The 72,089-nt window shown below is 48.2% G+C and overlaps 1 protein-coding gene and 1 pseudogene across 2 annotated transcripts; one reads left to right on the top strand and one right to left on the bottom strand.

Moving 5' to 3' along the window:
* Window positions 1-30,836: 30,836 nt before the first annotated feature.
* SLC39A1 (solute carrier family 39 member 1) lies at window positions 30,837-57,784 on the bottom strand. Of its 2 annotated transcripts, none has more exons than XM_063925878.1 (3): window positions 57,764-57,784; window positions 55,133-55,263; window positions 30,837-31,920 (listed from the first exon to the last, which is right to left on the bottom strand). In XM_063925878.1, the coding sequence occupies exons 1-3, from the start codon at window positions 57,765-57,767 to the stop codon at window positions 31,240-31,242; spliced, it is 816 nt and encodes a 271-aa protein (XP_063781948.1). In that variant the 5' UTR covers window positions 57,768-57,784; the 3' UTR covers window positions 30,837-31,239. The 2 variants fall into 2 exon arrangements, with proteins under 2 accessions (XP_063781948.1, XP_063781947.1); XM_063925877.1 differs by lacking the exon at window positions 57,764-57,784 and adding an exon at window positions 57,107-57,706.
* LOC134937575 (5S ribosomal RNA) lies at window positions 34,787-34,906 on the top strand (annotated as a pseudogene).
* Window positions 57,785-72,089: the final 14,305 nt, after the last annotated feature.

The raw sequence follows: 72,089 nt of genomic DNA on the forward strand, positions 1-72,089 counted from the left end.
AAATGGACTGTTTTCATTCTGAACAAAAGAAAGAAAACTCACGGGGTCAGTGGTAGTAATAGCTAATCCAACACTGCGCAAGTGCACAGTGTCCGTGTCGGAGCTGGACGGAGGCTACAGGAAGGGGAATGTAAGATCCTTCTCCTGCGAACATGCTGCTATAGGCATACAGTGGCTTATGCTCAGCCTTCTTTAGATTGCAGTGACATCTTAAGCATTAGGTTGTTAGTACATAGCACCAATTCATAAAATTATACAGAAACTGCTGCTACCACATACTTTATAAAAAAAATTGCTTGATAAATGGGCCCCTAAGTTTGGCAGGATATAATAAGGCAAATGTAATGAATTGCTCATAAAAGGCCTGATTCAGATGCTGCGGATGTGGCATCATTATATGCTCGGAAGTAAATATAGATCTCTACCTGTATTCAGAGATGACCGCATCTATGTGGCAGCACTACCCCCCATCTATCCAGTTGTGAAAGTAGCGGTCATCACTATCAGCACACTTTTGCACCAGCCCTATCTATCCTTGGTGCAATGGATACATCGGAAATCAAAACGATTTCTGCATGCAACCACTAAACAGCCAGCAATTCCTCCTAGAAGTCCATGACATGCCCCTGAATACTTATCCTACATGTGAGCGCCCAGCTGGCACCCGATTACACCCACTTAAATGCAAGCCAAGTCGCAGCTGACAGGAGTAGGAATCACACTTCGATCACAAGATCTGTCCACAAAACCGATTTGATTGCAATGCTGAATCAGCCACAATGTAGTTCAAAATTTGGTATAAATTCCATTAATTTCTGCATTTGAATATTCCTGGAAAATTTTACATTTTGTTTCAACGGTCTCTTACTGGGCCTAGCCTGTGTCCTTTCATTGTACACTATATGTCTGCTGTGGTTGGTACCTGTAATACACATTTGTGATGTCCATGCTAAGTCAGTCAGTCTAACAGCCCAGAACCTTTAGGGTAATATTTATTCCATACAGAAGATTGTGATGTGAAAATATAGGTGGTAATTCAGACTTGATCGTAGATGTGCTAAATTTAGCACATCTACGATCAGCTTCCCTGATATGCGGGGGGACGCCGCTACCCCGTCGTACAAGTATAAAAGAAACGCACGACGATGATGCTTTTGTACTTGAAGAGTAGCTCCCAGCCAACGCAGCTCCTGCGCGCTAACAGGGAGCTACCTGTTGCTGTGAGGGTCGCAGAGGCTGCGTGTGACATCACGCAACCACCACACGGTCCGGCCATCCCTGCATTGCCCGGACCGCACCCCTAAAATGGCGGCCAAACACCGCCGTCCCGCCCCCTCCCAGCGAACGCCTCTGCCTGTCAATCAGGCAGCGGCGATCGCAGGGCTGAGACAGCAGTCGGCTGTCTGGCAGGCACCAGCGCACTGCGCCACCAGCACATGCGCAGCACCGAATTAGGCACATAGTGTATAAGCTGAAAATAGGATTTTAATTACCTACCGGTAAGTCCTTTTCTCGTAGTCCGTAGAGGATGCTGGGGTCCACATTAGTACCATGGGATATAGACAGGTCCACCAGGAGCCATTGGCACTTTAAAGGTTTGAGAGTGTGGGCTGACTCCTCCCTCTATGCCCCTCCTACCAGACTCAGTCTAGAAACTGTGCCCGAGGAGACGGACATCTTCGAGAGAAGGATTTAACACAGATAGTGGCGAGATTCAAACCAGCTCACACATACAAGGCACATCAAGCTAACTAGCTTGAAAAACTCAGCAACCGCTGAAACATTACTTACCCAGTAATAACGCAGTACGTAACTAACAACAAAGTTGTACTGAACTAGATAATAACTGCAGGAAAACGAAGCGATGGGCAGGCGGCGCCCAGCATCCTCTACGGACTACGAGAAAAGGATTTACCAGTAGGTAATTAAAATCCTATTTTCTCTTACGTCCTAGAGGATGCTGGGGTCCACCTTAGTACCATGGGGATGTACCTAAGCTCCCAGAACGGGAGGGAGAGCGCGCAGGCTCCTGCAGAACTGCTTGACCAAACTTGAGGTCCTCAGAGGCCACAGTATTGAACTTGTAGAACTTAGCAAACATGTTTGATCCTGACCAAGTAGCTGCTCGGCAAAGCTGTAAGGCAGAGACACCCCGAGCAGCAGCCCAGGAAGAACCCACCTTACGAGTAGAGTAGGCCTTAACAGATTTTGTACACTGCAATCCAGCCGTAGAATACGCATGCTGGATAGTGAACCTGATCCAGCGAGAGATCGTCTGCTTAGAAGCAGGACACCCAATTTTCTTAGGATCATACAGGACAAACAAAGCATCCGATTTTCTGCGACGAGCAGTCCTCTTTACATAGCCCTAACATCATCCAAGGACTTTGAAGAAATTGAGGAGTCAGTAGCAACTGGCAACACGATAGGTTGGTTGATATGAAATGCCGACACAGCCTTCGGAAGAAACTGCCAATGTGTCCGAAGTTCAGCACTATCTTCATGGAAGATCAAGTATGGGCTTTTACATGACAAAGCCCCCAACTCAGACACAAGTCTAGCAGAAGTTAAGGCCAACAAAGTGACAGCCTTCCACGTAAGAAACTTGACCTCCATCTCTTGTAGAGGCTCAAACCAGTCAGATTGGAGAAACTGCAACAGCACGTTAAGATCCCATGGCGCCATAGTCAGTACAAAGGGAGGTTGGATGTGCAGGACTCCTCTCAAAAAAGTCTGAACTTCAGGGAGGGCAGCCAATTGTTTCTGGAAGAAAATGGATAGGGCCGAAATCTGGACTTTTACGGATCCCAACCTCAGGCCCATATCCACACCTGCTTGCAGGAAGAGGAGAAATCGTCCCAGTTGAAATTCCACCGTAGGAAACTTCTTAGATTCACACCAAGACACATTTTTCCCCCCCAAATACGATGCTAATGTTTAGATGTTACTCCTTTCCTAGCCTGTATCAGGGAAGGAACAACCTTGTTTGGAATGCCCTTCCGAGCTAGAATCAGGCGTTCAACCTCCATGCCGTCAAACGTAGCCATGGTAAGTCTTGATAGACGAACGGCCCCTGCTGCAGCAGGTCCTCTCAAAGAGGAAGAGACCTCGGCTCTTCTCGTAGTAGATCCAGAAGGTCCGTGTACCAAGCCCTTCTCGGCCAGTTTGGAGCAATGAGGATTGCTTGAACCCTTGTTCTCCTTATGAGCTTTAGGAGTCTTGGGATGAGTGGGAGCGGTGGAAACACGTACACTGACTAGAACACTCACGGAGACACCAGGGCGTCCACTTCCACTGTCTTTGGGTCTCTCGACCTGGAACAATAACGCCGAAGCTTCTTGTGGAGACGAGAGGCCATCATGTCTATTTGGGGTAATCCCCAAAGGTCTGTTATTTCCTTGAACACCTCCAGATGGAGACCCCACTCCCCTGGATGGAGAGCATCTGCTGAGGAAGTCTGCTTCCCAGTTGTCCACTCCCAGAATGAAGATTGCTGACAGCACCAATACGTGTTTTTCTGCCCAGAGGAGAATTCTTGCCACCTCTAACATTGCATAGCTCTTTGTTCCGCCCTGTCGGTTTATGTAAGCCACTGTTGTTACATTGTCCGACTGCACTTGATAGGCCGATTTTTTTTTAGAAGATGGGCCGCCTGAAGAAGACCGTTGTAAACGGCTCTTAAATTCCAGAATGTTGATCGGTAGGCCGACCTTCAGAATTGACCACCTTCCTTGGAAGGTCTCCCTTTGAGTGACTGCGCCCCAGCCCCGGAGGCTTGCATCCGTGGTTAGAAGGATCCAGTCCTGAATCCCGAACCTGTGGCCCTCCAGAAGGCGAGTTAATTGGAGCCACCAGAGGAGTGAAATCCTGGCTTTTGGCGACAGACGAATTCTCAGATGCATGCAGATGAGATCCTGACCACTTGTCCAGGAGATCCAGCAGGAAAAACCTAGCATGAAACCTTCCGTACTGGAGGGCCTAGTAAGAGGCCACCATCTTCCCCAGAAGGCAATTGCAATGACGAACCGACACCCAGGCAGTCTTCAGGACATCCCGGACCGATGTTTGCATCACCAACGCCGTTTCTCGTGGAAGAAACACACTCAACACTTCCGTGTCAAGGATCAATCCCAGAAAGGACAACCTCCTGGATGGTTCCAAAGTGATTTTGGAATGTTCAGAATCCAAACGTGGCCTCTTAGTAGATGGGTCTTGAGAGCCATGGACCGCAACAGCTTCTCCTTGGACGATTCCTTTATCAGTAGAACGTCCAGATATGGAATCATGTTCACCCCTTGTGTGCGGAAGAGAACCATCATCCTTGTCATCACCTTGGTGAATACCCTCGGTACTGTGGAGAGGCCGAATGGCAGGTCCTGGAACTGGAAATGACAGATCAGAGCGAATCGGAGAATTGCTTGATGCGGCGGCCAAAACGGAATGTGGGGTAATGCATCCTCGATATCCAGGGATACCAGGAAAAACGCTTCTCCTGATACTACCGCCCTTAGAGACTTCATTTTGAACTTGCACTCCCTCAGAAAAAGGTGTTTTTTTAGGTTTAGAATGGGTCTGATCGAACCAAACCATTCGGTTTCGGTGCATGAAAAGGTTCGAATAGAAACCTTTGTTTTGCATAGGAGGTGGTACTGGCACAAGAACCTGTGCCTCCACCAACGTCTGGACGGCGTCTTGCCGGATAGTCCTGTCTGCCAGCAGAGCTGGCAGGCCTGAAATGAAAATAGGTGAGGAGAGAAATGAAATACCAGCCTGTATCCCTGGGACACAATATATTGCACCCAGGGATCCAGGCCAGACGACACTCAGACATGACTGAAACGTCTGAGCTGCGCTCCCACCGGCCCCACCACCGGGGCGTGCAGTCCACCGTCATGCGGAGGACTTTAGTGCACCTGAAGCAGGCCTCTATTCCCGGGAACCTGCAGCAGCAGGTTTTCTTGGGCCTACCTCCCCGAAAGGAGGTGTTGAATGGCCAGGCTTCTCTGGTTTGGCAACCCCACAGGGCTGTGATGCAGTTAAAGAAAAGGGTTTCTTCGGAGCAGAGGGAAGAAAAGGGGACTTACCCGCTGTAGCCGTGGAAATCCACGCATCTAGCGCTTCCCCAAAGAGAGCCTGACCTGTGTAGGGTAGGGTCTCCACACTTCTCCTGGATTTTGCGTCGGCAGACCACTGACGTAGTTACAGTCCACGTCGAGCTGAGACAGACATGGAAGAAATTCCTGCAAACATGGAACCCAGGTCCTTAATGGATTCAGCCAGAAAACCTGACGAACCCTGAATGTTACGCAAAAACAAGTTTAACATAATTTTTGTCCATTTTATCCAAATCCTCAAGTAACGTACCTGACCACTTTACTAAGGACTTGGCAATGCATGTACTGGCAATAGTGGGACTTGACATCGCCCCTGAAGCTGTGCACACTGATCTGAGTGTATTATCAATCTTACGGTCAATACCGGTCGGGTGTCCCACTCGTTCTATCCCCCACAGGGAAAGGAAAAACCACCTGGATCCTCTTAGGTATCTGGAATTTTTCGCAGGATTAACCCATGCTGTTTCAAACGGGTGTGGTATTGAAAGTAGACAGTAACTAGGTCGACCACTATTGGTCGACAGTAACTAGGTCGACAGGTCAAAAGGTCGACATGAGTTTTTAATGTTATTTTGGTGTCGTTTTCTTCGTAGAGTGACCGGGAACCCCAATTAGTGCACCGCATCCCCTCTCATGGCGAGCGAAGCATGGTGCCTTCGCTTCGCTCGGCACAGATTACCGTTCCAATCGTAGTCCACGTGGATCGTTAAGTTTAAAAAGGTTCAAAAAAAAAAAAAAGAAAAAAAATTGTGAAAAACTCATGTCGACCTTTTGACCTGTCGACCTAGAACATGTCGACCTAGACACCCTGTCGACCTAGTTACTGTCGACCAATAGTGGTCGACCTAGACATTGTCGACCTAGTTACTGTCGACTTTCAATCCGGATCTCGTTTCAAACATAGCATATAAAGCCTTTGATGCAGGGAAGGTTAGAGAGGTTCCCTTATCAGTGAAGGAAGCCTCCTCAACTTGCTCAGGCGTTGTATCAGAAATACTCAACATAACTGTAATGGCCTCTATCATTAACTGCACTTGTGTAAGATACGCAGTCCCCCCAAACATATCACCATCACCGTCCGCAGTATCAGAAACGGTACCCGTGTCAACCTGCCTAATCTGTGCAAAAACACGTGTTTAGGAACATACAGAGGAGGGCCCTGAAGCGCCAGAACTGGGCCATAAAGTCCTGTAAAGCCTGAGGTGCAAATTCAGATTGTGCAGTTCAATTAGAAGTCTGAGAAATCACAGATTCGATAGAGGAAAAACACTCAGGTTCCCTTGCTGGTATCTGTGCTAAACCAGTGCTATCCTGATTACATGGAATGGGATCATCCTAAGAGGACATATCCTCTGCAGCATCTGACACAGAGACCCTGGACATTGCTTAATGGAGACCACAGACACTCCACACACACACACACGGGAGGGCAGACAGAGTTTCCCCTCCAAGAATGGCAAGAGAGACACAGATTGGAACCAACCCACACACAGCGCTTTTATACCAAAGGAAGACCCCTTATCAGCACTGACTGTGCACCTTAATAGGTTACACAGTTGTTTTGCAGCCTCCCCCCCCCCCCTTCTACAACCCCCTGGTACCGTGAGAGATAGCTGGAGTTGCTGTGGAGGGACTTGCTTCTTTCTGGACAGCGCTGTGCAGGCAGGAAGATGGCGCTGAACGCTGCTGGGTCCGCCCCCATAATGGCACTGTTTTCCCACTCTTCATAAGATCACATGGCCTGAGGTTTGATGCTGGCTGAGATCCTGGGACCCAGACAGGCTGTGTGACCAGTGTAGGGTGTAGGCGCACGCTCAGGGCGCCCCTCACAGTGTACCGCTGAGCCTCCTGGAGCACAGTTAATACTGCGCTCCTACCCCGATGCCGCCATCTTCACACCGGCCCCCCGCTTGCTAGAGGGGTCGGTGTCTCACTCGCCACAATCTTAAGATCTGCAAGGGGGTGGCGGCATGCTGCTGGGGTGAGTGATCCCCTGTGGCAGGGAACGATCTATCCCCTCTGGAGCTTAGTGTCCAGTCAGCGGAGACAGTGGCTCAGACCCCGCAAGGCGGACACTGCTCCCCCCCCCCCTCCCCCAAGTCCCTCGCTGCAGGGAGGCTGTTGCCAGCAGCCTCCCTGTAAAACAATAAACTCTAAAAAATAACCTTTACTAAAGGAAACTCTGTAGAGCTCCCCTAGCTGTGACCGGCTCCTCCGGCACATTTTCTAAACGGAGTCTGGTAGGAGGAGCATAGAGGGAGGAGCCAGCCCACACTATCAAACTCTTAAAGTGCCAATGGTTCCTGGTGGACCCATCTATGCCCCAGGGTAATAATGTGGACCCCAGCATCCTCTAGGACGTAAGAGAAATGTACATTTTAGCTAGTAATTATTATCCTTTGGTTAGTTGGTTAGTTGGTTGGACAGAGCTTCAGAGATTGCTTCTAGCCTTTCTCCGAGAGAGAGTTAAGAGTTAGCTACCACTATAATTTTTCTTCTGGGTTCAGACCCAGCAAATGTGCTACACGGGTCAGTAAGGGCTGATAAAGAGCAATCGCGAACTATTTCTCTCAGAGTGATAGGAATTAGCATGAGAGTTGCGGAAAAAATAAGATTTCTCTTACGTCCTAGAGGATGCTGGGGACTCCGTAAAGACCATGGGGAATAGACTGGCTCCGCAGGAGACATGGGCACTAAAAAGAACTTTAGATACGGGTGTGCACTGGCTCCTCCCTCTATGCCCCTCCTCCAGACCTCAGTTTGATACTGTGCCCAGAGGAGACTGGGTGCATTACAGGGAGCTCTCCTGAGTTTCCTGAAAGAAAGAAATTGTTAGTTTTTTTATTTTCAGGGAGCACTGCTGGCAACAGGCTCCCTGCATCGAGGGACTGAGGGGAGAGAAGCAGACCTACTTAAATGCTAGGCTCTGCTTCTTAGGCGACTGGACACCATTAGCTCCAGAGGTAGTCGGAACGCAGGTCTCTCCTAGCTGTTCGTCCCGGAGCCGCGCCGCCGTCCTCCTCACAGAGCCGGAAGATAGAAGCCGGCTGAGTATGAGAAGAAAGAATCAGGAGGCGGCAAAAGACTTCGGTTCTTCACCGAGGTAACGCTGCGCGCCATTGCTCCCGCACAACACACACACGGCAGGCACTGTAAGGGTGCAGGGGGGGGGGGGGGGGGGGAGGGGGGCGGCGCCCTGAGCAGCAATTTATACCTCCGGTCTGGCAAAACTAATACATATATATATATATATATATATATATATATATATATATATATATATATATATATATATATATATATATATATATATATATATATATATATATATATATATATATATATATATATACACATACATACATACATACATACACACACTCTGCACTGTATATTGAGATTCCCCGCCAGTTTTTAAAAGATTCCAAGCGGGACAGAGCTTGATCCTCAGCACGCACCAGCACCATTTTCTCCACAGCACACCGCTGAGAAGCTGGCTCCCCGGACTCTCCACTGCTAAACACGATGACAGAGGGTTTGAAAGAAGGGGGGGGGGGGGGGGCACATAATTGGTGCAGTGTTATATATATTAATAGCGTTATATATATTAATAGCGTTATCTGGGTAAAAAGATTTTTATTTTTTTCCTGGGTCACTGGCGCTGGGTGTGTGCTGGCATACTCTCTCTCGGTCTCTCCAAAGGGCCTTGTGGGGGAACGGTCTCCAGATAAAGAGAATTCCCTAAATGTGTGGTGTGTCGGTACATGTGTGTCGGCATGTCTGAGGTCGAAGGCTCTCCTAGGGACGAGGTGGAGCAAATGAGTGTGGTGTCTCCGACGGCAACACAGACACCTGACTGGTTGGATATGTGGAATGTTTTAAATGCAAATGTGAATTTATTGCACAAAAGGTTGGACAAAGCCGAGTCCAGGCAGTGTACAGGGAGTCAAGCCCTACCTGCCACTATGTCGCAGGGACCTTCTGGATCTCCAAAGCGCCCACTATCCCAAATAGTAGACACTGATACCGACACGGATTCTGGCTCCAGTGTCTACTACGATGATGTAAAGTTACAGCCAAGATTGGCTAAAAGTATTCATTATATGATTATTGCAATAAAGGATGTGTTGCATATCACAGATGAACCCTCTGTCCCTGACACGAGGGTGCGCATGTATAAGGAAAAGAAACCTGAGGTAACCTTTCCCCCATCTCACGAGCTAAACGAGTTATGTGAAAAGGCTTTGGAATCCCCAGACAAGAAACTGCAGATTCCCAAAAGGATTCTTATGGCGTATCCTTTCCCGATTAAGGACAGGATACGGTGGGAATCCTCCCCAAGGGTGGACAAAGCTTTGACACGCTTATCCAAAAAGGTAGCACTGCCATCTCAAGATACGGCAACCCTTCGGGATCCTGCTGATTGCAAGCAGGAGACTACCTTGAAGTCCATTTACACACATTCTGGTACCTTACTCAGACCAGCGATAGCGTCGGCTTAGGTTTGTAGCGCTGTAGCAGCATGGACAGATACCTTATCGGCGGATATTGATACCCTGGATAAAGACACCATTTTATTAACCCTGGGTCATATTAAGGATGCTGTCTTATATATGAGAGATGCTCAAAGAGACATTGGCCTACTGGGTTCTAGAGTCAACGCCATGGCGATTTCTGCTAGACAAGTCCTGTGGACCCGACAATGGATGGGTGATGCCGACTCGAAGAGGCATATGGAGGTTTTACCTTACAAGGGTGAGGAATTGTTTGGTGAAGGTCTCTCTGACCTAGTTTCTACAGCCACGGCAGGTAAATCAACTTTTTTGCCTTACGTTTCCTCACAGCCTAAGAAAGCGCCACATTATCAGATGCAGTCCTTTCGGTCGCATAAAAACAAGAGAGAGTACGGGGATCGTCCTGTCTTGCCAGAGGTAAGGGGCAGGGGGAAAAAGCTGCCAACCACAGCTAGTTCCCAGGAGCAGAAGTCCTCCCCGGCCTCTACAAAATCCACCGCGGGAGTCCGCCCCAGTGGGGGCACGTCTTTGACTTTTCAGCCACATCAGGGTTCAATCACAGGTGGATCCCTGGGCAATATACATTGTCTCCCAGGGTTACAAGCTGGAATTCGAAGAGGTGCCTCCTCGCTGGTTTTTCAAATCGGCCCTACCAGCTTCTCCCCCAGAGAGGGAGATAGTTTTAAATGCAATTCAAAAATTGTGTCTTCAACAAGTGGTGGTCAAAGTTCCCCTGCTTCAACAAGGGATGGGGTATTACTCAACCCTGTTTGTAGTCCCGAAACCGGACGGTTCGGTCAGACCCATTTTAAAATTTAAAATCCTTAAACCTATACTTAAAAAGGTTCGAGTTCAAGATGGAATCGCTCAGAGCGGTCATAGCCAGCCTGGAAGGGGGGGATTATATGGTGTCCCTGGACGTAAAGGATGCATACCTTCATGTTCCCATATAACCACCTCATCAGGCGTACCTGAGATTTGCGGTACAGGATTGTCATTACCAATTTCAGACGTTGCCGTTTGGGCTTTTCACGGCCCCGAGGATTTTCACCAAGGTAATGGCGGAAATGATGGTGCTCCTGCGCAAGCAGGGTGTCACAATTATCCCATACTTGGACGATCTCCTAATAAAAGCGAGATCGCGAGAGCAGTTGCTGAACAACGTATCACTTTCAATGAAGGTGTTGTAACAGCACGGCTGGATTCTCAATATCCCGAAGTCACAGTTGGTGCCAACGACTCGTTAGCCTTTCTTAAGCATGATTCTGGATACGGACCAGAAAAGGGTTTATCTTCCGATGGAAAAGGCCCAAGAACTCATGACTCTGGTCAGGGACCTATTGAAGCCAAAAAGGGAGTCAGTACATCACTGCACTCGAGTTCTGGGGAAGATGGTGGCGTCTTACAAGGCCATTCCCTTCGGCAGGTTCCATGTGAGGACCTTCCAATAGGACCTTCTGGACAAGTGGTCCAGGTCACATCTACAGATTCATCAGATGATCACCCTGTCCTCCAGGGCCAGGGTATCTCTCCTGTGGTGGCTACAGAGTGCTCACCTTCTAGAGCAGGGGTGTCAAACACAAGGCCCGCGGGCCAAATCCGGCCCGCCAGACCTCGTCTGATGGCCCGCGGTGCCGCCGCCAGCCTTGCAGCCTCCCCTTTTTTTTTTTTCAATGAATTTACTCCGTGCCTGCACGGAGTAAATTCATTTTAAAAATGGCTCAAGTTAAAAAAAAAAAAAAAAAAAAAAAATTTACTTACCTTCCGGGACCTGGCCCGACTTCTTCCTGCCCCGCACTGCTCCCTGGGTGTCGGACGTGACGTCATCACGTGACGTCCGCCCGACATCTCCAGGGATCAGAGGAGCGCGCGGACGCCGCGGAGAGGAGCAAGAAGAAAGAAGTAAAAGAAAGAAAGAAGTAAAAGGTAAGTAAAGTAAATGGAGGGGGCACATGGCTGGGCACTATAAAAGGGGGCACATGGCTGGGCACTATAAAAGGGGGCACATGGCTGGGCACTATAAAAGGGGGCACATGGCTGGGCACTATAAAAGGGGGCACATGGCTGGGCACATGGCTGGGCACATATTACAAAAAACAGTAATAATTGAATGCAGTGACATTAATTTATGATAATAAAGAGTGGACACAGACCTACAGATACAACCGGCCCTTTGATGGGGACCAAACTGCTGATGCGGCCCCCGATGAATTTGAGTTTGACACCCCTGTTCTAGAGGGTCGCAGGTTCGGCATTAAGGACTGGATTCTGGTAACCACGGACGCGAGCCTCCGAGGTTGGGGAGTAGTCACACAGGGAAAAAACTTCCAAGGTCTCTGGTCAAACCAGGAGGCTTGTCTTCACATCAACGTCCTGGAATTGAGGGCCATATACAACGCCCTTCGTCAAGCGGAGCATTTGCTTCGCGACCTACCGGTTCTGATTCAGTCAGACAACATCACCGCAGTGGCTCATGTAAACCGCCAAGGCGGAACAAAGAGCAGAGTGGCAATGGCGGAAGCCACCAGGATTCTTCGCTGGGCGGAAAATCATGTAAGCGCTCTGACAGCAGTGTTCATTCCGGGAGTGGACAACTGGGAAGCAGACTTCCTCAGCAGACACTATCTACATCCAGGAGAGTGGGGACTTCATCAGGAAGTCTTCGCAGAGATTGCAAGTCAATGGGGACTGCCTCAAATAGACATGATGGCGTCACGCCTCAACAAGAAACTACAGAAGTATTGCGCCAGGTCAAGAGACCCTCAGGCGGTGGCAGTGGACGCCCTGGTGACACCGTGGGTGTTCCAGTCGGTCTATGCGTTTCCTCCTCTTACTCTCACCCCCAAGGTATTGAGAATCATAAGAAGAGGAGTACAGACAATTCTCATTGTTCCGGATTGGCCGCGAAGGGCCTGGTATCCGGATCTGCAGGAAATGCTCACAGAAGATCCGTGGCCTCTTCCTCTAAGAAAGGACCTGTTACAACAGGGACCCTGTCTGTTCCAAGACTTACCGCGGCTACGTTTGACGGCATGGCGGTTGAACGCCGGATCCTAGCGGAAAAGGGCATTCCGGATGAGGTCATTCCTACTCTGAAAGGCTAGGAAGGACGTGACAGCTAAACATTATCACCGTATATGGCGGAAGTATGTTTCTTGGTGTGAGTACAGGAATGCTCCTCCGGAAGAATTCCATCTGGGCCGTTTTTCACTTCCTACAGACGGGAGTGAATTTGGGCCTAAAATTAGGCTCCATTAAGGTTCAGATTTCGGCCCTATCCATTTTCTTTCAGAAGGAACTGGCTTCTCTCTTTTGTGAAGGGAGTGCTGCATATCCAGCCTCCTTTTATACCTCCAGTGGCACCCTGGGACCTTAACGTGGTCTTGCGGTTCCTTAAGTCTCACTGGTTTGAACCACTTAACGGTGAAATTAAAGTATCTCACTTGGAAAGTGGTCATGTTGTTAGCCTTGGCATCGGCTAGGCGAGTGTCGGAGTTGGCGGCTTTATCTCACAAAAAGCCCCTATCTGGTTTTCCATGTGGATAGAGCGGAATTGCGGACTCGTCCTCAATTCTTGTCCAAGGTGGTTTCATCTTTTCATATGAACCAGCCTATTGTGGTGCCTGTGGCTACGTGAGACTTGGAGGATTTAGAGTCCCTTGATGTGGTCAGGGCATTGAAAATTTATGTGGCCAGAATGGCTCGGGTTAGAAAAACAGAGGCACTGTTTGTCCTGTATGCAGCCGACAAGGTTGGCGCTCCTGCTTCGAAGCAGACTATTGCTCGTTGGATCTGTAACACGATTCAGCAGGCTCATTCTACGGCTGGATTGCAGTTACCAAAATCGGTAAAGGCCCATTCCACTAGGAAGGTGGGCTCTTCTTGGGCGGCTGCCCGAGGGGTCTCGGCTTTACAGTTGTGCCGAGCTGCTACTTGGTCGGGGACAAACACCTTTGCAAAGTTCTACAAGTTTGATACCCTGGCTGAGGAGGACCTCATGTTTGCTCAATCGGTGCTGCAGAGTCATCCGCACTCTCCCGCCCATTTGGGAGCTTTGGTATAATCCCCATGGTCCTTACGGAGTCCCCAGCATCCTCTAGGACGCAAGAGAAAATAAGATTTTAAACCTACCGGTAAATCTTTTTCTCCTAGTCCGTAGAGGATGCTGGGCGCCCGTCCCAGTGCGGAATACATCTGCAAGACTTGTATATAGTTTTTGCTTACATAAGGGTTATGTTACAGTTTTGATCAGTCTCGGGCTAGCTTTAGGCCCATATCCACTCCTGTCTGTAGAAAGTGGAGAAAACGGCCCAAGTGGAAATCTTCCGTAGGAGCACTCTAGGCTTCACACCAAGATACATACTTCCTCCAGATACGGTGATAATGTTTCGCCGTCACTTCCTTCCTAGCCTTTATCAGAGTAGGGATGACTTCTTCCGGAATACCCTTCCCCGCTAGGATTCGGTGTTCAACCGCCATGCCGTCAAACGTAACCGCGGTAAGTCTTGGAACACGCAGGGTCCCTGCTGCAACAGGTCCTCCCTGAGAGGAAGAGGCCACGGATCTTCTGTGAGCATCTCCTGAAGATCTGAATACCAGGCCCTTCGAGGCCAATCTGGAACAATGAGTATTGCCCGTACTCTTTTCCATCTTATGATTCTCAATATTTTTGAGATGAGAGGAAGAGGAGGGAACACATAGACCGACTGAAACACCCATGGTGTCACCAGGGCGTCCACCGCTACTGCCTGAGGGTCCCTTGACCTGGCACAATACCTCCGAAGCTTCTTGTTGAGGCGTGATGCCATCATGTCTATTTGAGGAAGTCCCCAAAGACTTGTTATTTCTGCAAAGACTTCTTGATGAAGACCTCTCTCTCCTGGATGGAGATCGTGTCTGCTGAGGAAGTCTGCTTCCCAGTTGTCCACTCCCGGAATGAATACCGCTGACAGAGCGCTTACGTGATTTTCTGCCCAGCGCTGAATCCTGGTGGCTTCCGCCATTGCCACTCTGCTCCTTGTCCCACCTTGGCGGTTTACATGAGCCACGGCTGTGACGTTGTCCGATTGAATCAGAACCGGTAGGTCGCGAAGAAGATTCTCCGCTTGTCGTAGGCCGTTGTATATGGCCCTTAATTCCAGTATGTTGATGTGTAGACAAGCCTCCTGGCTTGACCACAGTCCCTGAAAATTCCTTCCTTGTGTGACTGCTCCCCATCCTTGGAGGCTTGCGTCCGTGGTCACCAGAACCCAGTCCTGAATGCCGAGCCTGCGACCTTCTAGAAGATGAGCACTCTGCAGCCACCACAGGAGAGACACCCTGGCACTGGGGGGACAGGGTTATTTTCTGATGTATTTGAAGGTGGGACCCCGACCACTTGTCCAGAAGGTCCAACTGAAATGTTCTCGCATGAAACCTGCCGAAGGGGATGGCCTCGTAGGCTGCCACCATTTTTCCCAGAACTCGAGTGCATTGATGAACAGACACTCTTTTTGGTTTTAGCAGGTATCTGACCATGTTCTGGAGGTCCTGGGCTTTTTCCATTGGGAGAAAAACCCTCTTCTGTTCCGTGTCCAGAATCAAGCCTCGGAATGATAGTAGAGTCATTGGAATCAATTGCGACTTTGGCAGATTTAGAATCCAATTGTGCTGTTGTAGCACTCTCAGGGAGAGCGACATGCTTTTCAGCAACTGATCTCTCGATCTCACTTTCATCAGGGGATCGTCCAAGTATGGGATAATTGTGACTCCCTGCCTGCACAGGAGCACCATCATCTCCGCCATCACCTTCGTGAAAATCCTCTGGGCTGTGGAAATCCCAAACGGCAACGTCTGAAACTGGTAATGACAGTCCTGTACAGCGAATCTCAGGTACTCCTGATGAGGAGGATATATGGGGACATGAAGGTATGCATCCTTTATGTCCTGTGACACCATAAAATCCCCCCCCCCCCCTTCCAGACTGGAGATCACTGCCCGGAGCGATTCCATCTTGAATTTGAACCTTTTCAAGTACAGGTTTAGGGATTTCAGATTTAAAATGGGTCTGACCGAGCCATACGGCTTCGGGACCACGAACAGGGTTGTATAGTACCCTTTTCCCTGCTGGATTAGGGGAACTGTGACAATCACTTGCTGTTGACACAGCTTTTGAATTGCAGCTAACACTACTGCCCTCTCTGGGGGAGAAGCTGGTAAGACAGATTTGAAAAATCGGTGAGGGGGCACATCTTCGAAGTCTAGTTTGTAGCCCTGGGATACAATTTCCATCGCCCAAGGATCCACATCTGACAGAACCCAGACCTGGCTGAAGAGTCGAAGACGTGCCCCCACCGGTGCGTACTCCCTCAGTGGAGCCCCAGCGTCATGCGGTGGATTTAGTAGAAGCCAGGGAGGACTTCTGTTCCTGGGAGCTAGCCGAAGCAGGCGTTCTTTTCCCTCTACCCTTACCTCTGGCGAGGAAGGATGAGCCCAGACCTCTTCTGGACTTATGCGACCGAAAGGACTGCATCGGATAATGTGGAGTTTTCTTTTGCTGTGGGGGGGAACAAAAGGCAAAAAAGTAGATTCACCCGCGGTAGCTGTGGAAACCAGGTCCGCGAGACCTTCCCCAAATAAAACTTCACCTTTGTAAGGTAAAACCTCCATATGCTTTTTTGAGTCGGCATCCCCCGTCCATTGGCGGGTCCACAGGGTTCGCCTAGCCGAAATCGCCATGGCGTAGGCTCTTGAACCTAGCAGCCCAACGTCTCTCTGAGCGTCTCTCATATATAAGACTGTGTCTTTAATGTGACCCAAGGTCAATAAAATGGTATCCCTATCCAGGGTCTCAATGTCAGCGGACAAGGTATCTGTCCAAGCTGCAACCGTGCTACATACCCATGCCGATGCTATTGCCGGTCTGAGTAAAGCCCCCGTATGTGTATAAATAGATTTTAAGGTAGTCTCCTGTCTGCGATCAGCAGGATCCTTGAAGGCTGCTGTGTCGGGAGACGGTAGCGCCACCTTCTTGGACAAGCGCTTTAAAGCCTTGTCCACCCTGGGCGAGGATTCCCACCGTACCCTGTCCTGTGCAGGGAAAGGATACGCCATAAGAATCCTCTTGGGAATCTGCAGTTTTTTGTCTGGAGTTAACCAAGCTTTTTCAAATAACTCGTTCAGCTCATGAGATGGGGGAAAGGTTACCTCAGGTTTCTTTTCCTTATAAATGCGTACCCTCGTGTCAGGGACAGAGGGGTCATCTGTGATATGCAAAACATCTTTTATTGCCATAATCATATAATGAATACTTTTGGCCACCCTTTGGTGTAACCTCGCATCATCGTAGTCTACACTGGAGTCAGAATCCGTGTCGGTATCTGTCTCTGCTATTTGGGACAGGGGACGTTTGTGAGACCCTGAAGGGCCCTATGACACATTTAAAGCCATGGATTGACTCCCTGTTTTTTCCCTGGACTCTGCTTTGTCCAACCTCTTATGCAATAAGATTTTACTTACCGGTAAATCTATTTCTCGTAGTCCGTAGAGGATGCTGGGACTCCGTAAGGACCATGGGGAATAGACGGGCTCCGCAAGAGATAGGGCACTTTAAGAAAGCTTTTGATTCTGGGTGTGCACTGGCTCCTCCCTCTATGCCCCTCCTCCAGACCTCAGTTAGGGAAACTGTGCCCAGAGGAGATGGACAGTACGAGGAAGGATTTTTGTAAATCTAAGGGCGAGATTCATACCAGCCACACCAATCACACCGTATAACTTAAGATAAACTTACCCAGTTAACAGTATGAACAACAACATAGCCACGGTATCACCGAAAACTATAACATAACCCTTATGTAAGCAATAAACTATATACAAGTCATGCAGAAGAAGTCCGCACTTGGGACGGGCGCCCAGCATCCTCTACGGACTACGAGAAATAGATTTACCGGTAAGTAAAATCTTATTTTCTCCAACGTCCTTGAGGATGCTGGGACTCCGTAAGGACCATGGGGATTATACCAAAACTCCCAAACGGGCGGGAGAGTGCGGATGACTCTGCAGCACCGATTGAGCAAACAGGAGGTCCTCCTCAGCCAGGGTATCAAACTTATAGAACTTTGCAAAGGTGTTTGTCCCCGACCAAGTAGCTGCTCGGCACAACTGTAATGCCGAGACCCCTCGGGCAGCCGCCCAAGAAGAGCCCACTTTCCTAGTGGAGTGGGCCTTAACCGATTTCGGTAACGGCAATCCTGCCGTAGAATGCGCCTGCTGAATAGTGTTACAGATCCAGCGAGCAATAGTCTGCTTTGAAGCAGGGGCGCCAACCTTGTTGGCCGCATACAGAACAAACAAAGCTTCAGTCTTCCTGATCCGAGCCGTTCTGGTCACATAAATCTTCAATGCCCTGACTACATCCAGGGACTCGGAATCCTTTCAAGTCCCTTGTAGCCACAGGCACGACAATAGGTTGGTTCACATGAAAAGATGAGACCACTTTTGGCAGAAAGTGAGGACGAGTCCTCAACTCTGCCCTATCCAAGTGAAAAACCAAGTATGGCCTTTAATGCGATAAAGCCGCCAATTCTGAAACACATCTCGCCGAAGCTAATGCCAACAACATGACCACTTTCCACGTGAGGTATTTCAACTCCACAGTTTTAAGTGGTTCAAACCAAGGTGACTTGAGGAAACGCAACATCACGTTAAGATCCATATACGGTGATAATGTTTCAACGTCACGTCTTTCCTAGCCTTGATCAGGGTAGAAATGACTTCCTCCGGAATTCCTTTTTCCGCTAGGATCCGGCGTTCAACCGCCATGCCGTCAAACGCAGCCGCGGTAAGTCTTGGAACAGACAGGGCCCCTGCTGCAGCAGGTCCTGCCTTAGAGGAAGAGGCCACGGATCTTTTGTGAGCCACTCTTGCAGTTCCGGATACCAAGTCCTCCGTGGCCAATCTGGAACAATGAGGATTGTTCTGACCCTGCTTATTCTTACAATTCTCAACACCTTGGGTATGAGAGGAAGAGGAGGAAACACATAGACCGATCTGAACACCCAAGGTGTCACCAGAGCGTCTACCGCTACCGCCTGAGGGTCCCTTGACCTGGCGCAATACCGCTTTAACTTTTTGTTGAGATGGGACGCCATCATGTCTATTTGAGGCAGGCCCCACCGATCCGCGATCTGTGCAAAGACTTCTTGATGAAGTCCCCACTCCCCCGGATGCAGGTCGTGCCTGCTGAGGTAGTCCGCCTCCCAGTTGTCCACCCCCGGGATGAACACTGCTGACAGCGCGCTTACATGGCCTTCCGCCCAGCGTAGAATCCTGGTCGCTTCTGCCATGGCCACTCTGCTCCTTGTTGCGCCTTGGCGGTTTATATGAGCCACTGCCTTTACATTGTCTGACTGAATCAGAACCGGTCTTCTCCAAAGTAAGTTCTCCGCTTGACGCAGGGCGTTGTATATGGCCCTCAACTCCAGGACGTTGCAGTGGAGACAAGTCTCAAGGCTTGACCAGAGACCTTGGAAATTTCTTCCCAGTGCCACTGCTCCCCAGCCTCGGAGGCTTGCGTCCGTGGTCACCAGGACCCAGTCCTGAATGCCGAACCTGCGACCCTCTAGAAGGTGAGCACTGTTCAGCCACCACAGGAAAGATACCCTGGTCCTGGGAGACAGGGTGATCCTTTGATGCATTTGTAAATGGGACCCTGACCACTTGTCCAAGAGGTCCCATTGAAAAGTCCTCGCATGGAATCTGCCGAAAGGGATGGCCTCGTATGAAGCCACCAACTTCCCCAGGACCCGCGTGCACTGATGCACTAAAACCTTCTTTGGTTTCAATAGGTTCCTGACCATGGTCATGAGTTCCTGAACCTTTTCGATCGGAAGAAAAACCTTTTTCTGGTCTGTGTCTAGGATCAGGCCCAGAAAGGTCAGACGCGTTGTAGGAACTAGCTGGGACTTCGGTATATTGAGAATCCAGCCGTGTAGCTGCAACGTCTTCATGGACAGACACGCTGTCCAGCAACTTCTCCCGAGATCTCGCCTTTATTAGGAGATCGTCCAAGTATGGGATAATTGTGACCCCCTGCCTGCGCAGGAGCACCATCATTTCCGCCATTACCTTGGTGAAAACCCTCTGGGCCGTGGAAAGCCCAAACGGCAACGTCTGAAACTGGTAGTGACAGTCCTGTACTGCAAATCTCAGGAACGCCTGATGGGGGGAAGGGGGGGGGGAATATTGGAACATGAAGGTATGCATCCTTTATGTCCAGGGACACCATCCAATCCCCCCCCCCCCTCCAGGCTGGCAATGACTGCCCGGAGTGATTCCATTTTGAACTTGAACCTTTTCAAGCACAAGTTCAGAGATTTCAGGTTTAAAATGGGCCTGACCGAACCGTCCAGTTTCGGGACCACAAACAGGGTTGAATAATATCCCTCTCCCTGCTGGAGATGAGGAACTGTGACAATCACCTGTTAAACATACAATTTTTGGATTGCTGTCAACACTGACTCCCTCTCTGACGGGGTAGTCGGCAGAGCAGATTTGAAAAACCGGCGAGGAGGCAAGTCTTCGAATTCTAGCCTGTATCCCTGAGCAACAATCTCTAGTGCCCAGGGATCCACCTGCGATTGAACCCAGACATGGCTGAAAAACCGAAGACGAGCCCCCACCAGATCGGCTTCCCCCTGGGAAGCCCCAGCGTCATGCGGTGGACTTTGCAGACGCAGGGGAGGACTTCTGCTCTTGGGAACTAGCTGTTTGCAGCTTCTTTCCCCTGCCTTTTCCTCCGGTAACAAAGGACGATCCCCGCACCTTCTTGTTTTTATTGGAACGAAAGGACTGCATTTGATAATGAGGTGCCTTCTTAGTATGCTGCGGGGGGACATAAGGTAAGAAATTCGACTTACCAGCCATAGCCGTAGAGACAAGGTCCGAGAGGCCGTCTCCAAACAACTCCTCCCCCTTGTACGGCAAGGACTCAATGTGCCGCTTAGAATCGGCATCTCCCGTCCACTGCCGGGTCCACAGGAGTCGCCTAGCAGAAATAGACAAAGCATTTATTCTGGAGCTTAATAAACAAATGTCTCTCTGAGCATCTCTCATATACAAGGCAGCATCTCTGATATGCTCTATGGTCATTTGAATGGCATCCCTATCTAAGGTGTCAATCTCCGCAGATAAGGAATCTGCCCATGCCACAACCGCACTACAAACCCAGGCCGACGCCATAGCCGGTCTAGCAATAGTACCGGAGTGAGTGTAAATGTGCTTCAAGGTAATTTCCTGCCTGCGATCAGCCGGTTCCTTGAGGGAAGCCGTATCCTGAGAAGGCAGTGCCACCTTTTTGGACAAGCGTGTCAGCGCCTTGTCCACCTTTGGTGAAGATTCCCAGCGTATCCTATCAGTTTGTGGAAAAGGATACGCCATAAGAATCCTTTTGGGAACTTGTGGTCTCCTATCTGGAGAGTCCCAAGCCTTTTCGCACAATTCACTTAATTCAAATGAGGATGGAAAAGGGACTTCAGGCTTTTTCTTTTTATACATGTGTACCCTCGTGTCAGGGACAGGGGGTTCCTCAGTAATATGCAAAACCTCTTTAATGGCCATAATCATGTACCGAATACCTTTTGCCACCTTCGGCTGTAATTTTGCATCTTCATAGTCGACACTAGAGTCAGAATCTGTGTCGGTATCTGTGTCATCGATCTGGGATATGGTGCGCTTCTGAGACCCCGACGGGCCTGGCGCCACAGGGACAGGCATGGACTGGGTACCTGACTGATCCCTAGCTTCTGCCTTGTCTAACCTTTTATGCAATAGATTGACATTTGCATGCAAGACATTCAGCATATCCACCCATTCCGGTGTCGGCGTTGCCGACGGCGACCTGACATTCAAACATTCCCCCCTCCACAGTAAGCGAGCCTTCCTCGTCAAACATGTCGACACACGCGTACCGACACTTCACACACACAGGGAACCCCTTTTCTGAAGACAGTATCCCTGTCAAGGCGCTTTGGAGAGACAGAGAGAGAGAGTGTATGCCAGCACACACCCCAGCGCAATAACCCTGGAGACAAACACAAAATGTTTTTCCCCAGCAGCGCTGTGTAATATGTAAACCGCCAATTATGTGCCCCCCCTCTCTTTTAAGCACCCTTTCACCGTGTGTAAGCAGGGGAGAGTCCAGGGAGCTTCCTCTCAGCAGTGCTGTGGAGAGAAAATGGCGCTGGCGAGTGCTGAGGGAGAAGCCCCGCCCCCTCGGCAGCGGGCTTCTGTCTCGCTCAAACTTAGTTAAATATGGCGGGGGCTCTTTTATGTACATGTACAGAGCCCACCTGTACATGTATATAGTCTTATTGCCATGCAGAGGTTTATATTGCTGCCAAGCCCGCCCCCCCCGCACCCTTACAGTGACCGGAGTGTGTGAGGTGTATGGGAGCAATGACGTTGCCGACGGAGACACCACAATCATCTGCTCCACCTCCTCAGATGAGCCTTCCACTTCAGACATGCCGACACACTCTCACCGACACCCCCACAGGGATATTAATCTGGAGATAGTCCCCCAATAAGGCCCTTAGGAGAGACAGAAAAAGAGTATGCCAGCACACACCCAGCGCCAACTGACACTGGAAAACAAATTCCCAGAATATATAGCGCTTTTTTATACAATTATGTATAATACACTCACTGCGCCTCACAAGTGCCCCCCCCTCTTTTTAGCCCTGTGTCACCGTGTTCAGCAGGGGAGAGTCCGGGGAGCCAGCATCTCTGCAGTGCTGTGGGACCAAGCTCCGCCCCCTCCAGCGGCTGGCTTCGGTCCCGCTCAATTTTATAATACTGGCGGGGGATTTATATAACTACTGCCTCCGCAGCCTACAATACTCCTATGCCAGCCTTAGGGGTTTATATTGCTTCCCAGGGCGCCCCCCCCTGCGCCCTGCACCCATCCATGCCTGCTAGTATGTGTTGTGTGGGAGCAATGGCGTGCAGCGTTACCGCTGCACGCTTACCTCCGGGAAGATCTGAAGTCTTCTGCCGCCTTGAAGTCTTCTTTTCTTCTTATACTCACCCAGCTTCTATCTTCCGGCTCTGCGAGGAGGACGGAGGCACGGCTCTGGGACGAACAGCGAGGGGAGACCTGCGTTCCGACTCCCTCTGAAGATAATTGTGTCCAGTAGCCTAAGAAGCAGAGCCTATCACTTAAGTAGGTCTGCTTCTCTCTCCTCAGTCCCACGATGCAGGGAGCCTGTTGCCAGCAGTGCTCCCTGAAAATACAAAACCTAACAAAATTCTTTTTCAGAGAAACTCAGGAGAGCTCCTCTGTAATGCACCCTATATCCTCTGGGCACAAAATCTAACTGAGGTCTGGAGGAGGGGCATAGAGGGAGGAGCCAGTGCACACCCATACTAAAAGTTCTTTATAGTGCCCATGTCTCCTGCGGAGCCCGTCTATACCCCATGGTCCTTACGGAGTCCCCAGCATCCTCTAGGACGTAACAGAAACATTGATGCGTAATGCTACACTCACCGGAAACAGTTATGCACTAATTTTTTAATCAATCATCTGTGAGAAATACCAACAATTTTTTTTTTTCCTAAATACCCCCCAAAACACATGAAATCCATTTTCAGTATAATGACCTTTACTAGATACACTGTCACTAGTAATATAATTTATGTTACCCTAGCAAGACACACCTCATTCTTTAACAAAAAAACTTTTTTTATGCATAGGTTAAATAACTTATATTACATATAAACATTTGTTAGATAAAATCTTTAGCAGAATGTGTCTAGCACTTTCCTTAGCTGAAAACTCCACCTTCATAGGGCCAGACAGATGCAGTTCTGACTACACCCTTCCGCCATCAATGCATCACAAACAGAAGGTGTAATGGTTAGCAGTACTGCCCCACAGCACTGAGGCCATAGGTTCGATTCCCACCATGGCCCTAATCTTGTGGAGTTTGTATATTCTCTCATGCTTACATGGGTTTCCTCTGGGTTCCCCCCACAATCCATAAAATAAACAGGTAGGTTAACTGGCTCCTGGATGGATGGAGCGTAAGCTCCACTGGGGCAGGGGCGGATGTGAATGTCAAGTGATACGGAATATGTGTGCACGCGATATAATGTCATAAAGTTTAATCTCAAAAGAGCCAAATCTGTTGAACAGGTGATGACCAGGGAACTCAACCTGTGCTGGTTGAGTACAAATATAGACAAGGACTACATATACCAGGCATCCTGAGGAAGGAGAGGCTGCAGTACAGGCAGAGAAATATTTTGGATAGTATCCATTTTGAAAATGTAGCCAAAATATTTACAATATCTATAAAAAGATACCTTTTGAATGACTTTATCTTCAATGTTAATCTATCCACCCAAATATACATTTGAGGAGCGGATATATATGAAAACAAAAAATAAATAATGCAGATAATAAAGCAAGCCTTTGTAAGCCCGTCAAGACCGTAATCCACAGCATGGAGCATTATTGTCAATCAGTTGCTTTCTGCTTACCACATGACCTTGATATAGGCACCACAGGCTGAACCATGATTTTTCCCTGTACCTATCCATTTACTGCATTATTTACATTGGGAACAACGAGGTTTGGCGTTCTATCAGGGCGCATACCATTGCTTTTTCACATTATATTCAAACTCCACCAGCACTCCTCTTAATTAAATCCTACTGAATCACTTCTCGCACATGTACTTTAACGTCTCAAACTCTAGACCACATCCCCTTCTATTTTTATACACAGAAGTGTGAGAACTTCTGTGTTTAGCTGTTCTGTACAGATTGTTATTTATGGAAAATTATTATTTACAGTTATCCAATTAGGTCTGAAAAATTTTCGTCAGTTTCACAAATCATAGGATCAGTGAGAAATCACGAACCTTGGTGTTTTTGCGGGAGCAATAGGGGAAAAATGCTTTATTATTGGGGGATTTGGTTTCGCTTCCCTTACAAAATCCTTGATCAGTGCTGGCTACAGGGCTAATTGGAGCCCTGGGGGAGTTAATTAGCTGGGGTAAATTACCACAGCTAATTGAATACCGCCCTAAATTTTTTAGGAGTTTTTTCAATTTCATTTTGTTAGTTCAATTCTAATTATTTAATAGGTTTAGAAAATGGTCCTGTGTGTGATGCCTTGTTTAATATGTGAGAGAGTCTTAATTTACAAAAAGGGGGGGGGGGGGGGGGGGGGGGGGAATGTAAACAAAAGGTGTGGACATTTCTTCTCTTTCAGCAAATGAAATAATAAGAATTTACTTACCGATAATTCTATTTCTCGGAGTCCGTAGTGGATGCTGGGGTTCCTGAAAGGACCATGGGGAATAGCGGCTCCGCAGGAGACAGGGCACAAAAGTAAAGCTTTCCGATCAGGTGGTGTGCACTGGCTCCTCCCCCTATGACCCTCCTCCAAGCCAGTTAGGTACTGTGCCCGGACGAGCGTACACAATAAGGGAGGAATTTTGAATCCCGGGTAAGACTCATACCAGCCACACCAATCACACCGTACAACTTGTGATCTAAACCCAGTTAACAGTATGATAACAGCGGAGCCTCTGAAAAGATGGCTCACAACAATAATAACCCGATTTTTGTAACTATGTACAAGTATTGCAGATAATCCGCACTTGGGATGGGCGCCCAGCATCCACTACGGACTCCGAGAAATAGAATTATCGGTAAGTAAATTCTTATTTTCTCTATCGTCCTAGTGGATGCTGGGGTTCCTGAAAGGACCATGGGGATTATACCAAAGCTCCCAAACGGGCGGGAGAGTGCGGATGACTCTGCAGCACCGAATGAAAGAACTCCAGGTCCTCCTTAGCCAGGGTATCAAATTTGTAGAATTTAGCAAACGTGTTTGCCCCTGACCAAGTAGCTGCTCGGCAAAGTTGTAAAGCCGAGACCCCTCGGGCAGCCGCCCAAGATGAGCCCACCTTCCTTGTGGAATGGGCATTTACATATTTTGGCTGTGGCAGGCCTGCCACAGAATGTGCAAGCTGAATTGTATTACACATCCAACTAGCAATAGTCTGCTTAGAAACAAGAGCACCCAGTTTGTTGGGTGCATACAGGATAACAGCAAGTCAGTTTTCCTGACTCCAGCCGTCCTGGAACACATTTTCAGGGCCCTGACAACATCCAGCAACTTGGAGTCCTCCAAGTCCCTAGTAGGTGCAAGGCACCCCAATAAGCTGGTTCAGGTGAAACACTGACACCACCATAGGGAGAGAACTGGGGACGAGTCCGCAGCTCTGCCCTGTCCGAATGGACAAACAGATATGGGCTTTTTTGAGAAAAAACCACCAATTTGACACTCGCCTGGTCCAGGCCAGGGCCAAGAGCATGGTCACTTTTCATGTGAGATGCTTCAAATCCACAGATTTGACTGGTTTTAAACCAATGTGATTTGAGGAATCCCAGAGCTACGTTGAGATCCCACAGTGCCACTGGAGGCACAAAAGGGGGTTGTATATGCAATACTCCCTTGACAAACTTCTGGACTTCAGGAACTGAAGCCAATTCTTTCTGGAAGAAAATCGACAGGGCCGAAATTTGAACCTTAATGGACCCCAATTTGAGGCCCATAGACACTCCTGTTTGCAGGAAATGCAGGAAACGACCGAGTTGAAATTTCTTTGTGGGGCCTTCCTGGCCTCACACCACGCCATATTTTCGCCACATGTGGTGATAATGTTGTGCGGTCACCTCCTTTCTGGCTTTGACCAGGGTAGGAATGACCTCTTCCGGAATGTCTTTTTCCCTTAGGATCCGGCTTTCCACCGCCATGCCGACAAACGCAGCTGCGGTAATTCTTGGAACAGACATGGTACTTGCTGAAGCAAGTCCCTTCTTAGCGGCAGAGGCCATAAGACCTCTGTAAGCATCTCTTGAAGTTCCGGGTACCAAGTCCTTCTTGGCCAATCCGGAGCCATGAGTATAGTTCTTACTCCTCTACGTCTTATAATTCTCAGCACCTTAGGTATGAGAAGCAGAGGAGGGAACACATACACCGACTGGTACACCCACGGTGTTACCAGAACGTCCACAGCTATTGCCTGAGGGTCTCTTGACCTGGCGCAATACCTGTCCCGTTTTTTGTTCAGACGGGACGCCATCATGTCCACCTTTGGTATTTCCCAACGGTTTACAATCATGTGGAAAAAACTTCCCGATGAAGTTTCCACTCTCCCGGGTGGAGGTCGTGCCTGCTGAGGAAGTCTGCTTCCCAGTTTCCATTCCCGGGATGAAACACTGCTGACAGTGCTATCACATGATTTTCCGCCCAGCGAAAAGTCCTTGCAGTTTTTGCCATTGCCCTCCTGCTTCTTGTGTCGCCCTGTCTGTTTACGTGGGCGACTGCCGTGATGTTTTTCCCACTGGATCAATACCGGCTGACCTTGAAGCAGAGGTCTTGCTAAGCTTAGAGCATTATAAATTTACCCTTAGCTCCAGTATATTTATGTGGAGAAAAGTCTCCAGACTTGATCACACTCCCTGGAAATTTTTTCCTTGTGTGACTGCTCCCCAGCCTCTCGGGCTGGGCTCCGTGGTCACCAGCATCCAATCCTGAATGCCGAATCTGCGGCCCTCTAGAAGATGAGCACTCTATAACCACCACAGGAGAGACACCCTTGTCCTTGGATATAGGGTTATCCGCTGATGCATCTGAAGATGCGATCCGGACCATTTGTCCAGCAGATCCCACTGAAAAGTTCTTGCGTGAAATCTGTCGAATGGAATTGCTTCGTAGGAAGCCACCATTTTTACCAGGACCCTTGTGCAATGATGCACTGTTTTTAGGAGGTTCCTGACTAGCTCGGATAACTCCCTGGCTTTCTCTTCCGGGAGAAACACCTTTTTCTGGACTGTGTCCAGAATCATCCCTAGGCACAGCAGACGTGTCGTCGGGATCAGCTGCGATTTTGGAATATTTAGAATCCACCCGTGCTGTTGTAGCAGTATCCGAGATAGTGCTACTCCGACCTCCAACTGTTCCCTGGACTATGCCCTTATCAGGAGATCGTCCAAGTAAGGGATAATTAAGACGCCTTTTCTTCGAAGAAGAATCATCATTTCGGCCATTACCTTGGTAAAGACCCGGGGTGCCGTGGACAATCCAAACGGCAGCGTCTGAAACTGATAGTGACAGTTCTGCACCACGAACCTGAGGTACCCTTAGTGAGAAGGGCAAATTTGGGACATAGAGGTAAGCATCCCTGATGTCCCGGGACACTATATAGTCCCCTTCTTCCTGGTTCGTTATCACTGCTCTGAGTGACTCCATCTTGATTTGAACCTTTGTAAGTGTTCAAAAATTTTTTTAGAATAAGTCTCACCTAGCCTTCTGGCTTCAGTACCACAATATAGTGTGGAATAATACCCCTTTCTTGTAGTAGGAGGGGTAATTTAATTATCACCTGCTGGGAATACAGCTTGTGAATTTTTTCCCATACTGCCTCCTTGTCGGAGGGAGACCTTGGTAAAGCAGACTTCAGGAGCCTGCGAAGGGGAAACGTCTCGACATTCCAATCTGTACCCCTGGGATACTACTTGTAGGATCCAGGGGTCCTGTACGGTCTCAGCGCCATGCTGAGAACTTGTCAGAAGCGGTGGAACGCTTCTGTTCCTGGGAATGGGCTGCCTGCTGCAGTCTTCTTCCCTTTCCTCTATCCCTGGGCAGATATGATCTTATAGGGACGAAAGGATTGAGGCTGAAAAGACGGTGTCTTTTTCTGCAGAGATGTGACTTAGGGTAAAAACGGTGGATTTTCCAGCAGTTGCCGTGGCCACCAGGTCCGATGGACCGACCCCAAATAACTCCTTTATACGGCAATACACCTTTGTGCCGTTTGGAATCTGCATCACCTGACCACTGTCGTGTCCATAAACATCTTCTGGCAGATATGGACATCGCACTTACTCTTGATGCCAGAGTGCAAATATCCCTCTGTGCATCTCGCATATATAGAAATGCATCCTTTAAATGCTCTATAGTCAATAAAATACTGTCCCTGTCAAGGGTATCAATATTTTTAGTCAGGGAATCCGACCAAGCCACCCCAGCTCTGCACATCCAGGCTGAGGCGATCGCTGGTCGCAGTATAACACCAGTATGTGTGTATATACTTTTTATGATATTTTCCAGCCTCCCGTCAGCTGGTCCTTGAGGACGGCCCTATCTATAGACGGTACCGCCACTTGTTTTGATAAGCGTGTGAGCGCCTTATCCACCCTAAGGGGTGTTTTCCAACGCGCCCTAACTTCTGGCGGGAAAGGGTATACCGCCCATAATTTTCTATCGGGGGGAACCCACGCATCATCACACACTTCATTTAATTTATCTGATTCAGGAAAAACTATGGTAGTTTTTTCACATCCCACATAATACCCTCTTTTGTGGTACTTGTAGTATCAGAAATATGTAACACCTCCTTCATTGCCTTTAACGTGTGGCCCTAATAAGGAATACGTTTGTTTATTCACCGTCGACACTGGATTCAGTGTCCCTGTCTGTGTCGACCGACTAAAGTAAACGGGCGTTTTAAAACCCCTGACGGTGTTTTTGAGACGTCTGGACCGGTACTAATTGTTTGTCGGCCGTCTCATGTCGTCAACCGACCTTGCAGCGTGTTGACATTATCACGTAATTCCCTAAATAAGCCATCCATTCCGGTGTCGACTCCCTAGAGAGTGACATCACCATTACAGGCAATTGCTCCGCCTCCTCACCAACATCGTCCTCCTACATGTCGACACACACGTACCGACACACAGCACACACACAGGGAATGCTCTGATAGAGAACAGGACCCACTAGCCCTTTGGAGAGACAGAGGGAGAGTTTGCCAGCACACACCAAAAACGCTATAATTTTATATAGGGACAACCTTATATAAGTGTTTCTCCCTAATAGCATCTTTATATAGATATTTATATCGCCAATTAGTGCCCCCCCTCTCTGTTTAAACCCTGTTTCTGTAGTGCAGTGCAGGGGAGAGCCTGGGAGCCTTCTCTCCAGCCTTTCTGTGAGAGAAAATGGCGCTGTGTGCTGAGGAGATAGGCCCCGCCCCTTTTCCGGCGGCCTCGTCTCCCGCTCTTTAGTGAAGTTTGGCAGGGGTTAAATATCTCCATATAGCCTCTGGGGGCTATATGTGAGGTATTTTTAGCCAGTATATAGGTTTACATTTGCCTCCCAGGGCGCCCCCCCCCAGCGCCCTGCACCCTCAGTGACTGCGTGTGAAGTGTGCTGAGAGGAAAATGGCGCACAGCTGCAGTGCTGTGCGCTACCTTTAGAAGACTGCAAGAGTCTTCAGCCGCCGATTCTGGACCTCTTCTTACTTCAGCATCTGCAAGGGGGCCGGCGGCGCGGCTCCGGTGACCATCCAGGCTGTACCTGTGATCGTCCCTCTGGAGCTGATGTCCAGTAGCCAAGAAGCCAATCCATCCTGCACGCAGGTGAGTTCACTTCTTCTCCCCTCTGTCCCTCGTTGCAGTGATCCTGTTGCCAGCAGGACTCACTGTAAAATAAAAAACCTAAGCTAAACTTTCTCTAAGCAGCTCTTTAGGAGAGCCACCTAGAATTGCACCCTTCTCGGCCGGGCACAAAAATCTAACTGGCTTGGAGGAGGGTCATAGGGGGAGGAGCCAGTGCACACCACCTGATCGGAAAGCTTTACTTTTGTGCCCTGTCTCCTGCGGAGCCGCTATTCCCCATGGTCCTTTCAGGAACCCCAGCATCCACTAGGACGATAGAGAAAAACCTTTTAGTTATCTTGTATCCTGCAACCTTCAATTATACCCCTTTCACATCCCAAAAATAACCTGGTATCGACCCGGAATATATTGCTGGGTCGACACAGGTCAGTGACCCATTCCAAGGTCGCCTGACCCGGTAATTCAACCTGGGAAGGCTCCTTATCCTGGTATACACCAACTCCTCCAACCTATGATACAAGAAGGGACAGGATCTTTTCCTAGTGCATTTAGGGGGCTATCCAATTAGCCACGATGTGGCGAGCTCCTCCCCCGTTGACTGCTTTCATCGCAGATTATGCTTAACTTTAATGCAGCCCGTCATATGGTGCATTTCTTTGCTGTGAACATATACAACACATTACCATTCCCATGTTGGTTTACGAGAAAATAAAACATAAAAATTCACGAAGGCAGCTTACTAGCAACAACAGAAGAGAATAAAATTCCATTTTATTAGTTACTATTATAATTATTGTCTCTGGAAGTGCAAGATGGTTTTCTGTAAAGCATGAAATGTACGATCAGGATTTCATTTTCCTTTGATGGACTTAAAAATGTAAATGAACAGGTATAAAAATCTGCAAAAAAAATTACTCAGAATTAGTGTTACTGCTAGCAACATATGAAAATATTTACACAGTAGATCCCGTGTGGCGGACGATCTGTTATGTTTTCCTCAGGTCGATTTACATGGAAGCTTGAAAAGAAGTACACAGAACAGGAGCTAGAGCAATGATACTATTTAAAAGAAATAAAAACATGTTAGCTTCCTCAGAGTCTTTCATAATAACAGAGTATAAACAAATGGTCAAAACACGAACGGAAATGCTCCAAGATCAACCTAAAAATCTCAGTCCTGCCATTCCAGAGAAGCCGAGCAAGATGAAAATGACTTTAGGCAGGCGCCATTTGTTAGAGTTCAGCTCGTGTGGCAAGATCTCTAGAAAAGTAATGTAAATAAATGTCCCAGCAGCCAAACCTTCCAGTACACACTGTACCAGGCTGCTCCCACTGGATTCATTCTGCATCACCCCGATCCCTATGCCAATTCCAAGTGGGGACATAAGTGCAAACATGACTATTGAAAGCACAAACCATCGTGTCTGCACATTGCTCTGCATTAAGAGCAAGGACAGGCTCACCGCAATGATACTCTTATGGATGAGAATGGCAACAGCTATCTGTAGGACCTCGGACTGCTCATTCTGTAGTCCAATGGCAATCCCTTCAAAGACCGAATGCAGGGAGAGTGACATCATGAGGATAAAGCAGCGGAAGGACGAGTGAGCATTGAAGTCCACGTGGAAATGGCGCCTGGAGATTTCTACTTCACGATCTAGGCTAGTGTGCGAGTGCTTGTGTGACTGCCCCTGAACGGCTGGAGAATTGGAGGACCCAGATAATAGTGGGGTGGTCTCTTCAGTCATCCCATGACTGCATTCTAGGACAATGCGTTCTACAATGAGAACCAGGAGGACCCCAATCCCCAGGATGAATTCTGGTAGAGGAAAATCGGTCTAAAAATAAAGAGTTAGAAAAATTCAATAGGAATTTACAGGAACAACATTTCAAGCACCTCAAATCTTCATTAAGCTGACATTTATAAAGAATGAAACACAGATAACCCTGCGCAAAAAAAAACAAACATGTAACAAAAGGAAAAGGAGATTTATGGTAGACTTATCATTGTTAACTCTTTCTGCGAGGTACACTGGGTTCCACAGGAAAACAATCGGGTGTAGAGTGGATCTTGATCCTGAGGCACCAACAGGCTAAAGCTTTAGGTTGTCCCAGGATGCATTGGGGCCTCCGCTGTAACCCCACCTCCAGGCACTGTGAGCTCAGTTTCGTTAACCAGTCCAAAGTAGGAGCTGGCAAGAGAGAAGGCAGATGTTAGTCACATAGAACCACATTCTCACAACAGGAGAAGGGACCAGTGGCTAATGCCATGCAAACCTATAGAAGCTAGGTGCATCAGGGTGGGCACCCTGTGGAACCCAATGTACCTTGCAGAAAGAGTTAACAAATGGTAAGTTTACCATAACTCCTTTTCTGCAGCAGGACACATTGGTTTCCACAGGAAAACATCGGGGGATGTCCTAAACCAGTTCCTCGAGGGAGGGGACGCGCCCTAGCGGGTATGAGAACCCGAAGTCCAAAGGAAGCATCCTGAGAGGTGGAAGTATCAAAGGCATAGAACCTAATGAAATTGTTCACCGAGTACCACATAGCCACCTTGCACAATTGTTCTGCGGACGCGCCACAGCGGGCTGCCCAAGAAGGTCCAACAGACTGAGTAGAATCGATTTTAACAGCAGCAGGAGCTTGGAGTCTAGCCTGCGCATAAGCTTGTGCAATCACCATTCTAATCCATCTGGCCAAGGTTAGCTTATTCGCAGTCCAGCCACGTTTGTGGAAACCAAACCGTAAAAAAAGGGCATCTGACCTGATATAGGCAGTCCTCTCCACATATATATGGAGAGCCCTTAGGACATCCAAAGACCGCTCTTTGGGGGACAAATCCGAAGAGATAAAGGGCGGAACCACAATCTCTTGGTTAAAGGTGAAAAGATGACATAACTTTAGGTAAATAACCTGGGCGAGTTTGAAGAACTGGCCGGTCATGATGTAATATCAGAAATGGTGGACGACAGGACTAAGCGCCTAGGTCCGACACCCTTCTAGGAGAGGCAATAGCCAACATAAACAGGACCTTGGCTGTGAGCCATTTAAAAGGTTCAAATGGAGACTCTTGCAGGGCATTCAGGACAACAGACAAATCCCATGCAGCCACTAGAGGGACATAGGGAGTCTGAATCCTTAACACACCCTGAGTAAATGTATAAACATCAGTCATAGATGCAATTTTTCTCTGAAACCACACTGACAAGGCAGATATGTGAACCTTGTGGAAGGCCAGACGAAGGCCTAAGTCCAGGCTTTGTTGCAGGAAAGCCAGGATTCTGGATGTTTTGAATATGTACACATCATAGTTCTCATCAGCACACCAGGTGAAGTAAGAAATCCAGACCCTGTAATAGATCCGGACAGATGCCGGTTTGCAGGCTTTCAACATAGTTTGGATGACCACTTCAGAGAATCCCTTGGCCCTCAGGAGTGATGCTTCAAGAGCCACGTCACCAAAGCCAGTCTGGCCAGGTCTGGATAGAGACAAGGGCCCTGCACGAGAGGTGTGGATCTTTAGATCGACAGTGTCTAGGTAGATAGGGTTTCTAGGTCGACATGTTCTAGGTCGTGAGGTCAAAAGGTCGACATGAGTTTTTCATGGTTTTTTGGTGTTGTTTTCTCTGTATAGTGACAGGGAAGCCCAATTAGTGCACCGCTTCGTTCGCCATGCTTCGGACAAGGTGCAACGCTGCGCTCGGCACAGGTTACTATTGCCAATTGTATTCCGCGTGGAACGTTAAGTATGAAAAAGTTCAACAAAAAAAACAAAAACAAAAAAAAAAGTATGTCCACCTTTTGACCTAGAACATGTCGACCTTGAAAACATGTGGACCTAGTGACTGTCGACCTATAGTGGTCGACCTAGACCTAGTCGATCTTCAGGACGGATCTCCTGCATGAGGAGGTCTGGTCGTTGAGGAAGTAGATGAGGACACGGTCGATAGACCCTGCAGGTATGAGAACCAATGCAGTCTGGGCCACGCCGGAGCAGCTAGCAGTAGTATTCCTCTTTCTTGCTTGAACTTCTGCAAGACACTGGAGAGAACACGTAAGGCAGCCAAAAGTTCCATGGAATGGCTAGTGCGTCCACGAACGCTGCTTGAGGATCCCTGGTCCTTAATCCTATGACCGAAACTTTGTGATTGTGTCAAGACGCCATCAGGTCTACATCTGGTAGGACATACAAAAATAACTTTTAAAATACTTGTAACAGACTCCGTCCCAGCTGAGGAGTGAGGGGTATTTTTTGCCAGCCTGTTTCTGGATTCAGTGCGTAAGTGCAAAGGGGCAGGAAAGAACTGTGTTATCACCTATGCAGCATGCTGCCTGGATTCCCAATAGTACCATCAATACCACTTGGTACCCGGTCATATATGACCTATGATTTAATTCTCTGCATTTAAAAAAATCCTAAATGGATATTTGCAGAATAAATGATGGTCATTTATATATATATATGTGGAGTAATTATACCTGGCATATAGACATAGGACATTCTAGACGGCCAAACTGGTGCTATAATTGTTCATTCAATTTGTCTGTGGTTGATGTGCCACATGTACACCAATTTGGTTATTGCATTTAATTAATTTTTATCCTCGGTATTGATGCTGCAGATATATTCAATCCGCATTACAGTGGATATATAGTGGTTACACTATACATATTTGGAGTGACAAAACAGGCAAAGCTAATAACTGCGGACATACCCCACTGGAGATGCCCAATCTCCTCTGATCTTGGAAGCCAAGAAGTGGAGGGCCGGGTTAGTACTTGGATGGGAGACCACCTTTGAACACCCTGGTACTGCAATAAATTTGCTGCCTGATACAGTGTCTCACACTTTTACCACTTGGTAACCGGTTGCATATGACCTATGATTCAATTCTCTGCGCTAAGAAAATCCTTAAAAGGATACTTGCAGAACAAATGATGGTCATTTATTACAGTGAGGATATTGTGCCATTGTGTAATAACAAACTCAATTGACCACAGACATTAATTTCCGGCATCTTGTTCACTGTGGCATTTGACACCACAAATTATTTATTATTTATTACTATATTTTCGCAAAGCTATTTGATTCACATTTAACTTACTCCGTTAATTCAATTTTAATTTAAAACCAATAAAATTGTGATTTTATCAGTAATTAATATATTATATCCAATCCTCTGAATTAGAGTGCTCCCACACAAGAGTCTACTTTCCAACTCTTAGTTTTGGTTCTTTTTGTCTGACAATTTTTGACTCGAGGGAGCACCACTGGAGGCAGCTCACTTATGCAATAGGATAGTCAATCCTTACATATATGGTTGCTATATTCAGAAGTAATTCAGTTATATAATTCAGTTTTTCAGAGGATATTATCTGTTCAATTTGGAACTGGTGCCGTTCCCACCAAAACCTTTTCTTGGATTCCCAATAGAACTGTAGAAATGGACACCACATATTATTGTGAAACATAATCCCTCTGTTATATGCGTTTGTGCTTATCAGGGAATAATATTTCTAGCCTGATGTTTTGTACAGAATGCACATGACATACATTTATTTATATTATAATTAATATATATATATATATATATATATATATATATATATATATATATACATATACACATACATATATATATATATATATATATATATATATATATATATATATATACATACATACATACATACATATACACACATATATATACACACACACACTTTATATCTATGAGAATGTATTGGTTATTGTGTTATAGTTTGTAAAATAATGTTCCCCCCCATGTGACTGCTCAGATAACCTGTGTGTTTGCTGTTGGGTAGATACAGCCAGTCTCAGATGTCAGCCCATACACCCCCCTCCTTCTTCCCCACACAATGGATTCCAGGCCAAATAATCAGATTAATTAAGTAAGGTTAATTTAGTCAACATCTAGTGTGGCCAGGGGACATGCCTGGACATGTGAAAGTAGATCTATTCTGTAGTCAGCCCCTTAATGTAACTCACCCAATACAGAGCCTGGGGGTGTCGCCTCATGGTGGAAAAGACAAAAGGTTTTATAATAGCAAACAGGGGGCTATTGAGAGAGTGCACTGGAGTTCCTGGCCTGAGAGGAATGACGTGTTTGGCTCCTGAAAGCTACTGGTAAGAGATAGTGCTTCCAGTGTGCTGAAGCCTAGAAGCATTGTTGGGATCCGCTGGTTTCAAAAGGCTACTGGACGTTCACTGAGGGAAAGATCTGCACAGAAGGTCAGAGAGAGTGGAGGTACTCCTGAAGTGCAGACACTGACTAGGCATTGCGGTGCCGTCAGTGGCGAGAATCCGTGGCGCATGACGCTGTGTGAGCTGGTATCCTAGACCAGGGGACACAGAACCACGCCCAGTGTGTAACAGCAGGAGATCGCAGGCATCTGTAATCCTAAACTACTGTGGGGACTTAGTAAGTAAGATACCATCCTGGCTTGCAATTGTTAATGTTATTGTGTACTGTGTATTTACAATAAAGGCCATTTGCCACTTTACTAAACTGTTTACCTAAGTGATCAGAGAATCCGTATCCTCACAATACTTATTCCACAATTGGAAATACAGCAATGATGTTGTATCCTTATCACCTTTTTCTCGATCAGATCACATATGAATCGAGAGAAAAAAAAAGATATACATAGTGTAATCCCATTTTAATAATCCACATACAATGTTAAAAAACAGAAATAAAAAAAGTTCAGCTGATACAATGTTCAAATATGCAATGTGTTGCTTGAAAAGGTGCCTGTATTCGAGGCTAAATGAAAAAATAAGATTTTACTCACCGGTAAATCTATTTCTCGTAGTCCGTAGTGGATGCTGGGACTCCGTAAGGACCATGGGGAATAGCGGCTCCGCAGGGGACTGGGCACAACTAAAGAAAGCTTTAGGACTACCTGGTGTGCACTGGCTCCTCCCACTATGACCCTCCTCCAGACCTCAGTTAGGATACTGTGCCCGGAAGAGCTGACACAATAAGGAAGGATTTTGAATCCCGGGTAAGACTCATACCAGCCACACCAATCACACCGTATAACTCGTGATACTATACCCAGTTAACAGTATGAAATATAACTGAGCCTCTCCACAGATGGCTCAACAATAACCCTTTAGTTAGGCACTAACTATATACAAGTATTGCAGACAATCCGCACTTGGGATGGGCGCCCAGCGTCCACTACGGACTACGAGAAATAGATTTACCGGTGAGTAAAATCTTATTTACTCTGACGTCCTAAGTGGATGCTGGGACTCCGTAAGGACCATGGGAATTATACCAAAGCTCCCAAACGGGCGGGAGAGTGCGGATGACTCTGCAGCACCGAATGAGCAAACTCTAGGTCCTCCTCAGCCAGGGTATCAAACTTGTAGACTCTTGCAAAAGTGTTTGAACCCGACCAAGTAACAGCTCGGCAAATTTGTAAAGCCGAGACCCCTCGGGCAGCCGCCCAAGAAGAGCCCACTTTCCTCGTGGAATGGGCTTTTACAGATTTAGGGTGCGGCAGTCCAGCCGCAGAATGTGCAAGTTGAATCGTGCTACAGATCCAGCGAGCAATAGTCTGCTTAGAAGCAGGAGCACCCAGCTTGTTGGGTGCATACAGGATAAATAGCGAGTCAGTTTTCCTGACTCCAGCCGTCCTGGAAACATTTTTCAGGGCCCTGACTACGTCCAGTAACTTGGTTTCCTCCAAGTCCCAAGTAGCCGCAGGCACCACAATAGGTTGGTTCACATGAAAAACTGATACCACCTTAGGAAGGAATTGGGAACGAGTCCTCAATTCCGCCCTATCCATATAAAAAAAATCAGATAAGGGCTTTTGCATGACAAAGCCGCCAATTCTGATACCCGCCTGGCCGACGCCAAGGCCAACAGCATGACCACTTTCCACGTGAGGTATTTTAGCTCCACGGATTTAAGTGGCTCAACCCAATGCGACTTCAGGAAATCCAACACCACGTTGAGATCCCACGGTGCCACTGGAGGCACAAACGGGGGCTGACTATGCAGCACTCCCTTAACAAAAGTCTGAACTTCGGGCAGTGAAGCCAGTTCTATTTTGGAAGAAAATCGATAGAGCCGAAATCTGGACCTTAATGGAACCCAATTTTAGGCCCATAGTCACCCCTGACTGTAGGAAGTGCAGAAATCGACCTAGCTGAAATTCCTCCGTTGGGGCCTTCCTGGCCTCACAGCACGCAACATATTTCCACCATCTGCGGTGATAATGGTTTGCAGTCACTTCTTTCCTAGCTTTAATTAGTGTAGGGATAGCTTCCTCCGGAATGCCCTTTTCCTTCAGGATCCGGCGTTCAACCGCCATGCCGTCAAACGCAGCCGCGGTACGTCTTGGAACAGACAGGCCCCCTGCTGCAGCAGGCCCTGTCTGAGCGGCAGAGGCCATGGGTCCTCTGAGATAATTTCTTGGAGTTCTGGGTACCAAGCTCTTCTTGGCCAATCCGGAACAATGAGTATAGTTCTTACTCCTCTCCTTATTATTCTCATTACCCTGGGTATGAGAGGCAGAGAAGGGAACACATACACCGACTGGTACACCCACGGTGTTACCAGAGCGTCCACAGCTATCGCCTGAGGGTCCCTTGACCTGGCACAATATCTTTTTAGCTTTTTGTTGAGGCGGGACGCCATCATGTCCACCTGTGGCCTTTCCCAACGGTGTACAATCATTTGGAAGACTTCTGGATGAAGTCCCCACTCTCCCGGGTGGAGGTCGTGTCTGCTGAGAAAGTCTGCTTCCCAGTTGTCCACTCCGGGAATGAACACTGCTGACAGTGCTAACACATGATTTTCCGCCCATCGGAGAATCCTTGTGGCTTCTGCCATCGCCATCCTGCTTCTTGTGCCGCCCTGTCGGTTTACATGAGCGACCGCCGTGATGTGGTCTGACTGGATCAGCACCAGCCGGTGTTGAAGCAGGGGTCTAGCCTGACTTAGGGCATTGTAAATGGCCCTTAGTTCCAGAATATTTATGTGTAGGGAAGTCTCCTGACTTGTCCATAGTCCTTGGAAGTTTCTTCCCTGTGTGACTGCCCCCCAGCCTCGAAGGCTGGCATCCGTGGTCACCAGGACCCAGTCCTGTATGCCGAATCTGCGGCCCTCTCGAAGATGAGCACTATGCAGCCACCACAACAGCGACACCCTGGCCCTTGGAGATAGGGTTATCCGCCGATGCATCTGAAGATGCGACCCGGACCACTTGTCCAACAGATCCCACTGGAAGATCCTTGCATGGAACCTGCCGAATGGAATTTCTTCGTAAGAAGCTACCATCTTTCCCAGGGCTCGCGTGCATTGATGCACCGACACCTGTATTTGTATTAGGAGGTCTCTGTCTAGAGCCGACAACTCCTTGGACTTCTCCTCCGGGAGAAACCCTTTTTTCTTGTTCTGTGTCCAGAACCATACCCAGGAACCTACGCGTCGTAGGAACCAGCTGCGACTTTGGAATATTCAGAATCCAGCCGTGCTGTTGTAGCACTTCCCGAGATAGTGCTACTCCGACGAACAACTGCTCCCTGGACCTCGTCTTTATAAGGAGATCGTCCAAGTACGGGATAATTATTTCGGCCATTACCTTGGTAAATACCCTCGGTGCCGGGGACAGACCAACGGCAACGTCTGGAATTGGTAATGACAATCCTGTACCACAATTTTGAGGTACTCCTGGTGAGGAGGGTAAATAGGGACATGCAGGTAAGCATCCTTGATGTCCAGTGATACCATGAAATTCTCCAGGCTTGCAATAATTGCCCTGAGCGATTCCATCTTGAACTTGAACCTTCGTATATAAGTGTTCAAAGATTTCAATTTTAGAATGGGTCTCACCGAACCGTCTGGTTTCGGTACCCCAAACATTTTGGAATAGTAACCCCGGCCTTGTTGAAGGAGGGGTACCTTGATTTCACCTGCTGGAAGTACAGCTTGTGAATTGCCGCCAGTACTACCTCCCTTTCTCCGAGGGCAGCAGGCAAGGCTGATGTGAGGTAACGGCGAAGGGGAGTCGCCTCGAACTCCAGCTTGTATCCCTGTGATACTACTTGCAGAACCTAGGGATCCACCTGTGGGCAAGCCCACTGGTCCCTGAAGTTCCCGAGACGCGCCCCCACCGCACTTGTCTCCACCTGTGGAGCCCGAGCGTCATGCGGTGGACTCAGAGGAAGCGGGGGAAGATTTTTGATCCTGGGAACTGGCTGTCTGGTGCAGCTTTTTCCTTCTTCCCTTGTCTCTGTGCAGAAAGGAAGCGCATTTGACCCGCTTGCTTTTTTGAAGCCGAAAGGACTGTACCTGAAAATACGGTGCTTTCTTAGGCTGTGAGGAAACCTGAGGTAAAAAAATTTCTTCCCAGCTGTTGCTGTGGATACGAGGTCCCAGAGACCATCCCCAAACAATTCCTCACCCTTATAAGGCAGAATCTCCATGTGCCTTTTAAAGTCAGCATCACCTGTCCACTGCCGGGTCTCTAATACCCTCCTGGCAGAATGGACATTGCCTTAATTCTGGATGCCAGCCGGCAAATATCCCTCTATGCATCCCTCATATATAAGACGACGTCTTTAATATGCTCTATGTTAATATAATACCCTAGACAGGGATAATATTTTGCTATCTGACAGGGTATCAGACCACGCTGCAGCAGCACTATTCATGCTGAGGCAATTGCAGGTCTCAGTATAGTACCTGAGTGTGTATATACAGACTTCAGGATAGCCTCCTGCTTTTTATCAGCAGGCTCCTTCAAAGTGGCCGTATCATAAGACGGCAGTGCCACCTTTTTTGACAAACGTGTGAGCGCCTTATCCACCCTAGGGGATATCTCCCAACGTGACCTATCCTCTGGCGAGAAAGGGTACGCCATCAGTAACTTTTTAGAAATTACCAGTTTCTTATCGGGGGAACCAACGCTTCTTTACACACTTCATTCACTCATCTGATGGGGGAACAAAACACTGGCTGCTTTTTCTCCCCAAACATAAAACCCCTTTTATGTGGTACTTGGGTTCATGTCAGAAATGTGTAACACATTTTACATTGCCGAGATCATGCAACGGATGTTCCTAGTGGATTGTGTATATGTCTCAATCTCGTCGACACTGGAGTCAGACTCCGTGTCGACATCTGTGTCTGCCATCTGAGGTAACGGGCGTTTTTTGAGCCCCTGATGGCCTTTGAGACGCCTGGGCAGGCGTGGGCTGAGAAGCCGGCTGTCCCACAGCTGTTACATAAAAGGCTGGATGACGTAAGGAGTTGACATTGTCGGTTAATACCTTCCACCTATCCATCCACTCTGATGTCGGCCCCACAGGGGGCGACATCCCATTTATCGGCCTCTGCTCTGCCTCCACGTAACCTTCCTCATCCAACATGTCGACACAGCCGTACCGACACACCGCACACACACAGGGGAATGCTCTGACTGAGGACAGGACCCCACAAAGTCCTTTGGGGAGACAGAGAGAGAGTATGCCAGCACACACCAGAGCGCTATATAATGCAGGGATTAACACTATAACAGTGATTTTTCCCCCAATAGCTGCTTGTATACACATATTGCGCCTAAATTTAGTGCCCCCCCTCTCTTTTTAACCCTTTGAGCCTGAAAACTACAGGGGAGAGCCTGGGGAGCTGTCTTCCAGCTGCACTGTGAAGAAAAAATGGCGCCAGTGTACTGAGGGAGATAGCCCCGCCCCTTTTTCGGCTGACTTTTCTCATGGATTCTGGCAGGGGTATTTATCACATATATAGCCTCTGGGACTATATATTGTGATTTTTTGCCAGCCAAGGTATTCATATTGCTGCTCAGGGCGCCCCCCCCCCAGCGCCCTGCACCCATCAGTGACCGGAGTGTGAGGTGTGCATGAGGAGCAATGGCGCACAGCTGCAGTGCTGTGCGCTACCTTGTTGAAGACCGAAGTCTTCTGCCGCCGATTTCCGGGACCATCTTCATGCTTCTGGCTCTGTAAGGGGGACGGCGGCGCGGCTCCGGGACCGAACGATCGAGGTCGGGTCCTGTGTTCGATCCCTCTGGAGCTAATGGTGTCCAGTAGCCTAAGCAGCCCAAACTATCTCCAGTCAGGTAGGTTCGCTTCTTCTCCCCTTAGTCCCTCGTAGCAGTGAGTCTGTTGCCAGCAGATCTCACTGAAAATAAAAAACCTAAAATATACTTTCTTTTCTAGGAGCTCAGGAGAGCCCCTAGTGTGCATCCAGCTCAGCCGGGCACAAGATTCTAACTGAGGTCTGGAGGAGGATCATAGTGGGAGGAGCCAGTGCACACCAGGTAGTCCTAAAGCTTTCTTTAGTTGTGCCCAGTCTCCTGCGGAGCCGCTATTCCCCATGGTCCTTACGGAGTCCCAGCATCCACTTAGGACGTCAGAGAAATCCACAATTACCAATGTTGTCAGAGAACTATTTTACCAGTTCTCAAATAGGCATCTAAAGTGAATATTCCATAAGTGGCAACAGCATTCATGTAAATTTTACACTTTTGGGGTATCCTTAACAGACTCGCAGAGTGGATAATTACCAGTTAGATGAAAAGAACTGGCAACAAGCCATTCTTACAAGCATAAGTACAAAGTTCCCAGGCTGCAGCTCCAGGCTTAGCATATATGTCCACTTCCAGCGGTCCTCCGGTTCCCCCGTCACGGCACCCATGCGTTCGACCCTCGCCGGGGTCTTTCTCAAGGTAAGCCTCACAAAAGGTTAGTATGTCCACGCTCTTCTGACGGTGTTTATAAACCTCCTACCCTTATCCTCATTGGTCCCAGTGCTGTAGTCTCTAGACAGAAAATAGACTACAAGTCCCATAACTCTTAGCGCGGGGACCATATTTCTATTTCCTCTCATGTAGCGTATTCTGTCTTCTGAACCCAGCGTTTCAGGTTTCAATATAGTAGATGAAATACAAGTCCCATGACTCATAGCGCATTTCCATTTCCTCCCGTACAGCGGACAGGACCTTGAAACCAGGCGGGTTAAATACCGATTTTGAAGTTAAATGGTTCCTTTAAACTCCCATACTTTACTTATACCACTCCACTTATTAATCACTTCTGAGCTTTACTGTAAAAGTGTGGTATGTGCCCAATACATTGATTGTGATCTGGTGAGGGGGTTACATTTTTCTCTTTACCGGAGACCAGACTCCTTGATTTCTCAAACACTGTTTAATTCCTAAATACTGTTTTCTGATTCCTTGTATTTCCATTTAAGATCAAAATAGACAGACAACGGAACGCGCTGTACGGGAGGAAATGGAAATGCGCTATGAGTCATGGGACTTGTATTTCATCTACTATATTGAAACCTGAAATGCTGGGTTCAGAAGACAGAATACGCTACATGAGAGGAAACAGAAATATGGTCCCCGCGCTAAGAGTCATGGGACTTGTAGTCTCTAGACAGAAAATAGACTACAGCGCTGGAACCAATGAGGATAAGGGTAGGCGGTTTATAAACGCCATCAGAAGAGCATGGACATACTAACCTTTCGTGAGGCTTACCCTGAGAAAGACCCCGGCGAGGGTCAGAACACATGGGTGCCGTGACGGGGGAACCGGAGGACCGCTGGAAGTGGACAGATATGCTAAGCCTGGAGCTGCAGAACTTTGTACTTATGCTTGTAAGAACTGCTTGTTGCCAGTTCTTTTCATCTAACTGGTAATTATCCACTCTGCGAGTCTGTTAAGGATACCCCAAAAGTGCAAAATTTACATGAATGCTATTGCCACTTATGGAATATTCACTTTAGATGCCTATTAGAGAACTGGTAAAATAGTTCTGACAACATTGGTAATGGTGGATTTTTCATTTAGCCTCTAATACAGGCACCTTTGAAGCAACACATTGCATTTTTTAACATTGTATCAGCTGAACTTTTTTATGTATCCATTTTTTAACATTGTATGTGGATTATTAAAATAAGATTTTACTTACCGATAAATCTATTTCTCGGAGTCCGTAGTGGATGCTGGGGTTCCTGAAAGGACCATGGGGGGGATAGCGGCTCCGCAGGAGACAGGGCACAAAAAGTAAAGCTTTTCCGATCAGGTGGTGTGCACTGGCTCCTCCCCCTATGACCCTCCTCCAGACTCCAGTTAGGTACTGTGCCCGGACGAGCGTACACAATAAGGGAGGATTTTGAATCCCGGGTAAGACTCATACCAGCCACACCAATCACACCGTACAACTTGTGATCTAAACCCAGTTAACAGTATGATAACAGCGGAGCCTCTGAAAGATGGCTTCCTTCAACAATAACCCGAATTAGTTAACAATAACTATGTACAATTTATGCAGATAATCCGCACTTGGGATGGGCGCCCAGCATCCACTACGGACTCCGAGAAATAGATTTATCGGTAAGTAAAATCTTATTTTCTCTATCGTCCTAGTGGATGCTGGGGTTCCTGAAAGGACCATGGGGATTATACCAAAGCTCCCAAACGGGCGGGAGAGTGCGGATGACTCTGCAGCACCGAATGAGAGAACTCCAGGTCCTCCTTAGCCAGAGTATCAAATTTGTAAAATTTTACAAACGTGTTCTCCCCTGACCACGTAGCTGCTCGGCAAAGTTGTAATGCCGAGACCCCTCGGGCAGCCGCCCAAGATGAGCCCACCTTCCTTGTGGAGTGGGCCTTTACAGATTTAGGCTGTGGCAGGCCTGCCACAGAATGTGCAAGTTGGATTGTGCTACAGATCCAACGAGCAATCGTCTGCTTAGACGCAGGAGCACCCATCTTGTTGGGTGCATACAATATAAACAACGAGTCAGATTTTCTGACTCCAGCTGTCCTTGCAATATATATTTTTAATGCTCTGACAACGTCCAGTAACTTGGAGTCCTCCAAGTCACTTGTAGCCGCAGGCACTACAATAGGCTGGTTCAGATGAAATGCTGACACCACCTTAGGGAGAAAATGCGGACGAGTCCGCAGTTCTGCCCTGTCCGAATGGAAAATCAGATATGGGCTTTTGTAAGATAAAGCTGCCAATTCTGACACTCTCCTGGCAGAAGCCAGGGCTAGAAGCATGGTCACTTTCCATGTGAGATATTTTAAATCCACCTTTTTTAGTGGTTCAAACCAATGAGATTTTAGGAAGTCCAAAACCACATTGAGATCCCACGGTGCCACTGGAGGCACCACAGGAGGCTGTATATGCAGCACTCCCTTAACAAAGGTCTGGACTTCAGGAACTGAAGCCAATTCTTTTTGAAAGAAAATCGACAGGGCCGAAATTTGAACCTTAATAGATCCCAATTTGAGACCCATTGACAATCCTGATTGCAGGAAATGTAGGAATCGACCCAGTTGAAATTCCTCCGTCGGAGCACTCCGATCTTCGCACCACGCAACATATTTTCGCCAAATTCGGTGATAATGTTGCACGGTTACTTCCTTCCTTGCTTTAATCAAAGTAGGAATGACTTCTTCCGGCATGCCTTTTTCCTTTAGGATCCGGCGTTCAACCGCCATGCCGTCAAACGCAGCCGCGGTAAGTCTTGAAACAGACAGGGACCCTGCTGAAGCAAGTCCCTCCTTAGAGGTAGAGGCCACGGATCTTCCGTGATCATCTCTTGAAGTTCCGGGTACCAAGTCCTTCTTGGCCAATCCGGAACCACTAGTATCGTTCTTACGCCTCTTTGCCGTATAATTCTCAATACTTTTGGTATGAGAGGCAGAGGAGGAAACACATACACCGACTGGTACACCCAAGGCGTTACCAGTGCGTCCACAGCTATTGCCTGCGGATCTCTTGACCTGGCGCAATACCTGTCCAGTTTTTTGTTGAGGCGAGACGCCATCATGTCCACCATTGGTCTTTCCCAACGGGTTACCAACATGTGGAAGACTTCTGGATGAAGTCCCCACTCTCCCGGGTGAAGATCGTGTCTGCTGAGGAAGTCTGCTTCCCAGTTGTCCACTCCCGGGATGAACACTGCTGACAGTGCTATCACATGATTCTCTGCCCAGCGAAGAATCCTTGCAGCTTCTGCCATTGCACTCCTGCTTCTTGTGCCGCCCTGTCTGTTCACATGGGCGACTGCCGTGATGTTGTCCGACTGGATCAACACCGGTTTTCCCTGAAGCAGAGGTTCTGCCTGGCTTAGAGCATTGTATATTGCTCTTAGTTCCAGAATGTTTATGTGAAGAGACGTTTCCAGGCTCGTCCATACTCCCTGGAAGTTTCTTCCTTGTGTGACTGCTCCCCAGCCTCTCAGGCTGGCGTCCGTGGTCACCAGGATCCAATCCTGTATGCCGAATCTGCGGCCCTCCAATAGATGAGCACTCTGCAACCACCACAGAAGAGACACCCTTGTCCTTGGAGACAGGGTTATCCGCAGGTGCATCTGAAGATGCGACCCTGACCATTTGTCCAACAGATCCCTTTGGAAAATTCTTGCGTGGAATCTGCCGAATGGAATCGCTTCGTAAGAAGCCACCATTTTTCCCAGGACTCTTGTGCATTGATGTACAGACACCTTTCCTGGTTTTAGGAGGTTCCTGACAAGCTCGGATAACTCCTTGGCTTTTTCCTCCGGGAGAAAAACCTTTTTCTGAACCGTGTCCAGAATCATCCCTAGGAACAGCAGACGAGTTGTCGGCATTAACTGGGATTTTGGAATATTCAGAATCCACCCGTGCTGTTTTAGCACTTCTTGAGACAGTGCTAATCCCATCTCTAGCTGTTCTCTGGACCTCGCCCTTATTAGGAGATCGTCCAAGTATGGGATAATTAATACGCCTTTTCTTCGAAGAAGAATCATCATCTCGGCCATTACCTTTGTAAAGATCCGAGGTGCCGTGGACAATCCGAACGGCAGCGTCTGAAACTGATAGTGACAGTTTTGTACAACGAACCTGAGGTACCCCTGGTGTGAGGGGTAAATTGGAACGTGGAGATACGCATCCTTGATGTCCAAGGATACCATAAAGTCCCCCTCTTCCAGGTTCGCTATCACTGCTCTGAGTGACTCCATTTTGAACTTGAACTTCTTTATGTACAGGTTCAAGGACTTCAGATTTAGAATAGGCCTTACCGAGCCATCCGGCTTCGGTACCACAAAGAGAGTGGAATAATACCCCTTCCCTTGTTGCAGAAGAGGTACCTTGACTATCACCTGCTGAGAGTACAGCTTGTGAATGGCTTCCAACACCGTCTCCCTTTCGGAGGGGGACGTTGGTAAAGCAGACTTCAGGAAACGGCGAGGTGGATCTGTCTCTAATTCCAACCTGTATCCCTGAGATATTATCTGCAGGATCCAGGGATCTACTTGCGAGTGAGCCCACTGCGCGCTGTAATTTTTGAGACGACCCCCCCCCGTCCCCGAGTCCGCTAGAGAAGCCCCAGCGTCATGCTGAGGCTTTTGTAGAAGCCGGGGAGGGCTTCTGATCCTGGGAAGGAGCTGCGTGTTGCTGTCTCTTCCCTCGACCTTTGCCTCGTGGCAGATATGAATAGCCCTTTGCTCTCTTATTTTTAAAGGAACGAAAGGGCTGCGGTTGAAAAGTCGGTGCCTTTTTCTGTTGGGGAGTGACTTGAGGTAGAAAGGTGGATTTCCCGGCTGTAGCCGTGGCCACCAAATCTGATAGACCGACTCCAAATAACTCCTCCCCCTTATACGGCAAAACTTCCATATGCCGTTTTGAATCCGCATCGCCTGTCCACTGTCGCGTCCATAAAGCTCTTCTGGCCGAAATGGACATAGCACTTACCCGTGATGCCAGTGTGCATATATCCCTCTGTGCATCACGCATATAAAGAAATGCATCCTTTATTTGTTCTAACGACAGTAAAATATTGTCCCTGTCCAGGGTATCAATATTTTCAATCAGGGACTCTGACCAAACTACCCCCGCACTGCCCATCCAGGCAGTTGCTACAGCTGGTCGTAGTATAACACCTGCATGTGTGTATATACTTTTTTGGATATTTTCCATCCTCCTATCTGATGGATCTTTAAGTGCGGCCGTCTCAGGAGAGGGTAACGCCACTTGTTTAGATAAGCGTGTTAGCGCCTTGTCCACCCTAGGAGGTGTTTCCCAGCGCTCCCTAACCTCTGGCGGGAAAGGGTATAATGCCAATAATTTCTTTGAAATTATCAGCTTTTTATCAGGGGCAACCCACGCTTCATTACACACGTCATTTAGTTCTTCTGATTCAGGAAAAACTATAGGTAGTTTTTTCATACCCCACATAATACCCTGTTTAGTGGTACCTGTAGTATCAGCTAAATGTAACGCCTCCTTCATTGCCAAAATCATATAACGTGTGGCCCTACTGGAAAATACGGTTGATTCGTCACCGTCACCACTGGAGTCATCGCCTGTGTCTGGGTCTGTGTCGACCGACTGAGGCAAAGGGCGTTTCACAGCCCCTGACGGTGTTTGAGTCGCCTGGACAGGCACTAATTGATTGTCCGGCCGTCTCATGTCGTCAAACGACTGCTTTAGCGTGTTGACACTATCCCGTAGTTCCATAAATAAAGGCCTCCATTCCGGTGTCGACTCCCTAGGGGGTGACATCCTCATATTTGGCAATTGCTCCGCCTCCACACCAATATCGTCCTCATACATGTCGACACACACGTACCGACACACAGCAGACACACAGGGAATGCTCCTAATGAAGACAGGACCCACTAGCCCTTTGGGGAGACAGAGGGAGAGTTTGCCAGCACACACCAAAAGCGCTATATATATATATATCAGGGATAGCCTTATAATAAGTGCTCCCTTATAGCTGCTTTGTTATATCAAAATATCGCCATAAATGTGCCCCCCCCTCTCTGTTTTACCCTGTTTCTGTAGTGCAGTGCAGGGGAGAGACTTGGGAGCCGTCCTGACCAGCGGAGCTGTGAGAGGAAATGGCGCCGTGTGCTGAGGAGATAGGCCCCGCCCCTTTTCCGGCGGGCTCGTCTCCCGCTATTTAGAAAAATTAGGCAGGGGTTAAATATCTCCATATAGCCTCTAGGGCTATATGTGAGGTATTTTTAGCCTTTATAGGTACTCATTTGCCTCCCAGGGCGCCCCCCTCCCAGCGCCCTGCACCCTCAGTGACTGCCGTGTGAAGTGTGCTGAGAGGAAAATGGCGCACAGCTGCAGTGCTGTGCGCTACCTTTAGAAGACTGCAGGAGTCTTCAGCCGCCGATTCTGGACCTCTTCTGACTTCAGCATCTGCAAGGGGGCCGGCGGCGCGGCTCCGGTGACCATCCAGGCTGTACCTGTGATCGTCCCTCTGGAGCTTGATGTCCAGTAGCCAATCCATCCTGCACGCAGGTGAGTTGACTCCTTCTCCCCTCAGTCCCTCGCTGCAGTGATCCTGTTGCCAGCAGGAATCACTGTAAAATAAAAAACCTAGCTAAACTTTTTCTAAGCAGCTCTTTAGGAGAGCCACCTAGATTGCACCCTTCTCGGCCGGGCACAAAAATCTAACTGGAGTCTGGAGGAGGGTCATAGGGGGAGGAGCCAGTGCACACCACCTGATCGGAAAAGCTTTACTTTTTGTGCCCTGTCTCCTGCGGAGCCGCTATCCCCCCCATGGTCCTTTCAGGAACCCCAGCATCCACTAGGACGATAGAGAAAATGGGATTACACTATGTATATCTTTTTCTCTCTTGATTCATATGCAATCTGATCGAGAAAAAAGGTGATGAGGATACAACATTGCTCTATTTCCAATTGTGGAATAAGTATTTTAAAAGTTATTTTTGTATGCGCTGGTGTAACCTCTTCTCTGTTCGTTTGTACTATTCAATGGTGGAGGGTTAGAAGAAACCTCATTAAAGAGATTTAGTATCACCAGCTGCATTTGCGCACAGTGATTCGGGTGCTTTTTTTTAGTACTACATCTGGTAGGCCCCACGTGTCCACTAGGAGTTGAAAGACTTCCGGATGACGACTCCACTATCCGGAGTGTACGTCCTGATGACTGAGGAAGTCCGCTTCCCAGTTTAGGACACCCAAAATGAACACGGACGATATTGCTAGCACGTGGCGTTCCGTCCATCGCAGGATTTTTGGCACTTCCAACATTGCCATGCGACTTCGAGTGCCGCCCTGATGATTGATGTATGCCACTGTGGTGGCGTTGTCTGACCGTACATGAACAGGCCTGTTCTGTACCATAGGGCGAGAGACAGCGCATTGAACCCCACCCGCAGCTCCAAAATGTTTATCGGGAGGAAAGACTCCTCCTAGGTCCAACGACCATGGAAAGAGTGTTGCTACAACACCGCAACACATCCCCGCAGTCTGGCATCCAGAAGGGATGGCCCTTGCTCAATTGCTGGTGCTGTAGCCACCAGGTCAGTGATTGACAAACCTCCGAAGTCAAAGTAATCATATGATATTTGATCCGATGAAGTAGGGCTGTCCACTTGGAAAGAATTAACCTCTGCAGAGGCCGGGAATGAAATTAAGCGTACTCTGCCATGTCGAATGCAGACATAATCAGGCCAAGTACTTGCATCGCCGAGTATCAAAACACTGGGGCGACAAAGGCATCTTATCCTGTCCTGAAGCTTTAGGACTTTCTCCAGAGACAGGAACAGATGTTGACTGTGTGTGCGCCCAGGAGTGCCCCCAGGTGCACCATGCTCAGAGCTGGGACCAGTGAGGATTTCTTAAAATTGATGAGCCACCCGTGGGCTTGGAGGAAGCTTACTGTCAGTTGTAGATGACTGAGGAGGACATCGTGGAAGTTTGCCAGGATCAGCAAGTCGTCCAGATATGGCAGGATCCTGACTCCCTGGTGAAGGAGATGTGCCGTGGGGAGGGCAATCCCGGGCCATTTTTTTCAATCTCTGGATTCCTGGGATTGGCGTTTCCCTGTGTGGCCACCCCCCTCACCCCACCCACACAACTCCCCATACACCGGAGGGTGGGTGAGGAACATCCTCTGCTCTCTCCTGACTGGCAGCATGTGACGGCGCAGCATGACCTCTCACGCTGTGCTGTGGAGCCGGAAGCCAGGCAGCGTCTGAGCGTCCTGAGGGCGCTCAATGCTGATCCCTCAATCCCCGGGATTGGAGCTTCCAATCCTGGGATTAAATCTCTGCAATTTTTGGCCCTAAATCCCGGAATCCCGCCGGTCCCTATCCCGGGATTGGCCTCCCTAATGTGCAGTCATTACGACCACAACCTTGGTGAAGATCCGGGGAGCCGTAGCCAGTCCAAATGGCAGAGCCTGGAACTGATAGTGTAGGTTGCCAATAACAAACCGCAGATACTGCTGATGTGACTTGGCAATAGGTATATGCAGGTACAAAACCTGAATATCCAGGGATACCATATAGTCTCCGGGTTCCATCGCCAGTACTATTGTGCGCAGCATCTCCATACGGAACTTGGACACTCATAAACTTGTTAAGAGATTTGAGGTTGAGTATAGGCCGGAAAGACCCATTGGGTTTCGGGCCTAGAAACAGGAGTCGAGTAGTAACCACTGCCCCTTTGGGACAGAGGTACTAACACTCCTGTATCCAGGAGAGAACTCGCATGAAAGAGACTGCGTACCTGTGAGACAACTTCTCGCACCCATGCGTCTGAAGTTGCCTTCAATCAGACCTGGGTGAACTGCAGCAGTCTGCCTCCCACCCTGTTGTCCCGCAGGGAGAGGCCCGCCCCATCATGAGGCAGGCTTATTTATAAGCAGGCTGACGGGCCACCCAGGACTGCTTCATCTTGGGCTTAGTGGTTTTGCAAACACGAGATCTTCTCTGGTATGCCTGACCTTTTGCATTCCCTTGAGGTCGAAAGCAACGAAAAGTGGTACTCTTTGCCTTCTGTGCAGAAGGATTAGTATTTGAGAGAAAGGCAGTCTGGGCAGCCGCCATTCAGACAATTTTATTTAGGTCTTCCCCAAACAATATGTCTCCCTTAAAAGGGAGTACCTCCAAGGTATTTTCGGAGTCCAGGTCCACCTTCCATGACCTCAACCACAGAATACGGCGAGCCAGGACATACATAGTTGACGCCTTGGCCGCCAACACACCCGCCTCAGAGGACGCCTCTTGAATATAATAAGAGGCGGTGGTGATGCAAGACAGGTATTGTCAGATATATCCTCGGGCAGCTCTTCCTCTAATGCCTGAACCCATGCTTCAATGCATTTAGCAGCCCAGAAGGCAGCAATAGTGGGTCTATGTACAGCACCTGTCAGGGAGTAAATATATTTCAGGCAATCCTCCACACACTTATCCGTCGGTTCATTCAGTGAAGTGACAGTGGTGACAGGCAGAGTTGATGACACCACTAGGCGGGTGACATGAGAATCCACCGGCTGTGATTTTTCCCACTTGTTACTAGCTAGCGAGCTAAGGCCTGGTTAGAGAAGGAATTTCTTCCCTGGATTAGACCATGGCTCCTGGCTGATGTCAACCAAATGGTCAGAAAGGGGTAACAGATTTTTAGCCACCTTCTGCCATTTAAACATGTCAGTTATCTTGGTGACAGTAGTCTGTTACTCATCAGAGATTTGTAGGATTTGCTTAATAGCAACCACTAGAGAAGGGACGTCAATTTGCATTGTAGAATCCTAGTCAGTAACACCCGATTCAGTGTCTGACAGGACAGTATGCTCTCCCTTCTCTTCAGATGAAACATCTGAGAGATTTGTGGATTGTGAGGAGGAAGCAGCCCGCTTAGATGACCCAGCGACACAGGAGTGACCTGAGGTAGATTTCTGTCTGACCAAGGAATGAGTCAACTGCTGAAACTGGTTAGACAAGTTTTCCGCCCAAGGCGGAATAACCATAGGGACGCACTATATAAATGACCCTGACGCAGTTAGGGGGTAATTCAGAGTTGATCGCAGCAGCAAATTTGTTAGCAGTTGGGCAAAACCATGTGCACTGCAGGTGTGGCAGATATAACATTTGCAGAGAGTTCGATTTGGGTGGGTTATTTTGTTTCTGTGCAGAGTAAATACTGGCTGCTTTATTTTTACAATGCAATTTAGATTTCAGTTTGAACACAACCCACCCAACTCTAAAGGCCCCCATCCACTAGTCCGATTTGGACAGTTTTCTTCAGATTTCGACGCATCTGACCGTCAAATCTGAAGAAAAATGTCACATCGGATGGCTCTTCCGATCCGATGCGCACTCCCGTGTCAGATTTGTCTGAACTACAAATCTCTGAGGCTGCCCCAACTATTTATCGGAATCTGAAGAAATCAGGTGCACATCGGATTGTTTTTTTTTCTTCAGATGTATCTGATCAGATTCATCTGAAGCGTCACTTGACTGGCATCTCCCTGGCCACTCCCACCCACCAAGAGGGGGAACAGCGGCAGCAGCAGCATCAGATCAATCGCATGTAGCATGTGTGCATCAGATATATCTGATGCGATCTGACACATGATAGATCGCATCAGATACATCTGAAGTGAATGTAGTGAAAATTAAGCCCAGGGTCAGATCCGATTCCCGGGAAGCTCCCGGGAGAGCTCAAGAGAAATCTGATGAGATCTGCAGTTCAGACAAGTCTGAGTAGTGGATGGCCACCTTAACTCTCTCTGCACATGTTATATCTGCCCCCCTTCCCCTGCAGTGCACATGGTTTTGCCCAACTGCTAACAAATTTGCTGCTGCGATCAACTCAGAATTATCCCCCTTAGGGAACAGAATATAGTTATAAATCTCTGGGAAACACTGAAAGTGAAAACTCACAGCAGATACAGGCACAGTGTCACAATAGCAATGCAGATAATTATTAGTATGACAATAAATCTGCACTGAACAAATATATATCTCAAAATACTTGTACAATATATTCTGTATTTGGTACACTTTCTTAACTAACGTTGTCTGTATAGAGATATGTAGAGTACTCAAGTGTTTGTAAAGTCACAGCGCTGTATACAGGCGGCTCTACAAGAGGCCAGCGGCAGCTATACACCTAAGATTGCGCCCAGGCGGGAGAGTGTGAGGAAGCTCAAGGGCAGGAAAATCTGCAGTAGATGTCGCCCTGGGTCGGGGAGAGGCTACAGGTCAAGTGCCGACTCCCCTATGCTGGACCTCACCGCCGGTACTATGGAGCCTTATCAATAGGGGCGTTAGTACACCCGACCTGTACTCCTATGCCTTGGTGGATATAGTGGGGTCCCTGCTCGGTGACCGTGTCCATGCCAGCTTCATGATCAGTAACGCGATTTAGTGGCTGGTCCCGCCGGGGTGACCCTCTTACCTCCTCCCTTCATAACAGCCACGTGAACCAGGAGTGCATCTGCGACCGTGTGCCTAAAGCCGTAGCGTCTCCGTCGCAAGTACCCAGGAACTGAGCAAAGGGAGTATGCGACGCCGCTTGGGAGGTGATGGAGACGCAGCTCTGAATGTCACCCTGACATGTAACAGCGCTGCGGCCCTTGAGGAGGCTCCAATGCATCCCGGGACAGCCTAAAGCTTTAGCCTGTTGGTGCCTCTGGATCAAGATCCACTCTACACCCCGATGTTTTCCTCTGGAACAGTGTACCCCGCTGCAGAAAGGGTTTTCTTACTTCAATAAAAATCCCCCCTCCCATGCCAGAAACAAAGCTTAAACCCCAACTCATGTAGAAATCGGTCTCAGTAATTGCGAGTGCCATGTCTACAGAGGGTTCGGGATGATAGGTCGACAGTCAGTAGGTTAACCCCATATGGTGGACAAGTTTTTTTGGGAGTCTTGTCCCAACTTTTTACCATCCACGTAGACTACAATTGGATATCAAGGGTCTACCTTTTACATGTCAACCTATTCACCCTGTTGCCCTAATTCTGGTCGACCCAATGATCCACTCCCTTCTGCAGAGTGTTCCATTTATACACAACTTTGCAAATGGCACCAAAGGGATTAGAAATCTAAATAGGGACATAAACAATAATGCTGCATGTTGTATTGATGGATTTTATTGCAAAATTTAAATAAAACCAACATCAGATTAAAACAAAACCGTAAACCCAACTGCATAGTATTTCTCCTCATCAATACACACAAGTCACAATTTCCGCAAGATCACATACTGTTATTTGTAGTTTCTGCATTGTTTCGTTCATGTCACTCAAGAAGTCAGGAAGAATATCCAACAGACAGGCAGATAGGAACACTCCCCCCGCTATGCAGCTGGTAAAACTCAACCACATTTGGTGAGTCTCTGAAAAGGAACAATAGTGGTTACTGAAGAGTTATTCATATAGTACACACATATTCCACAGCGCTTTACAAAGAATATTTTGTGACTCAAACAAGTCCCTGCCCCAGTGGAGCTTACACAGGGCCGGTTCTAGACCTTGTGGATCCCAGGGCAAAAGCTTCCTTTGACGGCGGCGCCACCCCCCCCCCCCAATAGGTATAACAGGGTTAGTGTGCGCGACAGGCGCACATAAAACAAATATATATAGGAGGTGTGGCCCCTGTAGATTTGCCCCCCATTACATGTGCCCCTGTAGTTATGCATACTTAGATGTGCTCCCTTGTAGCACCACTTACAAACACTAAAAACAAAATACACTCACTAGCCCCGCTCCTGCTTCCCGACCGCTGCTGCTCCGTCTCTGGCCGCCGCCTCCTCCTCCTCTCTATGGGAGAGACGTCATGACGTCTCTCCCACAGCAGCGCCGCACAGACACTAGAGGTCAATTATGACCTCTATTGTCTGTCTAAAAATGCAGTCCGTTGCAGCGGATGCCCACGGTGCTTGCTGCAGCCGGAGTGCAGGGTGCGGGTGGGCGGAGGGCACCTGTGGGGTGACTGCGGCCACAGCGATCCAGACGCCCACCCGTGCCTAGATCCACTCCTGAGCTTACACTTTGTATTCTCGACTATATGGAAACATACACTACTAGGGCTATTTTGTGAGTGGCCATTTAACTTACCAGCATGTTTTTGGTAGGTTTGGGAAGAAACCCACCCAAACATAAGAATCTACAAACCCACACAACCTGGGTAGGGACCTGAACTAATGACCACAGTGCCGTGAGGCAGTAATGCTGACCACTATGCTGCACAATGCACTGGACAAAAAAACAGACACTGACACTTCTGGACTGATTAAAAGTCGTCAATATTTATTCAGCTCCTATATATCCAACAGGTCACAAAACACAATCTAATTTTCCTGCAGTTTCGGTTTGCAAATCACCACCTGAATGAAGATGTTTGATGGGTATAACTGTGCACGTGACATGTTTTGACCAATAGGAGAGCAGTACGAAATTAAATTCAGTTTTAAGTAAATTGGAGTACTTTCTAATGTCTATTTAAATAAAAACAGACAGTTTAAAAAAAAAAAAATCTAAATTCTGACTCATTACCATCAATCTTTAAAATGGACAATAAAATTAAATTCTGTGTGTAAAATCAGGTATTTACTAAAAGTAACAAAACAATAAAATCGCCCAATTTATGTCAATTTTAAAAGAGATTCAAAACAGACTTCTGATAACTTTACCCCTAGAGCGCTATGGACATTTGATTGTTAAATCCAATAAAACAGCTAAATGTTAGAGAATAAATGAGTATTTCACACCTAAAATAACCATTCCCCTATGATGGCTCCTTGTAGTTGCTACTAGTGTCATCTGCCAGAACTTTCAGATTTTCTTTCTGCCCCTGGAACTCTTTATTTCATTGGAAAACTAAAATTTGACCTAAAACCTAGTAAAAAAAATATAGTTCTGGCTATTATAAATAGACTTTACAGTACTATATACGCAATGTATATGGCAAACGCATACTAATGTACTGGAAATATGATTGGTGTACTTAGGATAGCGTACCCCATATTCTGGAAAAAAAATTTAAAATAAAAGTATCTATCGTTACATGTTACACGGACCGTAGAAGATGACTCAGACCGCTTTGTAGGACAGTACTGATAGTCACATGAAGCGAATGCAGAGGGAAGTTACCAGCAATACAATATTACCTTTAATAAACTGAAATCGCTAATGTAGAAAGCAAAACATTAGTCCGGGGAGAACAAGAGAATAACTTACCTCTTCCAGCTGTGGCTTGGAAACATTTTATTCTGGATGGCACCAAACCAAAAAAGAGGGTAAGAAGCAGCAGCCCAAACAGACAGCCCAACTTTACCTGGAGCAAGTACTCCATGCTGTGCAATGGAAAGGTATACTGGGGGTGGGGGTGGGGGTGAGGAAGGTCTGCCTGTTTTACCACCACAAGGGCAGCCAGCGCGGGTGTCAGAGGTTAGTTGGGCATGCAGCGGCTCCCCGGCTGGATCAGACACATGCTTTCGGACAAACTACAAGGGCTGACGCCACCCTATCGCACACAATACACTGATCGGTAAAGGGATTATTTCACAGGGAGTTCCCATGTGACTGGTCAGTAATCAGTGACTGCCCGGCAATCAGCCTGGCCACGCCCCTCAGATTGGGAGTACAGCGCACACGGGCGGCTATTGGGCTCGGAGGGAGGAGCTATCAGTCGGAGATTAGCCGGAGGGGCGGATCTTTGTCGTTGGAACTTGGAAGCATTAATTACTGCTCGTTATGGTGACCACCACGGGTTCCAGAGAAGTTTCCTAAAGGATCAGGTGACTTGATCCAGGTCATGTGACTGAGTGGAAAGGGAAATTGCACAGCGTAACTCTGCTGGTCTGGAGGAAGAGGAAAGTATTATATGATACACACGCATTGCAGTAACTGCTCACACGCCTCGGGCTCTTCTGCATAGCCGCGTCATATCTCCCAACATGACCATCTCCAGGAGGGACAGAATGCTCTGCTCTGGACTTTTCTCTTAATATATGATTGTCATCACCTGTGTTGGACAGGTTAATGGATAAGAAAGGTGTTTTAGCACAGTAGCTGGCAATCATACATTAATAGGGAAGTCCAGGAGCAGAGCATTCTGTCCCTCCTGCAGAGGGTAATGTGTGGTATTTTGGGGGTTTATTCATGAAGTAGTGAAAACAGTGCAGTTGCCCATGGTAACCAATAAGCTGCTCCGTACAATACAATTGTATATTATGCAAATTAAAAATGTTACTTCAGTGCTGATTGGTTGGCATGGGCAACTTCTCCACTGGCTCAATCTCCACACTTGTCACTTCTTTATGAATAGACCTCTTAGTAAGGGAATTATGCAGAAATTAATGAGTTATGCGTGTAAACAGCGTTGTGTTGTACTGATACTGACAACAGTTAACTTATTAAGGAAGCACTTTAGTATCCTAAGTATTTGCAAATATATGGTTTAGGCTGGGTACACACTTAGAGGGACATGTACTAAGCAGTGATAAAAGTGGTGGGGATGCGGTTACGTGACCGGCGGACTATACCGACGCTAGGATCCCGAATGGTGAACAGCCTAATGGTCGAACAGGCACTGTTCCCATTCGTGGGTGTCCATGGTGAGCACAGCAAGCCCCCCAACGGCCATCTAAACGCCAGGATCCTGTCGTCGGTATGGTGACCACCGGTCACACGAACCCAACCCAAGTGGAGAAGTGAGCCAGTTGAGAAGTTGCCCATGGCAACCAGTCAACTGCTCTGTACATGTTTATAGTATGCAGATTATAAATGTTACGTCAATGCTGATTGGTTTCCATGGACAACTTCTCCACTGGCTCACTTCTCCACTTTTCTCACTGCTTAGTACATGTCCCCCTTAGAGATTTATCTGTCCAGTCTAGGGATGGCCATCGGTATGGTCACCATTGATTGTTACCATTGATGGCAGGTGACTATTCTGTGCATTTCCATTGATGGTTTTTGCCATCTTTGTTTCTGCGCATGCACAGCAGCTTGCGCTTTTGTATGAGCTGGGGCGGGGCAGCTCAGCCTGTTCAGCAGGCAGGTCATCCCATTTCTGCTGCGGGGTACACTGGGCTCCACAAGGATAGACATTGGGGTGTAGAGTAGGATCTTGGGTGGTCATTCCGAGTTGTTCGTTCGGTAATTTTTTTCGCATCGCAGCGATTTTCCGCTTAGTGCGCATGCGCAATGTCCGCAGTGCGACTGCGTCAAGTAAATTTGCTATGCAGTTAGGAATTTTACTCACGGCTTTTTCATCGTTCTGGTGATCGTAGTGTGATTGACAGGAAGTGGGTGTTACTGGGCGGAAACTGGCCGTTTTATGGGTGTGTGTGAAAAAACGCTACCGTTTCTGGGAAAAACGCGGGAGTGGCTGGAGAAACGGAGGAGTGTCTGGGCGAACGCTGGGTGTGTTTGTGACGTCAAACCAGGAACGACAAGCACTGAACTGATCGCAGATGCCGAGTAAGTGTGGAGCTACTCAGAAACTGCTAAGAGAGGTGTATTCGCAATATTGCGAATACGTCGTTCGCAATTTTAAGAAGCTAAGATTCACTCCCAGTAGGCGGCGGCTTAGCGTGAGTAAATCTGCTAAAAGCAGCTTGCGAGCGAACAACTCGGAATGACCCCCTTGATCCGAAGCACCAACAGGCTCAAAAGCTTTGACCTTCTTCCCAAGATGCATAGCGCCGCCTCATATATCACCCCGCCTCCGTGCACAGGAGCTCAGTTTGTAGTTGGCGCTTGCAGTGCAAGCATGTAACAGGAAGGGCTGCTCACAGCAGCTCTAGAAAAGCTTTTTCTGAGGAAAAAAGAAGACTACAAGGGCTGCAGCAGAGGCACAGATTGTGTTAGATGTCAGTAGACATCACCTGCTGCAGCTCCATCTCTCCCCCAGCGGCGCTGTACACTCCCGCGCCCTGGTTGCCGGGTACCTACAGCAGGAGGCTCCGGTTTTCTTCCAAGTCAGTCACACAGGGCTGGGGCTCTCCGGGATCGCGTGGCCGCACTTCGGGAGGCGTTAAGTGGGTCCCGCTCGCGATCCGGCGCGGCCGGTGGACAATGTGGCAGTATAGGGACTCCACTAAGCCACCAGGGCAAGGGCACAGGTCGGTTTTCTCTTAAAAAACATTTCTTATACAGCCCACAGTACCGGTGGTGAAGTCCAGCAGGGGGATAAGGCTTAGACCTGTAGCCCCGGCCCCAGGACGCCATTTACAGTAAATGTTCCCGCCCTGGAGCTGCATATCTCTATCTCTCCCTCACTCCCAGTCAGTGTTTGGGCGCCATTTCCCCAGCTACACTGTTTCTGGGACTGCTTGGGCAAATCCTCCTTTGTAAAGCCGCCTGAAAGTCAACGCTGTGCCTTTACAAGACACTTAAGTATTCTACATGTCGTTTAGACCGTGTTAGTTAGGAAAAAGTGCATTTGGTCAGGGTTATTTAGTACAAGTACCCTGTGATATACATCCAGTATTTACTGTGCAGTGTTATAGCTATTGATTATATAGCTATATTATTGAGCTAGTCCAGTTCAGTATTATTGCTTGTCATAACTTCTGCATTGTAGAAACTGTGACTATGTGTGTGCATTGGCTTGCTGTGTGACCTCCATTTCGTGTCTCTCACTCAGCTTGCTATCCTATATTCTATAACCTGAGGGGGCTAGGTGCGTCAGTTTGTAATACATGATATAGGATATTCACAAGATATACTTAAATTGTATTTTTCTCTGTGATTGTAGTCACCATATCTCTCCTGAATCCCTGTTTGTGCTGACTACACTGTGCAGGGGTCAGGTATTGGTGCTGAGGCCACAGATACTTTTGAGGAAAATATAGCAGCTGAGGGCTCTGGTTCTGGGGGTTCCTAGCCCCCAAGTGGGACTATAGCAACGGGGGTCCAGAATGACCCGCTGTGGGCTACCGTCTCCACGCTACTGAATACGCTAGTTACTAAACTAACGCCCCCTATGGGACCTCCTATGCCGGTCCAACCGTATATGGTCCCCACGGTTAATCTGCCGTGGGCAGATGCACTTGTCCACTCAGTTACAAAAATTGAACCAGTCCCTGACTACTAAAAAGTCTAACCCTCACCCGCCTAAGACAAAGGAGTCCTCTAAGCGGGCCATTACTTCCTCACAATCCACTGCTGTCACTGACACCTCGTCTGATGAGGATGGCGTTTACACTGACCCCACAGATTCTGACACTGATAATACTGATGGGGATAGTGATTCACAAGTGAATGTTCCTGATCTATTGGAGGCCATAAAGTTAAGTCTACAGATTACGGATGATCCCGAGCCGTCCGTTCCTCCTAAGAAACTGGATAGGTTCAAGCGTTAGAAGGTGGTTAAACAAGTTTCTCTTACGTCCTAGAGGATGCTGGGGACTCCGTAAGGACCATGGGGTATAGACGGGCTCCGCAGCAGATATGGGCACCTATAAAGAACTTTTAGTATGGGTGTGCACTGGCTCCTCCCTCTATGCCCCTCCTCCAGACCTCAGTTAGATCCTGTGCCCAGAGGAAAAGGGTGTACTGCAGAGAGCTCTCCCGAGTTTTCTGTGGAAAAAATAATTTTGTTAGGTTTTTTATTTTCAGGGAGCACTGCTGGCAACAGGCTCCCTGCATCGTGGGACTGAGGGGAGAGGAGCAGACCTACTTAAATGATAGGCTCTGCTTCTTAGGCTACTGGACACCATTAGCTCCAGAGGGAGTCGGAACACAGGTCTCACCCTGGGGTTCGTCCCGGAGCCGCGCCGCCGTCCTCCTCACAGAGCCGGAAGATAGAAGCCGGGTGAGTATGAGAAGCAAGAAGATGTCAAAGGCGGCAGAAGACTTAAGATCTTCATGAGGTAAAGCGCGCAGCGGTAAGCTGCGCGCCATTGCTCCCACACACAGACACACAGAAAGCACTGCCCTGGGCAGCAATAAACCTCGTTTTTGGGCAAAAAAGGACACATTAGGCTGCAGAGGCAGCAAATAGATGATCCCCCGCCATTTTATTAAAATTGAAGAGGGACCGAAGCCCGCTGCTGGAGGGGGTGGAGCTTGATCCCTCAGCACTAACCAGCGCCATTTTCTCCACAGAGGCTGCAGAGAACGCTGGCTCCCCGGACTCTCCCCTGCTGAACACTTCAGAGGGCTGAAAAAGAGGAGGGGGGCACATTGGAGCGCAGTGAGTGGGAAGATTGGAATTATATAATAATATAAAAGCGCTGTCTGGATTTTCCAGTGTCAGTTTGGTGCTGGGTGTGTGCTGGCATACTCTCTCTCTGTCTCTCCTAAGGGCCTGGTTGGGGATTTGTCCCCTTATAGGTATATCCCTGTGTGTGTGGGGTGTCGGTACGTGCGTGTCGGCATGTCTGAAGCGGAAGGCTTCTCCAAGGAGGAGGTGAAGCAGATGAGTGGTGTGTCCCCGTCGGTAGTGCCGACTCAGGAATGGATGGACATCTGGCATATGTTGAATGCAAGTGTGGCATCTTTACATAAGAGGCTAGATAAAGCGGAATCCAGGGAGGCATCAGGGGGTCAATCCTCGGATTGGACCGACTCACAGGGCCCGTCGGGGTCTCAAAAGCGTCCCTTGTCACTAATTGTGGACACAGATACTGACACGGACTCTGATTCCAGTGTCGACTATGATGAAGCTAGATTGCACCCTAGGGTGACAAAGAGTATTCAGTGTATGATTATTGCAATAAGAGATGTGTTGCATATTGCTGATGATGAACCCTCTGTTCCAGACACGAGGGTACACATGTTTAAGGGAAAGAAACAGATAATAAACTTTCCCCCATCTCATGAACTTAACGAGTTATTTGAAAAAGCTTGGGAGACTCCAGATAAGAGGCTGCAGATTCCCAAAAGAATTAATATGGCATATCCTCTCCCACTGTGGACAAGGCTTTAACACGCCTGTCCAAGAAAGTGGCGCTGCCGTCTCCAGACACAGCGGCCCTCAAGGACCCTGCGGACCGCAGGCAGGAGACTACATTAAAGTCTATTTATTCACATACTGGTGCTTTGCTCAGACCAGCAATTGCGTCGGCATGGGTATGTAGCGCAGTTGCAGCTTGGACAGATACCGTGTCGGCTGACCTTGATACCCTAGACAAGGATGCTATTTTGTTAACTCTAGCCCATATTAAAGACGCAGTCTTGTATATGAGAGATGCTCAAAGGGACATTGGGTTGCTGGGTTCCAAAACCAATGCCATGGCTATTTCAGCGAGACGATCCTTATGGACCCGCCAATGGACGGGTGATGCGGATTCGAAAAAGCACATGGAGGTTTTACCCTATAAGGGTGACGTGTTGTTTGGGGATGGGCTCGCGGACCTGGTTTCCACAGCTACCGCGGGTAAATCTACCTTTTTACCTTTTTATTCCCCAACAGCAAAAGAAAACTCCACAATATCACATGCAGTCCTTTCGGTCGCAAAAGTCCAGAAGAGGTCGGGGATCCTCCTTCCTTGCCAGAGGTAAGGGTAGAGGAAAGAGAACACCTGCTTCGGCTGGTGCCTAGGTACAGAAGTCCTCCCCGGCTTCTACAAAACCCAGTGCATGACGCTGGGGCTCCCCTGCGGGAGTCCACACCAGTGGGGGCACGCCTTCGACTCTTCAGCCAGGTCTGGGTCGGGTCAGACGTGAATCCTTGGGCGTTGGAAATAGTTTCCCAAGGCTACAAACTGGAATTCGAAGAGGTGCCCCCACGCCGATTTTTCAAGTCGGCCTTACCAACTTCTACCCCAGAGCGGGATGTAGGGTTAGCTGCAATTCAAACGCTGTGTCAACAGCAAGTAATTACCAGGGTTCCCCTGAACCAACAGGGAAAAGGGTACTATTCAACCCTCTTTGTGGTCCCGAAGCCGGATGGTTCGGTCAGACCCATTTTAAATCTAAAATCCCTAAACCTGTACTTGAAAAGATTCAAATTCAAGATGGAATCGCTCCGAGCGGTAATAGCCAGCCTGGAGGGGGGGGGGGGGGATTTTATGGTGTCACTGGACATAAAGGATGCTTACCTTCATGTCCCCATATATCCCTCTCATCAGGAGTACCTGAGATTCGCTGTACAGGACTGTCATTACCAGTTTCAGACGTTGCCGTTTGGGCTTTCCACGTCCCCGAGGATTTTCACCAAGATAATGGTGGAAATGAGGGTGGTCCTGCGCAAGCAAGGAGTCACAATTATCCCATACTTGGACGATCTCCTGATAAAGGCGAGATCAAAAGAGCAATTGCTGAGAAACGTGTCACTCTCTCTGAGAGTACTCCAGCAACACGGTTGGATTCTCAATCTACCGAAGTCACAGTTGGTTCCAACAACTCGACTAGCATTCCTAGGTATGATACTGGACACGGAACAAAAGAAGGTTTTTCTCCCAATGGAAAAAGCCCAGGACCTCCAGAACATGGTCAGAGACCTGCTAAAGCCAAAAAGAGTGTCAGTTCATCAATGCACTCGTGTTCTGGGGAGAATGGTGGCAGCCTACGAGGCCTCCCCTTCGGCAGGTTCCATGCAAGGACGTTTCAATGGGACCTTCTGGACAAATGGTCCGGGTCCCATCTACAATTACATCAAAAGATAACACTGTCCCCCAGGGCCAGGGTGTCTCTTCTATGGTGGCTGCAAAGTGCTCACCTCCTAGAGGGTCGCAGATTCGGCAGGACTGGGTTCTGGTAACCACGGACGCAAGCCTCCGAGGATGGGGAGCAGTCACCCAAGGAAGAAATTTTCAAGGACTATGGACAAGCCAGGAGTCCTGCCTGCACATCAACGTGTTGGAATTAAGGGCCATATACCACGGCCTTCGACAAGCGGAGAGTCTTCTTCGAAACCTATCGGTGCTGATTCAATCGGACAATGTCACAGCAGTGGCTCATGTGAACCGCCAAGGCGGGACAAGCAGCAGAGTCGCGATGGCAGAAGCCACCAGGATTCTTCGCTGGGCGGAAAATCACGTAAGCGTTCTGTCAGCTGTCTTCATTCCGGGTGTGGACAACTGGGAGGCAGACTTCCTCAGCAGACACGATCTCCATCCAGGAGAGTGGGGACTTCATCAAGAAGTCTTTGCAAAGATAACGGGTCTTTGGGGAGTTCCTCAAATAGACATGATGGCGTCACGCCTCAACAAGAAGCTTCGGAGGTATTGTACAGGTCCCGGGACCCTCAGGCAATTGCAGCAGACGCTCTGGTAACACCATGGGTGTTCCAATCGGTCTACGTGTTTCCTCCTCTTCCTCTCATGACAAAGGTGTTGATGATCATAAGGCGAAAAAGAGTACAGACAATACTCATTGTTCCAGACTGGCCTCGAAGGGCCTGGTACTCAGATCTTCAGGAGATGCTCACAGAAGATCCTTGGCCTCTTCCTCTAAGGGAGGACCTGTTGCAGCAGGGGCCCTGCATGTTCCAAGACTTACCGCGGTTACGTTTGACGGCATGGCGGTTGAACGCCGGATCCTAGCTGAGAAGGGTATTCCGGAAGAGGTCATACCTACTCTAATAAAGGCTAGGAAGGAGGTGACGGCAAAACATTATCACCGTATCTGGCGGAAATATGTCTCTTGGTGTGAAACCAAGAATGCTACTACGGAAGATTTCCATTTTTGTCGTTTTCTCCACTTCCTACAGACAGGAGTGGATATGGGCCTAAAATTAGGCTCTGTTAAGGAACAGATTTCGGCTCTGTCGATATTCTTTCAGAAGGAATTGGCTTCTATTCCAGAAGTCCAGACTGTTGTAAAGGGAGTGCTACACATCTAGCCTCCTTTTGTGCTCCCAGTGGCACCATGGGACCTGAACGTGGTGTTGCAGTTCCTAAAATCACACTGGTTTGAACTCCTTAACACAGTTGAGTTGAAATTTCTCACCTGGAAGGTGGTCATGTTATTGGCCTTGGCATCTGCAAGGCGGGTGTCAGAATTAGCGGCCTTGTCTCACAAGAGCCCCTACTTGATTTTTCATGTTGATAGAGCGGAATTGGGGACTCGTCCTCAATTTTTACCTATGGTGGTTTCTTCATTCCATATAAACCAATCTATTGTGGTGCCTGTGGCTACGAGTGACTTGGAGGATTCCAGGTCCCTGGATGTAGTCAGGGCCTTAAAGATTTATGTAGCCAGGACGGCTAGAATTAGGAAAACAGAGGCTCTGTTTGTTCTGTATGCAGCCAACAAGATTGGCGTGCCTGCTTCAAAGCAGACTATTGCTCGCTGGATCTGTAACACGATTCAGCAGGCGTATGTTACGGCTGGATTGCCGTTACCACATTCAGTAACGGCCCATTTCACTAGGAAGGTGGGCTTTTCTTGGGCGGCTGCCCGAGGCGTCTCGGCATTACAGCTTTGCCGAGCAGCGACTTGGTCGGGGTCAAACACTTTTGCTAAATTCTACAAGTTTGATACCCTGGCTGATGAGGACCTAGCATTTGCTCAGTCGGTGTTGCAGAGTCATCCGCACTCTCCCGCCCGATTGGGAGCTTTGGTATGAACCCCATGGTCCTTACGGAGTCCCCAGCATCCTCTAGGACGTAAAAGAAAATAAGATTTTAAACCTACCGGTAAATCTATTTCTCTTAGTCCGTAGAGGATGCTGGGCACCCGTCCCAGTGCGGAAAATCTGCAAGACTTGTATATGGGCCCTCATTCCGAGTTGTTCGCTCGGTATTTTTCATCGCATCGCAATGAAAATCCGCTTAGTACGCATGCGCAATGTTCGCACTGCGACTGCGCCAAGTAACTTTGCTATGTAGAAAGTAATTTTACTCACGGCTTTTTCATCGCTCCGGCGATCGTAATGTGATTGACAGGAAATGGGTGTTCCTGGGCGGAAACACGGCGTTTCAGGGGCGTGTGGCTGAAAACGCTACCGTTTCCGGAAAAAACGCAGGAGTGGCCGGAGAAACGGTGGGAGTGCCTGGGCGAACGCTGGGTGTGTTTGTGACGTCAAACAGGAACGACAAGCACTGAACTGATCGCACAGGCAGAGTAAGTCTGAAGCTACTCTGAAACTGCTAAGTAGTTAGTAATCGCAATATTGCGAATACATCGGTCGCAATTTTAAGAAGCTAAGATTCACTCCCAGTAGGCGGCGGCTTAGCGTGTGTAACTCTGCTAAATTCGCCTTGCGACCGATCAACTCGGAATGAGGGCCATGGTTATTGCTTACATAAGGGTTATGTTACAGTTGGAATTGGTCTTGGACCGTTGCTGTTGTTTGTTCATACTGTTAACTGGTTATGTGTATTCCAGGTTATATGGTATGATTGGTGTGGGCTGGTATGAATCTTGCCCTTAGATTTACAAAATCCTTTCCTCGTATTGTCCATCTCCTCTGGGCACAGTTCTCTAGCTGAGGTCTGGAGGAGGGGCATAGAGGGAGGAGCCAGTGCACACCCATACTAAAAGTTCTTTATAGGTGCCCATGTCTCCTGCGGAGCCCGTCTATACCCCATGGTCCTTACGGAGTCCCCAGCATCCTCTACGGACTAGGAGAAATAGATTTACCAGTAGGTTTAAAATCTTTTTTTTACCTCATTCTGATCACCTGGTTGATATACGTCAGGAATCCTGGGAAAATCCAGGTAAGAAGTTCATGCCTCACAAGAAGTTGGTTGCTCGCTATCCCCTCGTGCCGGAGCTGTCTAAAAATTGGGAGACACCTCCACCAGTGGACTCACATGTGGCAAGGATGGTGGTCTCCTCAGCTCTACCTGTCACTACCGACACGTCTCTGAAAGAGCCTACGGATAAACGTGTGGAGGGTTGTCAATGCGATTTACACCCTCAGGGGTGCTGCACACAGGCCCGCTATAGCAGCGACATGGGCTGCAGAAGCTATTGAAGCGTGGGCCCAAGGGTTGGAAGCTGAAATCTCTTCTGATCATGCTAGAAAATGCTTGTCATATATTGTCACAGCTTCTCACTATATTAAAGAGGCTGCTTCTTATGCCGGTGTTCTGGCAGCCAAGGCTTCTTCTACGTCAGTCCTGGCTCGCCGGATATGGTGGCTGAGATCCTGGTCTGTGGATCTGGATTCTAGAAAAACCCTGGAGGTACTCCCTTTTAAGGGAAATATCCTGTTCGGAGAGGACTTAAATAAGATAGTGGCTGATTTGGATACTGCCAAAACAGCCTGTCTGCCAAGTACTGCTCCTTTTGTGCCGAAGGCTAAAAGTACTTCCTTTCGTCCCTTACGTCCTTCAGGTAAAGCAAAAGGTCAGGCGTACCACAAACAGGCCCGCACTTCCAAACCTGGTAAGCCAAAGCCCAAAAGACCCTGGGCTGCCCATCAGCCAGCTTCCAAGACTGATAAGCCTACCGCATGACGGGGTGGGCCTCCCCCTGGGGGACCCCAGGGTGGGGGGCTGGCTTCTAGGGTATACACAGGAATGGTTGAAGACCACTTCAGATGCCTGGGTACGGGAAGTCGTCACTCGAGGTTACGCCATAGCCTTAAAAAAAAAAAATACCCCCGTCCCCCCTCATCGATTTTGCCTGACAGACGTCCCTTCGGACCAGACAAAGGCAAAGACTCCTCATTCGTTGGTACAGACTCTCCTGGACACAGGAGTGGTAGTACAGGTGCCCCTTGCTCAGAGGGGCCAGGGGTACTATTCTCCACTGTTTCTAGTCCCGAAACCGAATGGGTCCTCCCGGCCCATTGTCAACCTCAAGGCATTGAACAAGTTTGTGAGAATCTCCAAGTTCCGTATGGAAACTAGAGATGAGCGGGTTCGGTTTCTCTGAATCCGAACCCGCCCGAACTTCATGTTTTTTTACACGGGTCCGAGCGACTCGGATCTTCCCGCCTTGCTCGGTTAACCCGAGCGCGCCCGAACGTCATCATCACGCTGTCGGATTCTCGCGAGGCTCGGATTCTATCGCGAGACTCGGATTCTATATAAGGAGCCGCGCGTCGCGGCCATTTTCACACGTGCATTGAGATTGATAGGGAGAGGACGTGGCTGGCGTCCTCTCCGTTTAGAAATGAAAATAGATAGGAGAGTGAGAGTGAGACACTTCATTTACTTACTGGAGCTTAGGAGGAGTTATACTAGTGACTGATGACCAGTGACCTGACCACCAGTGCAGTTTTATAATTTATTATTATTTAATAATCCGTTCTGTTCTTGTTCTCTGCCTGAAAAAAACGATACACAGTGACTCAGTCACACTCACATACCATATCTGTGCTCAGCCCAGTGTGCTGCATCATCTATGTATAATATCTGACTGTGCTCACACAGCTTAATTGTGGGGGAGACTGGGGAGCAGTTATAGGTTATAGCAGGAGCCAGGAGTACATATTAAACAGTGCACACTTTTGCTGCCAGAGTGCCATGTGACTTGTGTGGTGTTTTTTTATTCTATAAAAATTAAAAAACTCATTCTGCTGACAGACAGTGTCCACTCCAGCAGGTCCGTCATTATATAATATATACCTGTCCGGCTGCAGTAGTGATATATATATATATTTTATATCATTATTTATCATCCAGTCTACTAGCAGCAGACACAGTACGGTAGTTCACGGCTGTAGCTACCTCTGTGTCGGCACTCAGCAGTCCATCCATAATTGTATACCACCTACCCGTGGTTTTTTTTTTCTTTCTTCTTTATACATACTACATCTCATTATCATCCAGTCTATATTAGCAGCAGACACAGTACAGTACGGTAGTCCACGGCTGTAGCTACCTCTGTGTCGGCACTCGGCAGTCCATCTATAATTGTATACCACCTACCCGTGGTTTTTTTTTTCTTTCTTCTTTATACATACTACATCTCATTATCAACCAGTCTATATTAGCAGCAGACACAGTACGGTAGTTCACGGCTGTAGCTACCTCTGTGTCGGCACTCGGCAGTCCATCCATAATTGTATACCACCTACCCGTGGTTTTTTTTTTCTTTCTTCTTTATACATACATACTACATCTCATTATCATCCAGTCTATATTAGCAGCAGACACAGTACAGTACGGTAGTCCACGGCTGTAGCTACCTCTGTGTCGGCACTCGGCAGTCCATCCATAATTGTATACCACCTACCCGTGGTTTTTTTTTTCTTTCTTCTTTATACATACTACATCTCATTATCATCCAGTCTATATTAGCAGCAGACACAGTACAGTACGGTAGTCCACGGCTGTAGCTACCTCTGTGTCGGCACTCGGCAGTCCATCCATAATTGTATACCACCTACCCGTGGTTTTTTTTTCATTCTTCTTTATACATACTACATCTCATTATCAACCAGTCTATATTAGCAGCAGACACAGTACAGTACGGTAGTCCACGGCTGTAGCTACCTCTGTGTCGGCACTCGGCAGTCCATCCATAATTGTATACCACCTACCCGTGGTTTTTTTTTTCTTCTTTATACATACTACATCTCATTATCATCCAGTCTATATTAGCAGCAGACACAGTACAGTACGGTAGTCCACGGCTGTAGCTACCTCTGTGTCGGCACTCGGCAGTCCATCCATAATTGTATACCACCTACCCGTGGTTTTTTTTTCTTTCTTCTTTATACATACTACATCTCATTATCAACCAGTCTATATTAGCAGCAGACACAGTACAGTACGGTAGTCCACGGCTGTAGCTACCTCTGTGTCGGCACTCGGCCGTCCATCCATAATTGTATACCACCTACCCGTGGTTTTTTTTTTCTTTCTTCTTTATACATACTACATCTCATTATCAACCAGTCTATATTAGCAGCAGACACAGTACAGTACGGTAGTCCACGGCTGTAGCTATCTCTGTGTCGGCACTCGGCAGTCCATCCATAAGTATACTAGTATCCATCCATCTCCATTGTTTACCTGAGGTGCCTTTTAGTTGTGCCTATTAAAATATGGAGAACAAAAATTTTGAGGTTCCAAAATTAGGGAAAGATCAAGATCCACTTCCACCTCGTGCTGAAGCTGCTGCCACTAGTCATGGCCGAGACGATGAAATGCCAGCAACGTCGTCTGCCAAGGCCGATGCCCAATGTCATAGTAAAGAGCATGTCAAATCCAAAACACCAAATATCAGTAAAAAAAAGGACTCCAAAACCTAAAATAAAATTGTCGGAGGAGAAGCGTAAACTTGCCAATATGCCATTTACCACACGGAGTGGCAAGGAACGGCTGAGGCCCTGGCCTATGTTCATGGCTAGTGGTTCAGCTTCACATGAGGATGGAAGCACTCAGCCTCTCGCTAGAAAACTGAAAAGACTCAAGCTGGCAAAAGCACCGCAAAGAACTGTGCGTTCTTCGAAATCCCAAATCCACAAGGAGAGTCCAATTGTGTCGGTTGCGATGCCTGACCTTCCCAACACTGGACGTGAAGAGCATGCGCCTTCCACCATTTGCACGCCCCCTGCAAGTGCTGGAAGGAGCACCCGCAGTCCAGTTCCTGATAGTCAGATTGAAGATGTCAGTGTTGAAGTACACCAGGATGAGGAGGATATGGGTGTTGCTGGCGCTGGGGAGGAAATTGACCAGGAGGATTCTGATGGTGAGGTGGTTTGTTTAAGTCAGGCACCCGGGGAGACACCTGTTGTCCGTGGGAGGAATATGGCCGTTGACATGCCTGGTGAAAATACCAAAAAAATCAGCTCTTCAGTGTGGAGGTATTTCAACAGAAAAGCGGACAACAGGTGTCAAGCCGTGTGTTGCCTTTGTCAAGCTGTAATAAGTAGGGGTAAGGACGTTAACCACCTCGGAACATCCTCCCTTATACGTCACCTGCAGCGCATTCATAATAAGTCAGTGACAAGTTCAAAAACTTTGGGCGACAGCGGAAGCAGTCCACTGACCAGTAAATCCCTTCCTCTTGTAACCAAGCTCACGCAAACCACCCCACCAACTCCCTCAGTGTCAATTTCCTCCTTCCCCAGGAATGCCAATAGTCCTGCAGGCCATGTCACTGGCAATTCTGACGAGTCCTCTCCTGCCTGGGATTCCTCCGATGCATCCTTGCGTGTAACGCCTACTGCTGCTGGCGCTGCTGTTGTTGCTGCTGGGAGTCGATGGTCATCCCAGAGGGGAAGTCGTAAGCCCACTTGTACTACTTCCAGTAAGCAATTGACTGTCCAACAGTCCTTTGCGAGGAAGATGAAATATCACAGCAGTCATCCTGCTGCAAAGCGGATAACTGAGGCCTTGACAACTATGTTGGTGTTAGACGT

Source organism: Pseudophryne corroboree, chromosome 6, assembly GCF_028390025.1.
Source record: "Pseudophryne corroboree isolate aPseCor3 chromosome 6, aPseCor3.hap2, whole genome shotgun sequence".
NCBI lineage: Eukaryota > Metazoa > Chordata > Amphibia > Anura > Myobatrachidae > Pseudophryne > Pseudophryne corroboree.

Coding starts and splice junctions, on each gene's coding strand:
- SLC39A1 (XM_063925877.1), bottom strand. CDS start 57,221: ATGGAGTACTTGCTCCAGGTAAAGTTGGGCTGTCTGTTTGGGCTGCTG. Junction 55,264..57,106: donor CCAAGCCACAGCTGGAAGAG/GTAAGTTATTCT, acceptor GTTCCTTTTCAG/AGACTCACCAAATGTGGTTG. Junction 31,921..55,132: donor TGCAGAAACTACAAATAACA/GTATGTGATCTT, acceptor CTTTATTTTTAG/ACCGATTTTCCTCTACCAGA.